The sequence below is a fragment of the Siphateles boraxobius genome, unplaced genomic scaffold, assembly GCF_051911475.1.
Source record: "Siphateles boraxobius isolate OS27281-9 unplaced genomic scaffold, OSU_SipBor_1 26, whole genome shotgun sequence".
In the NCBI taxonomy this organism is placed as follows: domain Eukaryota; kingdom Metazoa; phylum Chordata; class Actinopteri; order Cypriniformes; family Leuciscidae; genus Siphateles; species Siphateles boraxobius.
In genome coordinates, this window is record NW_027508876.1 from 7,509,146 (window position 1) to 7,581,234 (window position 72,089).

The window sequence follows — 72,089 nt, forward strand, 5'->3', positions numbered from 1 at the left end:
TACCACAGAATAATATTTATAAATTAAATGGTGCATAAAATTATATCACTTCTAGATTGTGCATACCAGGGACTCAAAGGCATCTTTATCTTTGAGGCGTTCCTCCTCTCTTTTAAACTCGTCCATCGTTTCTAGCTGCTCGATGTGGGCAGACGACAGGGGAGGCTCGCCCCAGCCTTCTCACCTCGAGGTGGATGTCAACTAGCTTTGTCAAAACTTTTTTTTGAAATTCTGAAAACAAAAAGTACCACATATGTAAAAGTCTCCATGTCGGTTTAAACTGCTGACAAGAAGCTAATTAGAAAATTATGCTACTGTTATCCTTAAACAGATGTTCAAAGTTAGACCTGTTAATGCTGCATGTCCTGTTCAATTCATTTTTATAGTTTTTGATACCAACACTTCAGTACTTACTTGCCATGGACATTGGAAATCGTAGGTCCCTACAAGGCCCTGTACTGGCTTCATGTGCAGAGGATTGCTCTGAGAAAGACCTCCCAGAGGATCTTTGGATGGGCGTGTCATAATCTGAAAGATGAAATGTGTCTATTACATTATTGTTCGTAATATGGATATTGCTCTTGTAGCAAGTTGTGTGCCTCTGCTGTACTCAGCAGTAAGTGCAAAAAGACCTATATACTTTTAGCCATGATGATACTTGATAGAGAATAAATTAAGGTCAACCATGAAGCTAAGAATCTTAAAACCAGTTGTTAAAAATATGCACTATAACATGGCTGCTACTTTAGAACATTTACACTCTTGCCACAGTGAATTGCATTCGGAGGAATACCTTCTTTAGACAAATCGCTGTGCCTGGACTGCTTGTGTCCCATCTGGTGGCTCTGCCTGGACCCGTGGCTCTCCCCGGACCCGTGGCTCTGCCCGGACCCGTGGCTCTGCCCGGACCCGTGGCTCTGCCCGGAACCGTGGCTCTGCCCGGACCCGTGGCTCTGCCCGGACCCGTGGCTCTGCCCGGAACCGTGGCTCTGCCCGGACCCGTGGCTCTGCCCGGAACCGTGGCTCTGCCCGGACCCGTGGCTCTGCCCGGACCCGTGGCTCTGCCTGGACCCGTGGCTCTGCCTGGAACCGTGGCTCTGCCTGGACCCGTGGCTCTCCCCGGACCCGTGGCTGTGTCTGGACCCGTGGCTGTGTCTGGACCCGTGGCTGTGTCTGGACCCGTGGCTGTGTCTGGACCGCTGTCGGTACCCGTCGCTGGGCTGGGATCCATCACTGTGGCTGGACTGTGGACTTGTCGAATGTCCATAGTCAGAAAAATAAACCTTGAATTAATTTAGAGTTAAATGCAGGTATGGAAATACAAAAGAAATATGCTCTGAGATTCAACTGGATTTACACAATGTGGTTAATTAAATTGTTTGTGGTTGATAAAATGATTTGGTGTTTGAGGGGACTGGTTTGATGTGATTACTCACTGCCTGTGGACCTGTCCCTGGACCATGTGAGACCTGGCTGAATTTGAATGTCCAGTGTCTGAAAATTAGCACATGTAAATTATTAACAATGATTTTGTAACTAAGTTCATGTTATAAATATGCAAAAAGATGTAAGAAATTAGTAGATTCAAGTGAGGGATACTTACCAGTGACTTTTTTGCTAGCAGACTCCATCTGGATGGACTTTGTCACCTTTGTTGGTGGAATGGGAAAAGAGGGCGCCTTGATAATGGCACCTAGACAGATGCAGTTTATTAAATAAATGGGAGTACCAGTCATAAAAAAAGCATTTGTAATATTAAAACATTGCAATTCTATAAGAACTACATAGGTGTGCAATGTTAACAGCTTGGGAAATCACTACCAGTCACGTTCTCTTCTTCCTCCAAATCGTCAGATTCTGTAATTGTACAAATTAACATTTACTTTTTTTTAAGTGACCTAAAACTAGAGTGCCTCAAATGAATTCAGTGTATAGAATTTGATTCTGAACAATTATCATAGAAGCATACCGAGAACATAGTCATCAAACTTGCGTTTGGTCTTTTTCCTTCCTTGTACTTCCTCATTTTTTTCCTCCTCCTCAACACAGCTCGTCATGTCATAATCATCACATTCATGAATGTTAACTGTAAGGTTAAAGACACAGACACTACAATTACCGTACAATAAAAATGACCATACTACTAGCATCTTAATAAGGGTGCTCACCTGACAATTTTTGCCTTACAATTTTTATTTTGACAGAGGAATGAATCTCATTAGATCATTTGCAAAAACTTACCAGAGGTCATTTTACGCTTCACCAAGGTGAATGTCATCCAGTCATCCTGAGGGGGGTGTTGATTGAGGAAAGCTGCCTTTTCCCCTTTTTTTGGCCATCTAATAGTTTTGTTGTCGACATCAATCCAGTTGTCTGGGGCAGTTCCCTCCACTTCCTTGCCATGCTCCACCCACACAGCCCTGGCATACACCATGATCTGGTAAGTAAAATCACATTCATAAAGTGTTAGCACTTTTCCACACTACTTATCTATAAAACTGCTACAAACAAAAATGCCACCAGAAATGAATTATTCCCCTCCACCACACCACATCATTGTGAGTATATATGCCCCTTACTAATGATTGGCTGTGTTTTGTGCACCATCTGCCAAATTTCAAACATTGTTTAACATTGTTGAATCCACCTTTAAGTGCTCTGAACTCAGTTATGAAAAAATATGCAATGGTACATCTACAAAGAGGTTAATTAAGATTAAACTGCCAACCTTCAAATTCTGTGTTCTATACCATGGAGGAGAGGTATGAGGACAGAACCACCATTTTCATGAGGGAGGCAGGCCACCTTGCGGAGCAGATCAGTTTCAAGTAGTTGTCGTCTTTTCATCCTGCCTCGTCCATTTCTTGTGTACACTATATTTAGCAGTTTTGAGCTGCATGGCTTTTCAAACAACGCTGATGTGTTACGCTGGTGCAGGACATCGCATAACACAATCCCATCTCCTCTTCTTTCTCTGATAAAAGCAAATCTTTCACCTCGCAAGAGAAAACAACTGTCCTTTTCCTTTGTAGAAACAAACATTCGGGGCCGTGCTTCAGGCTGTGTTTTGCTCTTGCTAGCGTTTGCATATTCAATCTCTGATAATCGCCTGGTCACCTGTGCAAGGGGATTTTTCCCACTCCGTACATTTTTCTTTATTTGTTGGAGATGGTTTTCAAAAGGGAAACCAGAAATGTCATTCAATGAGCAATTGAAGTGGTGGACATCCTCATGAAGGTGAATCAGTCCATGTACATTGTATACTGAAAAATACTTTCCGTACAGGTCAGCACAGCGGATGACAAAGTGTGAGATGAGTTCATGGGCATATTGAAGGTATGCATTGCGAGTGCTCTCATCAGAGTCCAACATAATTGACATGGCTACTGTCAAAGACAGGAAATGGTAGTATCTTTCAGGAGATAACACATTCTTTAATACAACTGGTCCAGTATACAACAAAAACTGCCGAAATTCTGTGGCCTTCCACCTGTCCAGCTCTTCTAGACCGCGGGGCTGCCGAGCAAATTCACTAGGCATTTTTCCTCTTAGTCCATTTAGCTTTTGCGATATTTGTTCCTTTTGCCTTACAGATAAGCGGCAAAGTGTTGGGCCCCGAGTCAAGAATATTAACATCCGTCGAACTACTCCCAAGTTGACCATATGCATATAGTCCAGGACAAATGAGCTAACACAAGAAATTCCAGCAGCAATGAAGGGGCTGGTTCCAGTTTGATGGTTATTGTACTCTACTGCACTGAAAGCTTCATCTGTTCGCAAGGGGCATCCCTGTTCATTGAATACCACTCTTCTTGTGACATAAGCACCTTTGGTGATGCATCTCTCACAACTGTGATAGGCATTATGATTCTTAATGCGCTTCAGATAAGCTCTTGCTGGTGCGTCACAGATCAATGCTTGAATGTTAACTGTGTAGGTCTTCTCTTCGTGAATTATACCATTGTCTGTGAGATGTTTACACTCCATCAAAAAATCATCAAGATATTCTTCAAGAGGATACGGTTTCTTGTCTCCACAAAAGAGAGCTACCACAAATGGCTCAAAGTTGTGAAACTTCGCAAGTATTGGCCAGAACTGGACTTTGCTGCTTTTAAAGAGTGGGACACCATCAATATTGATGCTGAGGTTTATTGAATCATGATCATGTCTGAAAGTCATTGTCTGAGTTAGTAAATGGCAAATCCCCTTTTCCAACCCATAATAAATATATTGCCCACCACATTTTGGCTCAGATCCTACGGCTCGTGGTGTAGCAAGGAGTGTTCTTGCATCCTTTGGTAGCAGGTGTCCTTGCTTTCTTAATATTGTCAGTAATTCATTTAAGGATCTTTGTGTGGTTTTGTTCTTTGTAGACCATTGTCTTAAGTTCTCTTCTAAATCGGGAACATCCAATTCAGCATCATCATTTAGAACTTCTTTTTCTGAATCAGAAGACGCATTCTCTACATCAGTGTCAAAGTCTGATTCATCTGTTGAACTTTCAGTTGCTGAATAAATGCATTCAAAACTGCTTGCACTGTCAGCCTGGTTATGTAAGCCACAGGTTGATCTATCGTGAACTGATCTCTGACTTTCATGGTCATCATCACTGTCAGAATGCAGGAACTGATCCATCTCTGCCTTCCTTTTGCGCCATGCTTTTAAATAAGCCATCTGTAATACATAGTTTGATCCTGAATTCGATTCTGAAATGTCCTTCCTCACAATAAAATGTTTTGCTATGCCAACAGTTCTCAAAGCTCTAAATCTATGTATGAATAGAATGTCACTGAAAGAGTCATGCATTAGTCAAGGTTTACGTGACGTAGTTGGACTATAGCATAAATTTGATTGATTATACTTTATTTTCAAATTAAAACAAAAATCAGTCATCAGTACTTGTTGGTGTAATGATGAAGAGGGGTTTCAGCTAGGGCTGTGCAATTAATTGAATTTCAATATTGGCTCCCAACAATCACCAAAATAGTATGTTCTAGTATATGTTCTTTTTTTGCAAGAACACTCTTATTTTGGCTTGTGTTCTGGATGACACGCGCACATCCGCCCCTTCCGAAGCCATAACTCTCTCAGATTGAATGTTAAAACAGTTTTTTCTGTATTTTTTATATTTCTATGCATCCCTGTCTGCTTGTTGTCTGTTAATGTGTATCTATGTGCTGCCTTCTTGGCAGAGGTGGAAAGTAACGAATTACATTTACTCGCGTTACGTAGTTGAGTAGTTTTTTTGTGTAATTCTACTTTTTCAAGTATTTTTTAAAATCTGTAATTTTACTTAAGTACGTTTTGTTTGAAGTATTGTACTTCGCTACATTTTAAATCACATCCGTTACTAAGTAAAAAACAATAAAAATATTATAATAATTTACAAAGTAAAAAAAAAAAAAAAAAAAAAAACGCTCTCCGGAAACTGCTACATTGATTGAAGGGCGGGAGAACGAACGTGCAAAAAAGGTGACGCTGACTCAGCTGGAAGAGAAACGCCATAGAATTATTATGAAGCGAACCATGGAGAATAGGCTAGGCTATGTGAATATACTTTAGATGTACAACCTCAATTTCTGCATCTGATTTTTTTTCTTTTTCATTCACTTTTGACAAGACATGTTGAAATCCTTCGCTTGGTGTCATAATAATATGATGCCCATATAGTCGTCAATGGGCAGTATTTATGAGCGTCCACGTGCGTCCCATTTACGACTGGTTGGAATTCATTAACACACACATTTCACTATCAAATCTGACGTTTACGAAGTATTTGTGAATCAGGAGAAGAATTTTCGGGAATGTCTATTGCTAACGTGGACGTCGAGGTCACTTCAGTGATTTGGGAAAAGCACGTAAAAGTCCTTTTAACTTTTTTAAAAAATTTAAAAGGACTTTAAAAGCACGTAAAAAGCATGTTAAAATCACTTTAAAAGCATGTAAAATTTGTTTGTCTTTTAAAGGGATAGTCAAAATGAAAATTCTCAAGTTGACCCTCACCCTCAAGTTGATGGTTCTTTCTTCTGCTAAAAACAAAACAAGATATTTTGAAGAATGTCAGTAACCAAACAGCTCCAGTTAACTGTTTGGGTACTGACATTCTTCAAAAAATATGTTGTGTTAAGCAGAAGAAAGAAATTCATACAGGTTTAAAACAACTTGAGGGTGAGTATATGATGACAGAATTTTCATTTTAAATTGAACTATACCTTTAAAAGCAAAAAGCCAATGCCTTCCGCCATTCCTTCTCTAATAAATAAATAAATAAAATATTGCGCACTGCACGCATGTGTCACATGTGTTGCTGGCTGGACAGGATTTACAGTGAGTTATTAAAATTGCAATAATCAAACACTGTTTTAAAGGGATACTCCACTTTTTTTGGGAATAGGCTAATTTTACAACTCCACCAGAGTTAAACAGTTGATTTTTACCGCTTTCGAATCCATTCAGCCAATCTCTGGGTCTTTAGAAGAATGTCAGTAACCAGACAGTTTTTGGTCCCATTGACTTCCATAGTAGGAAAAAAGATATACTATGAAAGTCAATGGGACCAGTCAATGTAACATTCTTCTAAAGACCTGGAGATCGGCTGAATGGATTCAAAAACGGTTAGAGTCCACTGTTTAACTCTGGGGGAGTTGTAAAATGAGCCTATTTCCAAAAAAAAGTGGAACACGCGCGAGAACACGTACACGCGAGAGATCACTTACGGCACTTTCCGGAAAAGACCGAAGCGCCCGCGCCCTCAGATCACTTGGACGTGGCTGTGGTTACAAGAGGTAAAAACGATATAAATACTGTTCGTTTTCTCACACAAACCGCTCGTTTCGTCTCTTAGGCCATCAATGTGTACTTACATTTACGAGTCATTAAATCATGTTTAATTTGGACTTCTCTGTGCATGCTCTTGAGGTGGTTGACCATAGGCCTGCATTATATGACTGACAGACAAGAACGGTTTGACCTAAAAATATCAAAATTTAAAATACTGTGGACACAAAGACACCTACATCTTGGATGCCCTTGAGGTAAGCTAAAACATATCAAAAAATAATTTCAAAGTGAACTATCCCTTTAATGTATTTGAGATTAATAATAATGGTTTCAATACTGACCAAAAATATTGTGATTATGATTTTTTACATAATCGAGCAGCCCTAGTTTGTGCTCAAACTAGTTCCTAGTACAATTGATTTAGTTTGAGAAACAACGTACGATAAAGGTTTTCTGCTTCAACATAAACTTACCTCTTTTTCTGTCTTTATTGCTTCAACCTAAAAAAAGAGATAAAGAAGAATATTTCAAATTCTACATCTATTTTATAGACAGAAATATACAGATCAGGGGCCGTATTAAAAAAAAAATTATGACTAAAAATGTGCCAATTTAGGATAAACTCTTAAAATTAATGGGCATATCAGTCCAACATTTAAGACTTTTTCTAAGAGTATTTCAGAAAACATCTTAGAGGACACAGTTAATTCTCATACTGTATTTTCACAAAGTTTTGGAATATTTATTCTCTCCCCAAATTCGTCACTAATAAAACACAATAAAAAAATATTTAATGGGTAAGATTTTGTTTATAATATAAATGTTTTGCCATTTTATTAAAGTTTTCACATACAAGTCAAACAGAATTACAATTTTAACAGTAGTTCAAGCGTAATCTGTCTTTGTAAAAGTATACGTTTTATCATACATATTTCAAAGTATTTGAATTGGAACAAACACTATAACATCAGTAGATAATTCAACATAACGTTACCTACTTTATTTTTGACAAAAGACTATATATTTAGTCTAGTTTACAGTAAAAAATGCATAAATCTATCCAAAACTATTTGTCTATTTTTGACAATTTTCGTTCACTAGGTTTGGATAGATTATACAATTTTTACCTTAAACTAGATTAAATGTATAGCATATTTATAAGTATATTTTATTTATAATCTACCCAAAACTAGTATACGAAAATTGTCTAAACATATTTCGTCTGTACATTAATATAGAGCATATACATTTTAATTTGCAGTTATACGTTGCTTACAAATACATATCACGACATTTAAATATTTAAACACTCATTTTGCGGTTTTTCAGACATTATTTCATATAGCGATTAGAACAATTTAGCACATAAGAATAACTTACTATTCACAGCTGGATCCAATTCTCCTCGAAGTGAAAATAAACCACTTCTGATGTCGATTTTTCCAAGATTAACATTATATTAACTTACTATTACGCAATGAGTATTCCTTATATCGTCACAAGACGACATAAATTACATGAATCTGATTAAATTTGATATGTTTTATCGAGCTGATGTGGACATTGACAGGTTTTCATGGATTGCCTCAGAACATTTTGAAAAGCACGCGCTCTTCACGTGTTCACATATAAGGCCTACAATTAGCAACAGTTAGCAGATGAGAGAACGACAGACATGCATCTCTCTCTTTTTATACAGATTACATAAACAGAAAATATTTATATTAGTTTTGAATTCGATCATTTAAAAGTAGCCACTTATATTATAAAGATATATTGCTTAGCCTTAGCCTATGCCTCTGTTTGCTGAGTTTTGTTATTAGACACGTGCTCCAGAAAAAAAGTTAACGGAGGGTCAGAATTAACGTTGTTTAAGCACAAAGTTTTGTTTCGATAAATTTGTAATTTTCTTAAATTCTTAGCTAAGTCTGTATGCAACGCCGGCGCGTTTGTCGACCCCGCGCAAAATGCCTCCGTTTTAAGAAGTATTTAGGTATTAAGAGGCATATGTGACTTAATTCACTTCATCTGATGTCAACTGAATAACATATCAAATTAATGTTTTTGTACGTACCTGTTTTGGGGATTTCGTTCAATAAAAGCAGAGTCTCTGGATATCAACGTCTGCAGCCTCGCTTGATACCTTGACGTGATGTTGCGGTGTGACGTATATCGTGGGTGATTCTTCTTCTTTGTTTTTTTTTTTCTTTAACGGTGGTCGCAAAATGGTCGCAAACTGTTTTAGTGCGCCATGATGCCACCGTGCCACCCCCAGTTTATGACTGATCATGCTGATGCTATTGTTATTATTATGAAGAAAATTATAATTTCTAACATTATAAATGTCTTTACTGTAACGTTTGATCAGTTTAACTCATTCTTGATGAATAAAAGTATTGATTTATTTTATTTCTTTCCCCCAAAAATAAAATTATTGTTATAGGCCTACTGTTATTCTGACCCCAAACCTTTGAAGGGTAGTGTTTAATGTTACAAAAGCTTTCAATTTCAGATAAATGCTGTTCTTTTGAACTTTCTATTCATCATAGCATCATGAAAAAAAAAAACTGTTTTCAACATTGATCATAAATGTTTTTTGATCATCAGATCATCATATTATAGTGATTATCGATTATAGCTTCCTACTTGCTGTAACTTTCTGTATAACTTTGCTGTATTTTGTGCTAGGGTTAACAACCCTAACCCTAATTTTCCTATCACATCATAACAATGCTCTGTTGATCAGGTACCTGCAACTATTACATAAACCAGTATTCATGTTTCCTCTATTATATTGTTCCTGCCACATTCTCATAACTTCTTTCATTATTATAGATTTAGCTTCTGATTTTCCTACTTTGCGGTATATTTAAATATTTTGAAGTAGGATTAGGGTTACCCTAACCCTAACCCTATCTCACACATATTTGCTATATTTGTTCATAAAGGATTCTGTGTCCTCCAATGACATCAGGACATATAACTGCAGTATATGTGCTAAATCAACATTGAATTAGGAGTTTTTACAAAAACAAAAATACACTATATGATCCCACTCAAACATTTTCAATATAAATCTGTAATATTTTAGGCCCTTTGTGGGCTCAACCATATGTGCAAGATCCAGATAATCATGAATCGTGCTCTGCACCACTTGATAGTGGGTTGTAATTCTACTGAATTGCTTTTAATGCTGGAAATGTGCATGCACTGAATGTGCAAGTTTGAGCACACATTCTTCCAAAATAAATATTTTTCAGAAATTTCACAGTTTCCATTTCTTAATCCATATAAATTAAAGAAATTGTAAATAATTGATTCATTCCACAGACGTCCAAAAGAGTCCCCAGTCAGACTTTCAGATTTTGAACCCATTTTGCATGTCCTCAGACGTTCATAGGGGGTCCTAGTCAGACGTTCAGATTTTGAACATGTTTTGCATGTCCACAGCCGTAAAAGAGTCCCCAGTCAAAATATTGATCCAGTTTTGTACGTCCACAGCCGTCAAAGAGTCCCCAGTCAAAATATTGATCCAGTTTTGCACGTCCACAGACGTCAAAAAGAGTCCCTAGTCAGACGTTCAGATATTGAACCAGTTTTGTACGTCCACAGACGTCCAAAAAAGTCCCTAGTCAGACGGTCAGATATTGAACCAGTTTTGTACGTCCACAGACGTCCAAAAAAGTCCCTAGTCAGACGTTCAGATATTGAACCAGTTTTGCACGTCCACAGACGTCCAAAAAAGTCCCTAGTCAGACTTTCAGATATTGAACCAGTTTTGTACGTCCACAGACGTCCAAAAAAGTCCCTAGTCAGACGTTCAGATATTGAACCAGTTTTGCACGTCCACAGACGTCCAAAAAAGTCCCTAGTCAGACGTTCAGATATTGAACCAGTTTTGCACGCCCACAGACGTCCATAGGGGGTCCTAGTCAGACGTTCAGATATTGAACCAGTTTTGTACGTCCACAGACGTCCAAAAAAGTCCCTAGTCAGACGTTCAGATATTGAACCAGTTTTGCACGTCCACAGACGTCCAAAAAAGTCCCTAGTCAGACGTTCAGATATTGAACCAGTTTTGTACGTCCACAGGGGGTCCTAGTTAGACGTTCAGATATTGAACCAGTTTTGCACGTCCACAGACGTCCATAGGGAGTCCTAGTTAGACGTTCAGTTTTTTAACCTGTTTTGCACGTCCACAGACGTCAAAAAGAGTCCCTATTCAGACGTTCAGATTTTGAACCTGTTTTGCACGTCCACAGACGTCTAAAAAAGTCCCTAGTCAGACGTTCAGATATTGAACCAGTTTTGCACGTCCACAGACGTCCAAAGGGGGTCCTAGTTAGACGTTCAGTTTTTGAACCTGTTTTGCACGTCCACAGACGTCAAAAAGAGTCCCTATTCAGACGTTCAGATTTTGAACCTGTTTTGCACGTCCACAGACGTCCATAGGGGGGTCCTAGTTAGACGTTCAGATATTGAACCAGTTTTGCACGTCCACAGACGTCCAAAAAAGTCCCTAGTCAGACGTTCAGATATTGAACCAGTTTTGCACGTCCACAGACGTCCAAAGGGGGTCCTAGTAAGACGTTCAGATTTTGAACCAGTTTTGCACGTCCACAGACGTCCAAAAAAAGTCCCTAGTCAGACGTTCAGATATTGAACCAGTTTTGCACGTCCACAGACGTTCATAGGGGGGTCCTAGTTAGACGTTCAGATATTGAACCAGTTTTGCACGTCCACAGACGTCCATAGGGGGTCCCAGTAAGACGTTCAGATATTGAACCAGTTTCGCACGTCCACAGACGTCCATAGGGGGGTCCTAGTTAGACGTTCAGATATTGAACCAGTTTCGAACGTCCACAGACGTCCATAGGGGGTCCTAGTTAGACGTTCAGATATTGAACCAGTTTCGCACGTCCACAGACGTCAAAAAGAGTCCCTATTCAGACGTTCAGTTTTTGAACCTGTTTTGCACGTCCACAGACGTCAAAAAGAGTCCCTATTCAGACGTTCAGATTTTGAACCTGTTTTGCACGTCCACAGACGTTCATAGGGGGTCCTTGTTAGACGTTCAGATCTTGAACCTGTTTTGCACGTCCACAGACGTCCATAGGGGGGTCCTAGTTAGACGTTCAGATTTTGAACCTGTTTTGCACGTCCACAGACGTCCATAGGGGGTCCTAGTCGGATGTTCAAATTTTTAACCTGTTTTGCATGTCCACAGGACGTACAAAAGTGGTTCTGAACTGACGGACGTTATACGGAGATGATCTGAACGTCAATCTGACGTCGCGTGTTTGCTGGGATATGTATCTATCTATTAATCTATCTATCTATATATATATATATATATATATATATATATATATTTCTATCAATGCATCTATTAATGTGTCACTATATGTACTCTGTGTGTCTCTAAGTCAATGTGTAAATGTAAATTAAATCCTAAATATAACTAAACAAATCGCACTATAAATGTCACTATATCACCAAAAATCCGCTATCTCAAAACCAAACTCCTCTCACAAAAACCCACGATATGAAAATGCGTTGACAAAACTTTTATACTGTGTGATTGTGTGATTTGTTCCCGAACCGACCAATCAATGAAACCCTGATTCGGAGGAGCACTCCACCTGATGAAACACTTAGACGCTTCATTTAGCCGTTGTCACGTGACGTGGGTGTTTTGAATCACGCTTCGGATCAGTGTTTCGAATCATCTTTGCTTCGGGATCTCGCAAAGCTTCGGAACGTCTGTTTCGCGCCAGCCATCCTTACTGGATTGTGAGTATGGATTACCCTATTAAACATACTGCTAATGGATCTGTCTTTCCCTGTGTGTGTTTGTGACAAGTGAACTGGCAGTGAAATCTGTCTTCATTATGTAACATATATTCACAAAGGCATCAGAGATCACAATATGCATAGATACACATATACAATATAATATTTAAAAAAAAGAATGACCAAACCATCAGTTATCAAATTTAAAAAAAAATTTTTTGAGTAAAGACCTTTGAATCTGTTTTATTCATTTTCATTCAACGGGTAAAAAATACAGACGGCCCGGCAGCAACAGTTCAAAAGCAGAGGCGAGAAGACGCTCTTATCATTCTTAAAGTCCCTGTAAAATCAAAATGAAGTATGTGTTCTGAGTTTGTAATATCACAGAAAAATGTATTAGCCACCCAGCCAAATTTGAATGATAAAAAAAGCTATCAAAATCTTGAAAAAATTCGCAGTACTACTGCTCTCATATGCTGGGGGCGTGTCCGCTGGCTGCGCTGTAACCACGCCCACGCACGGGACAGCTGCCGTTGCCAAACTCAAGATAGTCAGCGTTTGAAATATTGCTCAATTTTGATGCAACCAAACATATGTCATTCTTTCTTGAAGATCAAATTCAAAACTTTTAAGTTGACTTGCTGCATCTGGTCCTTTTGAATCTGGTCCTTTTGAAACAAAAAGCATATACAAACATTTCTTTTAAGGTCTTTTTTCATAATATAACTTCAAAAATGCAAAAAAATGAAACATGCCAAGATGGGACCTGCAACTCTGTATGATGTCTACCTATCTAACAGAGGACCTGTGTGTGAACAGTGAAGTGAACTGGCAGTGCAGTCTGTCTTCATTTTGTAACTTTTCTATATATATAAAAATATATATATATGATTTCCATTACACGAGAGTAGATGTTAAAACTTCATGCTGATTTGTACTCGGCTTTTGCCAAGATAAGCACCAACTAAGACATAGCTTTACAGTAATCTATGCTTCTCCGTCCATTTACGCTTCTTTCCATATGGTGATGTAAATCTCCTTCTGTCTAGTGTTAACGCGTCAGCACACACAACGGCTTCAACCACAGTGCAGTCCCCCCATGACAACCGTCTGGATTGAGCTGAGTAGGGGACATCTCTAGGGTCTTCAAGTGGGCACCTTCCGTCCTCAGTGTTTCGTCGACTAGCCCACGACACCTCAAGAGGGCTCGACAGTGACTCTGGCGTCCCAGAGTCACCCCCCTCCGTCCCCCACTCAACTCAGCCCAGCTTACTGACCTCTACATCCCTCCTGCTGCTGAGACCTAACCACAATCTCTCCGCAACCCAACCATACGCGCCAACCCGTTTGACTAAGGCTGTCGAGCCCCACTGGTGCGTTAATATGCAGTTTCAGTGGCAACGGTTCCGTATGGCATAGCACCTACCGCAAAACACAATATCTGCCCAAGCACCCGTCATTCACGCAATATACACAGGAACGTAATGACTGTAAATGCTATACAACCTATACAAATGAACCAACAGACTCTTCAAGTTTTCAAGAATTCTACGAAACCGTAGCATGGCGGTCTGTACACAGCCAGCTAGAATCTTTCTGTCTCAACCACAGCCAGTTGCGGCTCCTTTCTGTTGCTTCAGATAAGTTCTTTACTGTGCGACGCAACTCTTGGCCACTGAATCCGACGTCTCTGAGGAACCGGGTTGTAGAGTGTGCCACAAAACCTCGACATATATATATATATATGTTCACACAGTCATCAGAAATCACAATATGCATAGATAAACATATACAATTAAAAAAAATGACCAACCCCATCTGTTATCAAAAAAATGTATTGCTCAAAGAAAGATCAATTTAATAAATACAGACGGCCCGACGGCAACAGTTCAAAAGCAGAGGCGAGAAGACGCCTCTTATCATTCTTAATATTATTTTTCTTATTTAACACTCTCTCTTCATAGATACTTTCTATGCTTTGTTATGGAGTCCCTAACAATTTACTTGCCATTGTTATGTGCCATTGCACACACACACATACATATCTATATTACTAACAGAGCACTGTCGCTCAAACACTGGCAAAGAGGGGACCTTTGAACGATTTCTATCCAACCAAGTGGGGACTTATAGCCTGCAATGGAACTCTGTGTGTGTGTGTGTGTGTGTGTGTGTGTGTGTGTGTGTGTGTGTGTGTGTGTGTGTGAACAGTGAAGTGAACTGGCAGTGAAGTCTGTCTTCATTATGTAACTTCATATATATATCAGGCTTGTGCAAATTTCAGAATTGGCCTCCATTCAATTCATGAATTGGAATTTGAATTGAATTGACTCCGCCCCACAGGAAGTTGAATTTTAATTTTAATGACAAGAAGTGAATTTTAAATTCATGGCAATTCAAAGAAATTCTACACAGTCGCACATAGGGTGACCATCAAACAAACCAAATGTGGGACATGTTACCAACACTAAAACATAACCTGAAACTGTTATATAATGTCCATTTAACTTAATAAAAACATTTGTAACATAACATGTCTTTATTTTACTTGCCATTTTAATTCAACATCACTGAGCAAGGCAGCAGCCATCATGCATATCACTATTTCTGAAACAGTTCTGACTAAGTCCAACTAAAATCCAACAAAATAAATAATGAACAAATCAAATATAAAACAACATGAAATTAGTTTATTGACAGCCTTAAGAATTATATATTCTATATATATAATATATTCTTAATAATATATTAAGAATATATTACACCAAACACTTTCATATTTTTAGAAAGGATGTGAATTAAAACTACAGCAGGCAATAAGTTGATAAATTCTGTTAAATTAAAATTTTAATTTACCCAATTATCAATTTGTTTTCTGACATGAAAAGTTTGAGAGTAATAGCATTATGAAAGGCAGCTACTGTGAATGAAACATTTATATAGATGAAACCGTTATTTTGTGTAGTGAAAAGTATACTTTCTGATTTTGATTATCTTACAAACACAATTGAAAACATGAAAGGCTTGAAAAAAAGTACATTTTTTATGATCTGTTGTGATTTTAGCTCTAAGACTTGTGAAAATAGTACCAAAGCGAATAAACTAATTAAAGTTAACAGTTGATATGCATTATTTTCAAAGTTCATTTTGAGATCATGCACTCAAGACAAATTTCGTTTTAGGTAAAATGGGCCAGCTGGTCTGGTAATGTGACCCATCCCTGATTTATCCAAAATGATTTGTTAACACACATTATCAACCAAACATTCAATATTTTTAAGACACCCGAAAAGCATGTGGCCTAGACTATGATGAATAAAATTCATCTGTTCACTCAATGCATGTGTACAATTCAAAACAACTGATAGAACATGCTATGTTGACATTAAAATTTAATGAAATCCGGATATCAGAATATTCAGAAATCTGGGTGAAAATTAACTATACAACATTAGAAAAAAAATATATGGGACTACAGCAAGTGCAACATCTTCAATAGAAGGAACATTTAAAATAGTAACCTTGTAAAACTTATGTCGGTTTTCTCTAAACAATTTGAACTCAAAATTGTTTCCACATTTTAAAGAGTTATTTTGCATCTACATTTTGCACCTGTCCTCATTTCTTCACTCCACAGATTGAACTTAATTCCTAGTCTTAATTTCTGTTTTTCCTTTCTTCCATCTGACTTGAATTTCCTAACGGCAAAATCATTTCTGTTCTCTAAAAAGTATATGATACATGTCAACTATAAAATAACCAGTGAATGTCAATTTAGAGTATAATTGCTGAAGGTTTAAGGTCACCCACTTTACCCAAAACTTTGGGTTCACTTTATCTAACACATTCAGCCAAAGTGGGTCAGCAATATTTAAGCAACAAACCAGGAAGAGTCCCACATTGGTTTACATTTAGTAAGAAACCTTATAACTTAGAAAATAAAATCTTGTGTCAGAGGGTTTTCTACCTTTAACCATTAGAGTTGCCCACCAGTGTCATATTGCATCAACCAAAGCCATTTTATCATTTAGAGAAATCGTGTCAATTTAAAGACCATTGTCATGCTCTAAAAGTGAAAACCCATTGAGCACAGTACTTAAACTGCCCACTTTACCAGATAGTCCACTTTACCTGCATTCACTCTAAATATATTTTTAAGAGTAGAGCTATTTCCTACTGGAAGCTATGGCCAAAAAGTCTCTGAAAAGACCAAAACAAAAACATGAATTGTTGGATGCCAGGACCTTTTAAAACCATTGAAAGTTTGTTATGGCAATAACTCTAGGGATATACTTTCAGGGTATTAAGGATCACTTTAATGTAGAACACAGACAAAGATTACACAAGGAAAATCATGATTATCCTATTTGAATCTGCTTTTCCACCAGATCCAACTCAGTGCCGTCCTCCACAGCTTTTCTTGGGGGGCAGTTCAGTCTTCTGCCACAGACTTGGACTAGTAATACCAATCACGCCTAGGGCAATTATCTGTCCAGAATTCCCATTCAGTTCACTCTGCTCATCTGACCCCATTCCCAGATCATCCTCCTTCTCATGAACCACCACCGAACGTCCCAGAATGGAATGAGCCCCGAAGAGCTTGGCCTCTGGGAGACTTAGGAACTGCCTTATAACTCCTTGCTCAGAAGCAAAGTTGCCCAGGTCTCCAGGATGATGTGGGTGGTCAACACCATTGGGATTGTAATGAGGACCAACAGTGTTGCTGCCTTGACTGAGGTCTCCATACCGATGGATGTCAATGGCACGCTTTTGATGATCGATGGCAGGCAAACCACGGAGGTTGATTTTCACTTCTAAAATTCCATTGGGGAAGAGCTGCTTGAAGAGGATTTGCCCATAGATTTTCGGCTGGTAAGGTGGTAAATTGGGGCTGGGAGTTATTTCACAAGTGGCATAAATTGTGTTGTCGAACTCCACGACTTCCGGCTGTGGAGCAACGGCAATCGAACAAACTGGATTTTTAGAGAACTCTCCTCCTTGTATATGCAGCACCAGCAATATTAGAGGGATTTGTAGAATGATTTTCTCCATGTTGATCTTTAAAGCCTACAATGAAGACTGGATTCAGTGAAATCATGCCGTTTAAGAACGTAGTATTTTAGATAGAATAAAGTTGAAACCTTTGTTCAAGGGAGTTTTGAGAGCTGAAGTTGTGTTAAGTAAAATAGCACAACAAGATTAGTTTGCATGGGAAAATCATATAAAAGCAATTGTATATTTTTGAGTTGTCATGTACCCTTGTGAAAAACTGTGCTTATTTGTATAAGCAAAGTACATTGTTTTAATAATCTTTTTGTTGTGTTTTAAAGAAGTAGACTCATTTTGATGTGTTGACTAACATAGTACATTATAATTTGAGCTGCCATATGTTATTCAATATTAAATATAAAGTTACACAGAAATTATATTATAGTATATTTTAGTTGACCATAAATGCCCAGTAAATTCAGTAACCACATTTCAAAGACATAACAAGTAATTACATATAAAGATGTGCTTGGGTCAAACAAATGACTTTCAGCTAACTGCATTGAAACTATAATCCATTTTCATTTAATTGGATAGGCCTACACATGCAATTAAGTCTGAAAACACTACATTCTTGCACTTATGTAGATTTTAAAGTTTTATTTCTATAAAAGCATGCTAAAGTTTACTTTTTCACAAGGGCAGGTAAAATAAAAGACAAAATATTCATACTTTTGATTAAACTTACTTTTTTTTAGTTGTACTAAATTCAAGTCAATATTTGCAAGAATGGAGAGAGAGAAAAAACACACACCAAAAACAGCAAAGGTAAATTACCGTATAGCTGAAAAGTTGTCCTTAATCCGTGAGCAGACTGAATATTGCAGCCACAAAAATACTCCAACACTTAATCCGTGTGCAATCTTGAACTGGGGTTGAGAGAATGTTCCTTTGCAATCAAACTGTTGGCTGCTTTTCTAGGAACGTGGAGCTACATGTTAACCATGCTAGTCAGTTTGGTCCTAATTAGGTCCACCTGTGTTTCATTTAGCTCCCTTTGTTTGCTTGCCTGTGTATAACACTTTTACATTGCACCATGTGTGCTGCAGTGTAGATTATCTTCATTGTTTTGAGTTTATTAAAAGAAGGACTGCTATAGATTCCTCTCCTCTTCATTTGGTGACTCAACTGTGACACATTCATTCTTAGTTAGTGTACAATTCCACTTGAAGTTCATGCTTGACACCACTTCTTATAGCAGATATATTATTCATCTCACATAAGTGAATATCTGACAGTTGTTCTTTTTCAAGAAACCATTTCTACATGCTCTGTCCCAAACCGGACAAGCCTATATTTCACATGTAATTGGACTGTTAGGCTGAAGGCAGAAGTGAAGTTAGACTGAAGGCAGAAGTAAAAATGTCTGGAGGACTGGTTCTTCTATGGCATTAATGTTAAAATCCCAGTTTATTAGCTAAACAAGTGAGAATGAGTAAACAAGCTTCAGCAACTTTCAAAAGATTGATTGATTTATTTACTTTTTTCTTTGGTTAACCATATTTTAGGGACAGATTTGTCCCCAGAAATAAGCTAAACCTGAAAAAAATCGGAAAGGTGTGAAAGGTCAAATAAACTCTAAAAAGATAAAATCCACCGTATGCTAGTGATTGCGAAGTGTGGCAGTGTTCTATGCTTCTTAAACCAACTGCTCAAAGGTTTCTACTATAAATTTGACTGTTTATTTTAGACTTTGCTAATTTATGAGATCTTGAGTAATTTCTTTTTGAGAAATATTTATTTTTTCATGCTTTTTGTACAATCTTAAGAGAAGAGCTGACGTTTAATTTTAATTCATTGATTCATTTATCAGCCTATTATCTGCTAAGTTATTCCCATAGCTATGCACATAAGTATATATTCACACTTTTTACAACTTTTTACAACTTTACACTTTTTACAACTGTGCCGTCTGTTCCGGAGCCGGTGCCGTCTGTTCCGCCTTTGCCGCCCTCTAAACCGTCTCCGCTTCGCCCTGGCCGCCCTCTAAACCGTCACCCCCTGTCTCTTTTCCCTTGCATGGACCTGGCCCCCCATCCCTCCCCCTGATCCTCCACCGTTCCACCTCCCTCCTGGGGTGTATTCCAGAAAGCAAGGTTAACTTACCGTCAGATAAACCTTGAACTCTTGGTTGGTTAACCCCAAACTTGCTTACTCTGGGTATGTCGGTTCCAAAACACCTATGTTGAGTTAGTTTAATCAACCTCCTATTGGTAACCCAGAGTTAATGCGCGCGCGCGGCGAGTACATAAAGACATTTTCAATGGATCGCCGATTTCAGGAGTCACCATGGAAACCAAGGGAGAAAAAAAGCGAGCTACATAGGATACTTCGGTGAAACTGAGTTGGAGGTTTTAATGCTTGCTTATGAAGACTATAAGGCCATTATAACAAAAAAAAAAAAAAAAAGCAATACTGCTGCATCAGCAAAAGAAAGTTGGCTTGGCAAATAATAATGGACAGAGTAAATGCGTGAGTTTAGAAAATTATAAATGGGGTATTTTCCCCTTGTGAGTCACAAAAATATGGGAAAATACCCCATTTGTAATTTGTGACGCAAAAATTCTTTGGGGGCATGTAGTAAAAATAGACAAGTATTTACTTGTTGGCCTCCATACATTTCTTAATATTACAGTAGTAATGCGCATAATTGGCTAGTATATTGTTTTATCAGGTGTAATCCTTCTGGAGCCAGAAGAAGTGTAAGCCAAGTCAAAATGAAACACAAAAACATTCTCCAGCAAGGTAATATTTTATAAACTTACTAAACTTGTTACTGACGCCATGTAATTTAGTATTAAATGTAATTTAGTTTTCTATGTAGCCAATAGAAAGAAGGCTGAGGCCAGTAAAACAGGTGGGGGTCCACTCCACCGTCCCTCACCCCAGCTGAGGAGCTGGCACTGTCTCTTAATAAAGGGCGACCTGTGGTCGATGGGATTCCAGGGGGCAGTTCGTCAGACTCAGCTACCAAGACAAGTAGCTTAGTAAAATGTAGGTGTACCATATTAATACTTATGTTTATTGATAATACTTATGTTTACCTACTGTTTTTGTCAGTGTTTTAATAAAGAAAATCATCAACACTGTCACCATTTTAAAAAGGCATTTTGAATTCATTTTACAGTCATTGATTCACTTGTGCAGTATGCATGCTGCTTTGACTGCATATGCTGTATACTGTAATCATATTACTAGTACTTAGATGTTCCTAATGTCCTTCTTTATTAGTTGTATTTGTTTAAGAATATACATTGAGTATTGAATATGCATGATTATCTTATTGGTTTAATTATCTTGCAGTTGCTGATGGCCACATTGTATTGTTGGATCCTCCTGCAACACCACACTCTGTCACAGTTGTAAGTGATTATTGTCTCAAGGTTTCTGTTTGCTAGACCAAGCATCCTTCCTTATTTTCACTGTAGGATGGTGATGAAGAGACCACTTCTGCTGTGACAGAAACAGAAAATGTGGGGAGGCCCATAGAGGTATGATGCATAGAATGCATTCCCCCTTTTTTACATAAGAGAATAAATAAATTTTCATTTTACAGAATATGGCAGGAGATTTTAATACAGATGAGGGTCCATCTACCTCCACACAGAATCTTAGCAGTGTAAGAAATGTTCTGCAGTTCTCCTTCCTCATTTAAATAGTTGGTCTGTGTTTGTATTAAAGTCTTTTCAGTATTTCTAGTTGCCTGCCATAAAACTGTATAAGGTCCACCTTCAAAAGCAAATCAGAAAAAGTGACATGGAGATGGAGCTTATACAGCTTCAAATGGCGGAGAAAAGGCTTAACCTAAAAAAGGCCAGACTTGAAATTGTATTGCTGGAGCACCAGCTTAAGGTGGGAAACATATGTGAACATTAATCTGTCATTTATTGTTGAATGAAATCTAAAGCAATAAATACAAATGTCTTTTGTTACAGGAAATAAAGAAACAATGAACAACACTTGACTGTTAACTGGTTTTAATTAAAGTGATTTTGGCAGATCATGTCTCATACCACCCTGCCATCTCTTTGGTCTACCGGGTCCACTGGGTTCCTCTTGGCCAAATATTACCTAATTAGTGGGGACCAGTAATGAGGGTGATTTAATGGTTCAAACACCCAAACATTTAGCACCCAAAAAATCTATTGTCACCTGCACATTGATGCTATGGATTGACTTCCTCTTAACATAGTATCCTTCATTGACTGAAGGAGCTTTAATGGGAATGTGGGTTCCATCAATGCACCCAATCACATTTGGTAACCCTGAAATTGAAAGTTATATAATTAGAAACATTTAAAATTATTGTGACTGTATAAAGTAGGGTTAGATTAAGTAGTGCTAGGTAACTAAAATGGTCAGGGCACGCCATGTTCTGTCACCTCTCTGAAACAAACTAACTCTGGAACATAACCTGCTCCGTAGCAGGTTAAGTTCAGAGAGTGAGTTGCTATGAAAGTTACCTCTGTTTTTGGAACCGAAAGTTGAGGTTATCCACTTACTTACTCTTAAACATACCCGGGTATGTCACATAACCTGCTTTCTGGAATAGACCCCTGGGATGTATTCCAGAAAGCTGGGTTAATTTACCATCAGATTAACCCTGAACTCTGGGTTGATTAACCCATAACCTGCTTACTCGGGGTATGTCGGTTCCAAAACACCTGTGTCGAGTTAGTTTAATCAACCTACTGCTAATAACCTCGAGTTAATGCGCGCGCACGGCGAACATATAAAGGCATTTTCAATGGAACGCCGAATTCAGGAGTCACCATGGAAACTAAGGGTGAAAAGTTGCGTGCCGCCTACTTCTCCAAAGCAGAGTTAGAAGTTTTAATGTTGGCTTATGAGGAGTTCAAGCCCATTATAATGAAAAAAAGCAATACAGCTGCATATGCGAGGGAAAGACAATTGGCTTGGCAAAAAAATAACTGACAGAGTAAATGCGTAAGTTTCTTTTTTTTTATTACATTTTAAATATGCTTGCCTTTCTTTTGTTAATTTGCAAAGTTGAACAATTGTCTTTTTGAGCATGTGGCATGACTCGACAAGCATTTACTTTTCTCTACATCAGTTTCTTAAGAATACAGTGCAATGTATATTGACAAGAAATATTTAGGCCTCTTGTTTTATAAGGTGTAATCCTTCTGGAGCCAAAAGAACTCTTTCCCAAGTCAAAATGAAACACAAAAACATTCTCCAAAAAGGTAATATTTTATTTTAACTGTTGTAAGATCAATGTCTTAAGTTACTTTTACAGTATTCTTCCTATATAGCTAATAGAAAGAAGGCTGAGGCCCGTCTAACTGGCGGGGGTCCACCTCCACCTCCTCTCACCCCATCTGAGGAGTTGGCTCTTTCCCTTAATAAAGGTCGCCCTGTGGTCGATGGTATTCCAGAGGGCACTTCGTCAGACTTAGCTACCTCCCACAACAACTCAAGTGACTTGGTACAATGTAGGTATACCATATTAGTACTTATGATTATTTAGTCATACGTTTGGACAAAACGATCATTAACTCTTGTGATTAGGAAGAAGGCTAAATGCTTCCCAAATGCAGTCATTGTTTCACTTGTGCATTATGCATACATATTCCAGTTTACAGCATATGCTGTATACAGTAATCTGTTTTTTTTATTCTTGCATGTTCTTAATGCCTTTATTCAGTGTCTGTCATACTTTGGTAATTTATACATTGAGTATCTTTATTTTTTCTTGCAGTTGCTGACGGACGCATTGTATTATTGGATCCTCCTGAAACCACACAGTCTGTCACAATTGTTAGTGATGCATTTTAAGAACCAGTTGCTTTTAGATCTTTCACTTTGTCTGCCAGACAAAGTAACCTTGCATTTTTCCACTCTAGGATGATGATGATGAAGAGACCACATCTGCTGTGACAGAATTAGAAAGTGCTGGGAGACCCACAGAGGTATGATGCATATACTGGACAATGCATAGCTATTTAGATGGAGTGAAAAATGGGTAATTTGTCCTGTGACAGAATCTAGCTGGGGATGTACATGCAGATGATGGTCCATCTACCTCTACACATAATCTTAGCAGTGTAAGAACTTGTCCCTGGTTGTCCTTATTTACATAATGTTACTATGTGGCAGATTTTCTTCTTTAACCATCTTATTTACTTTGCCTTCCTAGTTGTCTGCAAAGGAGCTGTATAAGGTCCATCTATTAAGGCAAATAAAAAAAAAAAACTGACATGGACCTTATACAGCTTCAGATAGAGGAGAAAAGGCTGGCCATTAAAAAGGACAAACTTGAAATAGAACTACTGGAGCATCGCCTTAAGGTGAGAATCATTTGTGAACATGAATCTGTTATTTCTTTTTGTGTGTGTATAAATACAAATCTGTCATGTCTCTTTTATTTCAGGATATAAAGAAATAGAACACATTAAATAAAGTGATTTTGACAAATCATGTCTCTAAGCCTTCTGCCATCTCTGTGGTCTGCCAGATTCATTGGGTGTTGTTCTAGGTCATCTTCATCAGGACAGGGGGGATGCCTCTCTCCTCTTATTGTGGCAATGTTGTGAAGTACCACACAAGCAACTGTGATGTCACATGCCCTATTTGGAGTGACCCTGAGCCCACGCAGACACTGAAACAATGCCTATGGTCATCTCCACCTTGGCCCGTGTTCTGCTGTGAGACCGGTTGAAGCGTGTCTGTGGTCCGGGCTCAGGATCCGGGTAGGGTGTCGTCATATAGGGGATGCAAGGGTATCCTCTGTCCCCCAGCAAGTAACCATAGAACTGTCCTGTAATGTTAGAGGTGTTTTGTAAATGTAATAAAGACTACAAGCATTTGTCTAACAAAACGTACCCTGTTGAAATTTGTTGCACAGAGATGACTCTCTAAATATTCGGGCGTCATGTACAGACCCAGGCCATTTTGCCTCAACATTAGTGATGAGGTGGGTTGCATCACATATTACCTGTGGAGAACAATAAGTTTATTAGGCCTATTTGTAACACCAATATTAAGGAGCCAAAATATAGCTACCTGTACGTTGATGCTATGCACAGACTTCCTATTAACATAGTCTCCCTCATTGATAGATGGAGCTTTAATAGGAATGTGGGTGCCATCAATGCACCCAATCACGTTTGGGAACCCTGAAATTAAGATTAATTACAAATTTAAGAAGTCAGTGTAGCCTTTATGTGTGTGCAGTCAAAATAAACCTATTAAGAAATGTAATTTAATTGAAGTAGATGACAGAATTTCTGAGAGCAAACCTGCAACCCTGTAGAATTCTTCTTTAATAAAGCGCACAGGTTTATGGCCAGGGAACTGTACAAAAGTGTGTAGAAACCGTTTCAGTGCCATGCATACTGTATGAACGGCTCTACACACGGTTGCCTTTCCCACATGCTCTGCATCGCCCACATTGTAGAGAAAACTCCCCGTAGTGAAAAATCGCAGAGCAATACAAAGAATTTGTTCGGCTCTAAGCGCTGACCCGCGGTTTGTCACGTTTGAGATGTGTGGTTTTAGTAGGTTTGTTAAATAAATTAACGACTCCCTAGAAAAACGATAGCGCTCCTGCAAATATTCGTTAGGATAAGAAAATACATCGATACGTGGTCTTATCACCCTCTCACGGCGGAAAAACCCTCGTATAATCTGTGCCTCTACGTCCACAGGATCCTCATCAAAAGGGCACGCCATGCTCGGAAACCTCTCTGAAACAAACTAACCCTGCAACATAACCTGCCCCGGAGCAGGTTATCCTCAGAGAGTCAGTTGCTATGGTTACTTACATAACCCCAAAGTTACCTCCGTTTTTGGAACCGAAAGCAGAGGTTATCCGCTTACTTACTCCTAAACTTACCCGGGTAAGTCACATAACCTGCTTTCTGGAATAAGCCCCTGGACTCTTGTTTTGTTTGTTTTTTGTCGTTCTTGGAGCGTTTGGTAGCCGCTCCGTAGAGGGGGGGTTATGTCACAGTGTTAAGTTTGTGTTCCCTGGTGTCCAATAGAGGTCCTCCTTCTCCATGGTGTCATTCACTTTGGAACTTCATTTCCCAGCATTCTGTCTGTCACTCATCAGTTCATTGCACTCAGCTGTTTCCCATCACCTTGTTTGTTCTGTGTGTATATATACCCTTGTCTGTTTTAGTGTTTGTCACAGAGTTGTTGTTCTATGTCCTCACACTTCTGTGCCCTGCCTTTTCCTGAGTCTTGTTGGTGTTTTATGTTTTGGATGGCCTTTTTTGATTTTGAACCCTGCTTGGACTGGATTGTAGTGATGGGCAGATCGAGACTTCGTGAAGCAATGAAACAGTCGAAGCAAATGTGCCATTTTGTTTCGAGGCTTCGAATCAATCCGAAACCCAACTCCACGGTGACACCTAGTGGTCACTTGCAGGTGTTGATCTGAAACAACCTTTACAAAGAGCTAATAAAAAAATGTGTTTTTTTTATTTTTTATTATTGTATTTTTGTAATATATGAAGCTTGTAACCTGTAGTCTCTTCACATTGCATAATGTGATTTTGGTCATGAAAAATGAATATTAATAAAAATAAATCAAGCCACAATGTCTCCCTTTCTTATAGATTTTTATTCAAAAATATTAATTTCTCTGCTGTTGAAGGACTCAGCCTACTTCTTTTTTTACAGATAATTTCTCCAGCCTTTGAAAAAATTATCTCACAAGGGACACTTGTTGCTGGCATACAAAGATATTTTTTAGCTAGGACATACAAATGAGGAAAGATTACTGCTCTCTCTTTCCAGTAAGTTAGAGGATCATGAGTTCTGGGCAAAAACGCATCGCTGAGGTATTTTTTCACTTCCACTGTGGCATCAGCTGTAGGATTGTGTATCATCTGGGTCTCACGGATACGATTGTCAAAATGTTCCCATAAACTGTCTTGTGTTTCAACTGGTGTTGATGATGATGGGCCTGATGTTGACATTTGTGGTTCTGAATTAAAAGAAAACGGCAATTAGTAACAAATCATAAACTGACAACACATATGAAGTATAAATTTCATGAATCACATTACATAAGATAACATAGACTGAAACTCACCAGGAGTTGTGTTTGAACGCATCAGTGAAGCACACTCCAGTGTGATGTGCTTTTCAGCATCCAGGGCTTTGGCAGGATTTCCAAAAGCCACATTTTTAAACCTTGGGTCCAGCAGTGTAGCCAGTGCCAAGGCTCTAAAAGTCTCGTACCCTCCACATCTGGAGTGCAGACCTTCTTGTAGATGTGAGCCTATGAGCCAACACAAGAGAAAACCATATTAATTAAAATAATGACAACAATATGAGAGTTATGGCCAATTTACACGTATGGTCATAGTGTCCTACCTAATTGTACAGTTGATTCCTGCGTTGCATTTCCTTTTTTCTGTGCAAGCTTGTGCTGCAACATCCTGTACAATGGTATGAGCTTTGAAGCAGACACTCTCTGTTCCTCTGACATCTCTGTTGTTGCTAGTTTGAATGGTTGAAGAAGTGTCAATGACTGTTGAATAATGTCATACTCAAGACTTGTCAGGGGAGCAGTATCACTGTTTAAATTGGCAAGTGCAGCACCCACTGGCTCACGTTGCTCATACAAGCGTTGTAGCATGTCGAATGTGCTGTTCCATCTCGTTTCAACCTCCTGTATCATTTTCAGACTTGGTCTGCCCATCAAGCTCTGCATCTCCACAAGCTTGTCCTTTGCTTTGCAGCTGGATCTGAACAACCCCACTATCTTTCTGGCTTTCTGGCGAATTTCATTGATGACTGGGGTTTGATCCAGGGCCTTTTTCACTATCAAATTCAAATTATGAGCAAAACATGGGACATGGCGAAGGTTGAGTAGCTGGGCACTTAGGATCATGTTGGATGCATTGTCAGTCACCATGCAGTGAACTTTGGAGGTTATTCCCCACTCAGCCATTAGCAAGGCTTTAGCCTCCATGAGATGCTGGGCTGTGTGGGTTTGGTCAAACCTCCTTACACCCAGTAAAACAGTTGCCATTGTTGCCTCTGGTGTTATGTAATGGCATGTTACACCAAGATATCCATCCATATTAATGGAAGACCACATGTCAGCCGTAAGGCTAACAAATTCCGCCTTTTGTAGGTCCTCCATTGTCTTCTCCTTGGTTGTGTTGTAACTTTCGCTGACCATTGTTTTAAGCACCTTCCGGGATGGGAGGACATAGCTTGGATCAAGCTTGTTCACAAAGGCCCTGAAACCCTCATCCTCCACGATGGTGAAGGGCTGCAGATCCTTCACCACCATGTTCAGAAGAGCCTCATCCAATTCCCTCTGTCTGCCTTTTAAAAGAGAAGATAAAACATACTTTCAGACAAATATATTGGAAAAATAGTAGCCTACCGTGAAAGTAGTCTACTGGTTCATTTGGAAACCTTCCTAAACAAAGTTATGTTATGAATATTTATGCTCAGTGTGCAGAGAAAGATAAAGTGCATTATAGAAATACAACAATTACAAAAAAACAAAATGATGTCTTGGCTGTAGATTGGGTACTCATATGTAGACATATAAAATGTATATTCACAAAGTATAATATTATATTGACAACATTTGTTTTTAAAGTGATTGGCAGTTGTGATTGGGATGTTAGGCATGTCTTAGTCCATGGCCTTTCTAAACAATGGCCCAACACTTAGTTATTATATTTCACTTATAATTAGCCTATATTTCAAACAATGCATACCTTGCTTAGATGGCCCAGCAGTGTCAGTAGCAGGCCTTGGTACAGGGGGAACACTACCATCCTCTGCACCCTGCAGAATGGCAGGATGAATGCTCCTCAAATGGCACATCATGGATGATGTATTGTTGCAGTAGGCTAGCTGCCGATCACAATACACACATCTCACTTTATTCGGGGTTTCCAAATGGAAATGCTCCCACACCACAGATGTCTCTTCTTTGGAGCCTCCATTTCTATCTATCTATCTATCTATCTATCTATCTATCTATCTATCTATCTATCTATCTATCTATCTATCTATCTATCTATCTATCTATTTTATATGTAGCCTATCTATCTAATAATCTATATGTATCTGTAATATATGTATCTATCTATTAATCTATATATATATATATATATATATATATATATATATATATATATATTTCTATCAATGCATCTATTAATCTGTCACTATATGTACTCTGTGTGTCTCTAAGTCAATGTGTAAATGTAAATTAAATCCTAAATATAACTAAACAAATCGCACTATAAATGTCACTATATCACCAAAAATCCGCTATCTCAAAACCAAACTCCACTCACAAAAACCCACGATATGAAAATGCGTTGACAAAACTTTTATACTGTGTGATTGTGTGATTTGTTCCCGAACCGACCAATCAATGAAACCCTGATTCGGAGGAGCACTCCACCTGATGAAACACTTAGACGCTTCATTTAGCCGTTGTCACGTGACGTGGGTGTTTTGAATCACGCTTCGGATCAGTGTTTCGAATCATCTTTGCTTCGGGATCTCGCAAAGCTTCGGAACGTCTGTTTCGCGCCAGCCATCCTTACTGGATTGTGAGTATGGATTACCCTATTAAACATACTGCTAATGGATCTGTCTTTCCCTGTGTGTGTTTGTGACAAGTGAACTGGCAGTGAAATCTGTCTTCATTATGTAACATATATTCACAAAGGCATCCGAGATCACAATATGCATAGATACACATATACAATATAATATTTAAAAAAAAGAATGACCAAACCATCAGTTATCAAATTAAAAAAAATTTTTTTTGAGTAAAGACCTTTGAATCTGTTTTATTCATTTTCATTCAACGGGTAAAAAATACAGACGGCCCGGCAGCAACAGTTCAAAAGCAGAGGCGAGAAGACGCTCTTATCATTCTTAAAGTCCCTGTAAAAACAAAATGAAGTATGTGTTCTGAGTTTGTCATATCACAGAAAAATGTATTAGCCACCCAGCCAAATTTGAATGATAAAAAAAGCTATCAAAATCTTGAAAAAATTCGCAGTACTACTGCTCTCATATGCTGGGGGCGTGTCCGCTGGCTGCGCTGTAACCACGCCCACGCACGGGACAGCTGCCGTTGCCAAACTCAAGATAGTCAGCGTTTGAAATATTGCTCAATTTTGATGCAACCAAACATATGTCATTCTTTCTTGAAGATCAAATTCAAAACTTTTAAGTTGACTTGCTGCATCTGGTCCTTTTGAATCTGGTCCTTTTGAAACAAAAAGCATATACAAACATTTCTTTTAAGGTCTTTTTTCATAATATAACTTCAAAAATGCAAAAAAATGAAACATGCCAAGATGGGACCTGCAACTCTGTATGATGTCTACCTATCTAACAGAGGACCTGTGTGTGAACAGTGAAGTGAACTGGCAGTGCAGTCTGTCTTCATTTTGTAACTTTTCTATATATATAAAAATATATATATGATTTCCATTACACGAGAGTAGATGTTAAAACTTCATGCTGATTTGTACTCGGCTTTTGCCAAGATAAGCACCAACTAAGACATAGCTTTACAGTAATCTATGCTTCTCCGTCCATTTACGCTTCTTTCCATATGGTGATGTAAATCTCCTTCTGTCTAGTGTTAACACGCGTCAGCACACACAACGGCTTCAACCACAGGGCAGTCCCCCCATGACAACCGTCTGGATTGAGCTGAGTAGGGGACATCTCTAGGGTCTTCAAGTGGGCACCTTCCGTCCTCAGTGTTTCGTCGACTAGCCCACGACACCTCAAGAGGGCTCGACAGTGACTCTGGCGTCCCAGAGTCACCCCCCTCCGTCCCCCACTCAACTCAGCCCACCTTACTGACCTCTACATCCCTCCTGCTGCTGAGACCTAACCACAATCTCTCCGCAACCCAACCATACGCGCCAACCCGTTTGACTAAGGCTGTCGAGCCCCACTGGTGCGTTAATATGCAGTTTCAGTGGCAACGGTTCCATATGGCATAGCACCTACCGCAAAACACAATATCTGCCCAAGCACCCGTCATTCACGCAATATACACAGGAACGTAATGACTGTAAATGCTATACAACCTATACAAATGAACCAACAGACTCTTCAAGTTTTCAAGAATTCTACGAAACCGTAGCATGGCGGTCTGTACACAGCCAGCTAGAATCTTTCTGTCTCAACCACAGCCAGTTGCGGCTCCTTTCTGTTGCTTCAGATAAGTTCTTTACTGTGCGACGCAACTCTTGGCCACTGAATCCGACGTCTCTGAGGAACCGGGTTATAGAGTGTGCCACAAAACCTCGACATATATATATATATATGTTCACACAGTCATCAGAAATCACAATATGCATAGATAAACATATACAACATATACATATACAACCGCTCAACCTACTAGTGACCGTGTTTACTCCTTTCTTTTCAACCATTGGATATGATTTTAAAAATGGCTGTTGTATTTGTACTTCTGACAAAGCGCTGTTAAATATAGGTGAAAAACTACGGCGCAAAAAGAATAAATAAAATGCTTTCTTAAAAAGGCAAAAGAACGATGCACATTTTCTTAATATGATAATTAAAAACAAACAGACTGATAAAAATGCGGGATATTTTCTCAATATGCGACGTGGGGGACAAGGGGTGAAAATGCTGTGCGGTACAACACAAAGCGTGACGGGTGGTCACCCTAGTCACACAACAGAAAGAATATGTTGAATCTCACATACATTCAGCGTTAGGAAGGTTACTTTGGAAATGTAATTGCTTACTGTTATAAGTTACCCTTTATGAATGTGGTTTGGATTATTTTATTTGGATTACTATATCAATGTGAATCAATTTCCTTTTAATTTGATTAGTAACTAATTAAATTACACATTTAACCTCAGTAATAGGCTACAACTAAATACAATTACATTCATTTTGTCATTCAATAACATAATTTTATTACAGTTAACTCACTCCTCAACCCTGCATACATTTTGTTCTAATATATATATATATATATATATATATATATATATATATATATATATATATATATATATATATATATATATATATATATATAGCCTAACCCTATGTAACAAATGTCCACCTAAAATTGTTTTTTTTCCTTCTAAAGATTTACTAAAGTAATTTTGGGAGTCATGTTTTATCATGTTCTGAGTCATGTTCTATCATGTTCCACAAAATTACAATTACAATAAATCAAACTTAATTATTTGTTCTGTGACTAGAGCTTTTAACATTCATTGCTGGGGGAAAATATTTCCTGTTAATGTAATCTGTACAAGTAGTTCAAACTAATATAATTTATAGAATATGTAATGTAATCATATGTGACATATACTGTAAAGCTTCATTGTTAAACACTTCACTTAAAATATCTATATGCATTTCTTAGAATTTGTTTTGAATTGCAATTCTGCTTCCTTTAATTCAAATTTGAATTGTAATTGTAGATCCTGTTTTTGACATCAATTCAAATTCAATTCAAGAATTGAATTTGAATTTAGGAGTCATTCTCAATTCAATTCTGAATTGTGCACAAGCCATATATATATATATATATATATATATGTTCACACAGGCATCAGAGATCACAATATGCATAGATAAACATATACAATATAATATTAAAAAGAGAATGACCAAACCATCAGTTATCAAAAATGTAAAAAATAATTTTTTTTAGGAAAGACTTTTGAATCTTTTTTTACATATAACGGGTAAAAAATACAGACAGCCCGGCGGCAACAGTTCAAAAGCAGAGGCAAGAAGACGCCTCTTATCATTCTTAATATTATTTGTCTTAATTAACGCTCTCTCTTCAAAGATACTTTCTATGCTTTGTTATGCAGTCCCTTTAGGGATTATGACAAAAAATAGCTCTTTAAGGTAACGATTTCTATGATTTAATGCAGAATAATTATTTTATTAATCAAAATGAACTCGGTCCCCAGTTGGATGGTAAAGAACGATACCAGTGTGGCTGCTTTGTACATTTCTTGCCATCACAAACACACTGTAAAGATTTTGGAGGTCAATCTCAAAATGTTATGTTGACTTAATGCACTGAACATTTTTAGTTGGTTCAGTTGAAATATATGAAGTAGGGATGTTCATTTAACATGTTTTTCTGACTGACAGCTGATGCTTGTTAACCAGTAATCATCAGTTAACTTACATGATTTGAATGTTAGATTATAATTAAATGGAATGAAGTGTCTGTGACACATTCAAATACCTCAAAAATGTAGATTTACATGTGCAAATAGCAGGATAAACAACAGAACATGCGGATTCACACACCGTTACATCAAGCACCCGCAGTGCTTCTGTGAACACAGTAAACCAGAAAAAAAGTGTATATATGATAAAAAGGCCTACTCAAATGAACAATTAACAAAACTAAAGTGGGATAAATAGTACACGCTTTAGGGTCTGTTTACACGACATCATTTTCAACTGAAAAACTTTTCATGCGTTTTGGCCGTTTATTTACACGAAAATGCCATTTTGGCCTTTAAAAAGCCTTTAAAAACGAGTTTAAAAGTGCAAGGTTTTGAAAACGATGCCTTTACTATCTGCATGTAAACAACATAAATGTGAATTTGTGAAAATGGTACGTCATTCCACGTCTCTATAGCACGTATTGTGTTCATCGTGCAATTTATACGTGAAAAGGAGTTTTTACATGCATATGATTCGCATGGGTAGGTTTAGAGTAGGTTTAGTAGTGGTGTGGGATACGCATGTATTATACGTTTGGTTAGGATTAGTGGTCTGGTGTGTGTGTGTATTATACGCAATAAAGTGCGTATCATATGCACGTAAAATAAGAAAATTTTCGTGTAAAAATTGTACGATAAACAATGCGTGCTATAGAGATGCATTTTCATGAGATCAGGCTGGTCAAGCACAAGCATATAACATGTTCACATGCGTACTTATGATCATATTTTCACACGTTCATGAGTATTACGTGTTTGCGGGTTTTTTTTTTTTTTTTGATAAAGTGACATCAACTACTGGCCTGGCTTGCATAATACAGCCCTTTTAGTGTTTATAGGGTTTGTTTGTGAACAAGGTTGTAGTTGTATTTAACAATATTTTACATTTTACACTGAGTTTTGACTGATATGTGTAGTGTGTTACTTTAGTTTGAAAATTAATTAAATTATCTTTTTAACTGTTAACTGGTTTCAATCTTATTTATGGGCAAGAAAGTTTTTGGTCAGGATAGGTAATTTCTCCTCTTCTGTCGCTCACCTCCACAAGGATCGATCTTGGCGCCCTCCCTTTACTCATTGTAAATGTTACGACAAAACTAAAAACCCTGATACGTCAAATAGACTCTAAAAATAAAAGATATTCAAGACTGTGGTATAAATTATTGAATGATTTGACCATAACTCATTACTATCCTTGAAATTCTAACATAGGTCACTTCATGTGTGTGTGGATTGAGCTCATCCCCCCACAGTCATTTACATCTCAATGCAGGACGGCTTGAAAGGTATTTTAGGTGAACCAGCCTGAGAGCTCACAAAAATACAGTAACCAATGTCCAAGAATCTGTGGAACTTCTCAAATAAACTAGAATAAACTAGAGAAAACGCTGGGATTTACCCATACAAATTTATTTTGTAACGTTTTCTTTTGTTAAAATGTATTTTAAAAAATGAATAAAAACAAGAATTACACTATCTACTGTTAACTGCAGTTTGTTACATTATCCATGTATACAATACTGTACAAAATTATTCCTAATTTCCCCTAGCAACATTGCTGGGATCAGTCCCGGAATAGACCCTGTGTGAAATAAAGGCAGAATGAATGCCATGTCACATGAATTAACGGTATCTTTACAGGATGTGTGTGAACACACACTGACCCCAGAAAATCCCTGGTAGTGTGGATGAACAAAAATCAAATGATCCCGGGAAAAATTATAAGTGTATTTTCCAGAATCTTTGTGTGAAAGGGGCTTATGTGACCGGGTGAATCAGCCTGAATTTCCAGCAACTTTGCTTTCAAGTAAACCTTTTAAACTTCCCGCGAACGATGCGCTCTCCGGAAGAACTGAAAGAACGCTTCAAACTCACGGACCCAGCGAGGATCATCACACACACACGCATTCTTGCTCAGCACCAAAGATCCAGGATGCAAGTATTATTTCTGTCAAGATTTAGTTTAACAAACCACTTACTGGTGTATAATTTATAAGGCGTTTTCCTTATGGGCCTACAGTATATGTCCCCACAAGGACAAGGATTTTGGATATTGCCATCTTTGTAGAGACATTTTGTCCCCATAATGTATAGTTTACCAGGACACACACACAACAAAGTGGTTATAATCTAAGAAAAATCATGTAAAAAGAATTCATTACATTTGGTATCTGTATCAGAAACTGCAAACAAAGTAGAAACTACATCAGAATCTGTATATAAAAATCTATAGATGTACCAAATGATCGACTAACCATTAAGATCAGTTGGATTAAATAATAGACAAATGTATTAAACTGAATGAAAAGAGATGCAAATGAAAAGTTTGAGAGTAATAGCATTATGAAAGGCAGCTACTGTGAATGAAACATTTATATAGATGAAACCGTTATTTTGTGTAGTGAAAAGTATACTTTCTGATTTTGATTATCTTACAAACACAATTGAAAACATGAAAGGCTTGAAAAAAAGTGCATTTTTTATGATCTGTTGTGATTTTAGCTCTAAGACTTGTGAAAATAGTACCAAAGCGAATAAACTAATAATTAAATGTTAACAGTTGATATGCATTATTTTCAAAGTTCATTTTGAGATCATGCACTCAAGACAAATTTCGTTTTAGGTAAAATGGGCCAGCTGGTCTGGTATTGTGACCCATCCCTGATTTATCCAAAATGATTTGTTAACACACATTATCAACCAAACATTCAATATTTTAAGACACCCGAAAGCATGTGGCCTAGACTATGATGAATAAAATTCATCTGTTCACTCAATGCATGTGTACAATTCAAAACAACTGATAGAACATGTTATGTTGACATTAAAATTTTATGAAATCCGGATATCAGAATATTCAGAAATCTGGATGAAAATTAACTATACAACATTAGAAAAAAAATATATGGGACTACAGCAAGTGCAACATCTTCAATAGAAGGAACATTTAAAATAGTAACATTGTAAAACTTATGTCGGTTTTCTCTAAACAATTTGAACTCAAAATTGTTTCCATATTTTAAAGAGTTATTTTGCATCTACATTTTGCACCTGTCCTCATTTCTTCACTCCACAGATTGAACTTAATTCCTAGTCTTAATTTCTGTTTTTCCTTTCTTCCATCTGACTTGAATTTCCTAACGGCAAAATCATTTCTGTTCTCTAAAAAGTATATGATACATGTCAACTATAAAATAACCAGTGAATGTCAATTTAGAGTATAATTGCTGAAGGTTTAAGGTCACCCACTTTACCCAAAACTTTGGGTTCACTTTATAACACATTCAGCCAAAGTGGGTCAGCAATATTTAAGCAACAAACCAGGAAGAGTCCCACATTGGTTTACATTTAGAAACCTTATCATTTACATTAAGAAACCTTATAACTTAGAAAATAAAATCTTGTGTCAGAGGGTTTTCTACCTTTAACCATTAGAGTTGCCCACCAGTGTCATATTGCATCAACCAAAGCCATTTTATCATTTAGAGAAATCGTGTCAATTTAAAGACCATTGTCATGCTCTAAAAGTGAAAACCCATTGAGCACAGTACTTAAACTGCCCACTTTACCTGCATTCACCCTACATATATTTTTAAGAGTGGAGCTATTTACTACTGGAAGCTATGGCCAAAAAGTCTCTGAAAAGACCAAAACAAAAACATGAATTGTTGGATGCCAGGACCGTTTAAAAGCATTGAAAGTTTGTTATGGCAATAACTCTAGGGATATACTTTCAGGGTATTAAGGATCACTTTAATGTAGAACACAGACAAAGATTACACAAGGAAAATCATGATTATCCTATTTGAATCTTTTTTTCCACCAGATCCAACTCAGTGCCGTCCTCCACAGCTTTTCTTGGGGGGCAGTTCAGTATTCTGCCACAGACTTGGACTAGTAATACCAATCACGCCTAGGGCAATTATCTGTCCAGAATTCCCATTCAGTTCACTCTGCTCATCTGACCCCATTCCCAGATCATCCTCCTTCTCATGAACCACCACTGAACGTCCCAGAATGGAATGAGCCCCGAAGAGCTTGGCCTCTGGGAGACTTAGGAACTGCCTTATAACTCCTTGCTCAGAAGCAAAGTTGCCCAGGTCTCAAGGATGATGAGGGTGGTCAACACCATTGGGATTGTAATGAGGACCAACAGTGTTGCTGCCTTGACTGAGGTCTCCATACCGATGGATGTCAATGGCACGCTTTTGATGATCGATGGCAGGCAAACCACGGAGGTTGATTTTCACTGCTAAAATTCCATCGGGGAAGAGCTGCTTGAAGAGGATTTGCCCATAGATTTTCGGCTGGTAAGGTGGTAAATTGGGGCTGGGAGTTATTTCACAAGTGGCATAAATTGTGTTGTCGAACTCCACGACTTCCGGCTGTGGAGCAACGGCAATCGAACAAACTGGATTTTTAGAGAACTCTCCTCCTTGTATATGCAGCACCAGCAATATTAGAGGGATTTGTAGAATGATTTTCTCCATGTTGATCTTTAAAGCCTACAATGAAGACTGGATTCAGTGAAATCATGCCGTTTAAGAACTTAGTATTTTAGATAGAATAAAGTTGTAACCTTTGTTCAAGGGAGTTTTGAGAGCTGAAGTTGTGTTAAGTAAAATAGCACAACAAGATTAGTTTGCATGGGAAAATCATATAAAAGCAATTGTATATTTTTGAATTGTCATGTACCCTTGTGAAAAACTGTGCTTATTTGTATAAGTACATTGTTTTAATAATCTTTTTGTTGTGTTTTAAAGAAGTAGACTCATTTTGATGTGTTGACTAACATAGTACATTATAATTTGAGCTGCCATATGTTATTCAATATTAAATATAAAGTTACACAGAAATTATATTATAGTATATTTTAGTTGACCATAAATGCCCAGTAAATTCAGTAACCATATTTCAAAGACATAACAAGTAATTACATATAAAGATGTGCTTGGGTCAAACAAATGACTTTCAGCTAACTGCATTTAAACTATAATCCATTTTCATTTAATTGGATAGGCCTACACATGCAATTAAGTCTGAAAACACTACATTCTTGCACTTATGTAGATTTTAAAGTTTTATTTCTATAAAAGCATGCTAAAGTTTACTTTTTCACAAGGGCAGGTAAAATAAAAGACAAAATATTCATACTTTTGATTAAACTTACTTTTTTTTAGTTGTACTAAATTCAAGTCAATATTTGCAAGAATGGAGAGAGAGAAAAAACACACACCAAAAACAGCAAAGGTACATTACCGTATAGCTGAAAAGTTGTCCTTAATCCGTGAGCAGACTGAATATTGCAGCCACAAAAATACTCCAACACTTAATCCGTGTGCAATCTTGAACTGGGGTTGAGAGAATGTTCCTTTGCAATCAAACTGTTGGCTGCTTTTCTAGGAACGTGGAGCTACATGTTAACCATGCTAGTCAGTTTGGTCCTAATTAGGTCCACCTGTGTTTCATTTAGCTCCCTTTGTTTGCTTGCCTGTGTATAACACTTTTACATTGCACCATGTGTGCTGTAGTGTAGATTATCTTCATTGTTTTGAGTTTATTAAAAGAAGGGCTGCTATAGATTCCTCTCCTCTTCGTTTGGTGACTCAACTGTGACTAGTGATGGCAAGATGAGGCTTCCTGAACCACTGAGACCTCGCAGCCCATTGCTTCACCCAAAGGTTCATTACTCGAAGCTTCATTCAGCATTGCTCACTAGCGACACCTAGCCACTGTGCAAATAAATAGCAGGCAAATTAATTCATTCTGAATCAATGACCCGCCCCCCTCCCGCTCTGTTTTATTTATTCATCTTCTTCTCATTGTTAATGTCTCTGTCTTTCATTTGCAATAAAAAAAGAGATCTGTGCAGACATTTGTCCATTGCCTGGGTATGAAATAAAACGTGTATCTTTCTCTGTCTGCATTTACTTGTACAGAGACAACTGTCACACACACACAGTTAATTAATTATTTATAAAAAAAAATTGGATAGTGACAGTATGAACAACAAAAGTAACTGTGTTGAGTGCAGTGCTTATGGTGGAGAGACTCGAGAGAGTGTAATAAAGTAAACTGCAGTTTGGGGTGGATGAAGGAATTAAGGATTACAATTAGATTTTTATTGAGAAAATTAATTTTTTTGAAGTGTGTTGGGGCTTAGACAATTTCTCTTCTTGGACAAAACCTCTCCAGCCTTGGAAAAATATCCTTTCACAAGGAACAGAGGATGCAGGGGAATGTCAGTGCCAGTGGGTATAAATGAAGATACTGAAGCTTCTGTTGAGCCCAGACAGGGGAGGATCTCCTCTTTCTTGCTGGCTCCATTACCATGAAAAAGGAAGATGTCATAAAAAGCAAACAAATCCAAAAGGGCAATCCAAATTAAAAAGCAGTCAAGTCCAGATCCAAACATCTACCAGCAATCCAAATAATCGTATCTAATTAATATAACAAGACTATAATATAGCTACTTTAATTAATAATAACAATTGTTAATTATTATTAATAACAATTCTAACCTGATATAATGTAATAATATACAGCCCTAACACATATATGACACAATAACGACAATGAGAGTTCTCTCTCTAACACTACTACAAGTGCTTACTACTCCTGATAACACCCACAAGGTGGCGCGAGTTTCGACACTCAGACTGAACCGATGACGTATCCACACAAACCGAGGCCTCGTTTGTCATTAGTCACGTGATCTTCACGTTAACAACACAAGCCTCGAATCGCGGCTTCTTTGGTAAACCATATTTTAGGGACAGATTTCTCCCCAGAAATAAGCTAAACCTGAAAAAAATCCCAAGTGTGAAAGGTCAAATAAACTCTAAAAAGATAAAATCCACCGTATGCTAATGATTGCGAAGTGTGGCAGTGTTCTATGCTTCTTAAACCCACTGCTCAAAGGTTTCTACTATAAATTTGACTGTTTATTTTAGACTTTGCTAATTTATGAGATCTTGAGTAATTTCTTTTTGAGAAATATTTATTTTTTCATGCTTTTTGTACAATCTTAAGAGAAGAGCTGACGTTTAATTTTAATTCATTGATTCATTTATCAGCCTATTATCTGCTAAGTTATTCCCATAGCTATGCACATAAGTATATATATACACACTTTTTACAACTTTTTACAACTTTACACTTTTTACAACTGTGCCGTCTGTTCCGGAGCCGGTGCCGTCTGTTCCGCCCTGGCCGCCCTCTAAACCGTCTCCGCTTCGCCCTGGCCGCCCTCTAAACCGTCACCCCCTGTCTCTTTTCCCTTCCATGGACCTGGCCCCCCATCCCTCCCCCTGATCCTCCACCGTTCCACCTCCCTCCTGGACTCTTGTTTTGTTTGTTTTTAGTCGTTCTTGGAGCGTTTGGTAGCCGCTCCGTAGACGGGGGGTTATGTCACAGTGTTAAGTTTGTGTTCCCTGGTGTCCACTAGAGGTCCTCCTTCTCCATGGTGTCATTCACTTTGGAACTTCATTTCCCAGCATTCTGTCTGTCACTCATCAGTTCATTGCACTCAGCTGTTTCCCATCACCTTGTTTGTTCTGTGTGTATATATACCCTTGTCTGTTTTAGTGTTTGTCACGGAGCCGTTGTTCTATGTCCTCACACTTCTGTGCCCTGCCTTTTCCTGAGTCTTGTTGGTGTTTTATATTTTTGGATGGCCTTTTTTGATTTTGAACCTTGCTTGGACTGGATTGTGAGTATGGATTAACCTATTAAACATACTGCTAATGGATCTGTCTTTCCCTGTGTGTGTTTGTGACAAGTGAACTGGCAGTGAAATCTGTCTTCATTATGTAACATAAATTCACAAAGGCATCAGAGATCACAATATGCATAGATACACATATACAATATAATATTTAAAAAAAAGAATGACCAAACCATCAGTTATCAAATTAAAAAAAAATTTTTTGAGTAAAGCCCTTTGAATCTGTTTTATTCATTTTCATTCAACGGGTAAAAAATACAGACGGCCCAGCAGCCACAGTTCAAAAGCAGAGGCGAGAACACGCTCTTATCATTCTTAAAGTCCCTGTAAAATCAAAATGAAGTATGTGTTCTGAGTTTGTCATATCACAGAAAAATGTATTAGCCACCCAGCCAAATTTGAATGATAAAAAAAAGCTATCAAAATCTTGAAAAAATGAGCAGTACTATTGGTCTCATATGCTGGGGGCGTGTCCGCTGGCTGCGCTGTAACCACGCCCACGCACGGGACAGCTGCCGTTGCCAAACTCAAGATAGTCAGCGTTTGAAATATTGCTCAATTTTAATGCAACCAAACATATGTCATTCTTTCTTGAAGATCAAATTCAAAACTTTTAAGTTGACTTGCTGCATCTGGTCCTTTTGAATCTGGTCCTTTTGAAACAAAAAGGATATACAAACATTTCTTTTAAGGTCTTTTTTCATAATATAACTTCAAATATGCAAAAAAATGAAACATGCCAAGATGGGACCTGCAACTCTGTATGATGTCTACATATCTAACAGAGGACCTGTGTGTGAACAGTGAAGTGAACTGGCAGTGCAGTCTGTCTTCATTTTGTAAATTTTACATGTATATATATATATAAATATATAAATGATTTCCATTACACGAGAGTAGATGTTAAAACTTCATGCTGATTTGTACTCTGCTTTTGCCAAGATAAGCACCAACTAAGACATAGCTTTACATTAATCTATGCTTCTCCGTCCATTTACGCTTCTTTCCATATGGTGATGTAAATCTCCTTCTGTCTAGTGTTAACACGCGTCAGCACACACAACGGCTTCAACCACAGTGCAGTCCCCCCATGACAACCGTCTGGATTGAGCTGAGTAGGGGACATCTCTAGGGTCTTCAAGTGGGCACCTTCCGTCCTCAGTGTTTCGTCGACTAGCCCACGACACCTCAAGAGGGCTCGACAGTGACTCTGGCGTCCCAGAGTCACCCCCCTCCGTCCCCCACTCAACTCAGCCCAGCTTACTGACCTCTACATCCCTCCTGCTGCTGAGACCTAACCACAATCTCTCCGCAACCCAACCATTTGCGCCAACCCGTTTGACTAAGGCTGTCGAGCCCCACTGGTGCGTTAATATGCAGTTTCAGTGGCAACGGTTCCGTATGGCATAGCACCTACCGCAAAACACAATATCTGCCCAAGCACCCGTCATTCACGCAATATACACAGGAACGTAATGACTGTAAATGCTATACAACCTATACAAATGAACCAACAGACTCTTCAAGTTTTCAAGAATTCTACGAAACCGTAGCATGGCGGTCTGTCTCAACCACAGCCAGTTGCGGCTCCTTTCTGTTGCTTCAGATAAGTTCTTTACTGTGCGACGCAACTCTTGGCCACTGAATCCGACGTCTCTGAGGAACCGGGTTGTAGAGTGTGCCACAAAACCTCGACATATATATATATATGTTCACACAGTCATCAGAAATCACAATATGCATAGATAAACATATACAATTAAAAAAAATGACCAACCCATCTGTTATCAAAAAAATTTATTGCTCAAAGAAAGATTAATTAAATAAATACAGACGGCCCGACGGCAACAGTTCAAAAGCAGAGGCGAGAAGACACCTCTTATCATTCTTAATATTATTTTTCTTATTTAACAATCTCTCTTCATAGATACTTTCTATGCTTTGTTATGGAGTCCCTAACAATTTACTTGCCATTGTTATGTGCCATTGCACACACACATACATATCTATATTACTAACAGAGCACTGTCGCTCCACACTGGCAAAGAGGGGACCTTTGAACGATTTCTATCCAACCAAGTGGGGACTTATAGCCTGCAGTGTGTGTGTGTGTGTGTGTGTGTGTGTGTGTGTGTGTGTGTGTGTGTGTGTGTGTGTGTGTGTGTGTGTGTGTGTGTGTGTGTGAGAACAGTGAAGTGAACTGGCAGTGAAGTCTGTCTTCATTATGTAACTTTATATATATATTTAAGTTATATTATATATCTTTTATATATATATATATATATATATATATATATATCAGGCTTGTGCAAAATTCAGAATTTCAGAATTGGCCTCCATTCAATTCATGAATTTGAATTGAATTGACTCCGCCCCACAGGAAGTTGAATTTTAATTTTAATGACAAGAAGGGGATTTAAATTCATGGCAATTCTAAGAAATTCTACACAGTCGCACATAGGGTGACCACCATCAAACAAACCAAATGTGGGACATGTTACCAACACTAAAACATAACTTGAAACTGTTATATAATGTCCATTTAACTTTATAAAAACATTTGTAACATAACATGTCTTTATTTTACTTGCTATTTTAATTCAACATCACTGAGCAAGGCAGCAGCCATCATGCAGATCACTATTTCTGCAACAGTTCTGACTAAGTCCAACTAAAATCCAACAAAATAAATAATGAACAAATAAAATATAAAACAACATGAAATTAGTTTATTGACAGCCTTATATATTAAGAATATATTACACCAAACACTTTCATATTTTTAGAAAGGATGTGAATTAAAACAACTACAGCAGGCAATAAGTTGATAAATTCTGTTAAATTAAAATTTTAATTTACCCAATTATCAATTTGTTTTCTGACAGGGGACACATGGAACGAATCCCCGCTCAACATTTTGATTGACAACCTACTAGTGACCGTGTTTACTCCTTTCTTTACAACCATTGGATATGATTTTAAAAATGGCTGTTGTATTTGTACTTCTGACGAAGCGCTGTTAAATATAGGTGAAAAACTACGGCGCAAAAAGAATAAATAAAATGCTTTCTTAAAAAGGCAAAAGAACGCATGCACATTTTCTTAATATGATAATTAAAAACAAACAGACTGATAAAAATGCGGGATATTTTCTCAATATGCGACGTGGGGGACAAGGGGTGAAAATGCTGTGCGGTACAACACAAAGCGTGACGGGTGGTCACCCTAGTCACACAACAGAAAGAATATGTTGAATCTCACATACATTCAGCGTTAGGAAGGTTACTTTGGAAATGTAATTGCTTACTGTTATAAGTTACCCTTTATGAATGTGGTTTGGATTTTTTTTATTTGGATTACTATATCAATGTGAATCAGTTTCCTTTTTATTTGATTAGTAACTAATTAAATTACACATTTAACCTCAGTAATAGGCTACAACTAAATACAATTACATTCATTTTGTCATTCAATAACATAATTTCATTACAGTTAACTCACTCCTCAACCCTGCATACATTTTGTTCTAATATATATATATATATATATATATATATATATATATATATATATATATATATATATATATATATATATAGCCTAACCCTATATAACAAATGTCCACCTAAAATTGTTTTTTTTCCTTCTAAAGATTTACTAAAGTAATTTTGGGAGTCATGTTTTATCATGTTCTGAGTCATGTTCTATCATGTTCCACAAAATTACAATTACAATAAATCAAACTTAATTATGTGTTCTGTGACTAGAGCTTTTAACATTCATTGCTGGGGGAAAATATTTCCTGTTAATTTAATCTGTACAAGTAATTCAAACTAATATAATTTATAGAATATGTAATGCAATCATATGTGACATATACTGTAAAGCTTCATTGTTAAACACTTCACTTAAAATATCTATATGAATTTCTTAGAATTTGTTTTGAATTGCAATTCTGCTTCCTTTAATTCAAATTTGAATTGTAATTGTAGATCCTGTTTTTGACATCAATTCAAATTCAATTCAAATTCAAGAATTGAATTTGAATTTAGGAGTCATTCTCAATTCAATTATGAATTGTGCACAAGCCTTATATATATAATGTTCACACAGGCATCAGAGATCACAATATGCATAGATAAACATATACAATATAATATTAAAAAGAGAATGACCAAACCATCAGTTATCAAAAATTAAAAAAATAAATTTTTTGAGGAAAGACTTTTGAATCTTTTTTTACATATAACGGGTAAAAAATACAGACAGCCCGGCGGCAACAGTTCAAAAGCAGAGGCAAGAAGACGCCTCTTATCATTCTTAATATTATTTGTCTTAATTAACGCTCTCTCTTCAAAGATACTTTCTATGCTTTGTTATGCAGTCCCTTTAGGGATTATGACAAAAATAGCTCTTTAAGGTAACGATTTCTATGATTTAATGCAGAATAATTATTTTATTAATCAAAATGAACTCGGCCCCCAGTTGGATGGTAAAGAACGATACCAGTGTGGCTGCTTTGTACATTTCTTGCCATCACAAACACACTGTAAAGATTTTGGAGGTCAATCTCAAAATGTTATGTTGACTTGCTGCACTGAACATTTTTAGTTGGTTCAGTTGAAATATATGAAGTAGGGATGTTCATTTAACATGTTTTTCTGACTCACAGCTGATGCTTGTTAACCAGTAATCATCAGTTAACTTGCATGATTTGAATGTTAGATTATAATTAAATGGAATGAAGTGTCTGTGACCCATTCAAATACCTCAAAAATGTAGATTTACATGTGCAAATAGCAGGATAAACAACAGAACATGCGGATTCACACACCGTTACATCAAGCACCCGCAGTGCTTCTGTGAACACAGTAAACCAGAAAAAAGTGTATATATGATAAAAAGGCCTACTCAAATGAACAATTAACAAAACTAAAGTGGGATAAATAGTACACGCTTTAGGGTCTGTTTACACGACATCATTTTCAACTGAAAAACTTTTCATGCGTTTTGGCCGTTTATTTTCACGAAAATGCCATTTTGGCCTTTAAAAAGCCTTTAAAAACGAGTTTAAAAGTGCAAGGTTTTGAAAACGATGCCTTTACTATCTGCATGTAAACAACATAAATGTGAATTTGTGAAAATGGTACGTCATTCCATGTCTCTATAGCACTCATTGTGTTCATCGTGCAATTTATACGTGAAAAGGAGTTTTTACATGCATATGATTCGCATGGGTAGGTTTAGAGTAGGTTTAGTAGTGGTGTGGGGTACACATGTATTATACGTTTGGTTAGGATTAGTGGTGTGGGGTGTGTGTGTATTATACGCAATAAAGTGCGTATCATATGCACGTAAAATAAGAATTTTCGTGTAAAAATTGTACGATAAACAATGCGTGCTATAGAGATGCATTTTGATGAGATCAGGCTGGTCAAGCACAAGCATATAACATGTTCACATGCGTACTTATGATCATATTTTCACACGTTCATGAGTATTACGTGTTTGCGGGTTGTTGTTTTTTTGACAAAGCGACATCAACTACTGGCCTGGCTTGCATAATACAGCCCTTTTAGTGTTTATAGGGTTTGTTTGTGAACAATGTTGTATTTAACAATATTTTACACGCAGTTTTGACTAATATGTGTAGTGTATTACTTTAGTTTGAAAATTACTTCAATTATCTTTTTAACTGTTAACTGGTTTCACGTCAATATCAAATAAACGTCAAATAAACTCTAAAAATAAAAGATATTCAAGACTGTGGTATAAATTATTGAATGATTTGACCATAACTCATTACTATCCTTGATATTCTAACATAGGTCACTTCATGTGTGTGTGGATTGAGCTCATCCCCCCACAGTCATTTACATCTCAATGCAGGACGGCTTGAAAGGTGTTTTAGGTGAACCGGCCTGAAAGCTCACAAAAATACAGTAACCAATGTCCAAGAATCTGTGGAACTTCTCAAATAAACTAGAATAAACTAGAGAAAACGCTGGGATTTACCCATGCAAATTTATATTGTAACGTTTTCTTTTGTAAAAATGTATTTAAAAAAAAAGAATAAAAACAAGAATTACACTATCTACTGTTAGTGTGTTACATTATCCATGTTTACAATACTGTACAAAATTATTCCTAATTTCCCCTAGCAACATTGCTGGGATCAGTCCTGGAATAGACCCTGTGTGAAATAAAGGCAGAATGAATGCTTGACTCCAGTTCTTATAGCAGATATTCATCTCACATAAGTGAATATCTGACAGTTCTTCTTTTTCAAGAAACCATTTCTACAGGCTCTGTCCCAAACCGGACAAGCCTATATTTCACATGTAATTGGACTGTTATTTAATTGTCTTTGAAGGCAGAAGTAAAAATGTCTGGAGGACTGGTTCTTCTATGACATTGATGTTAAAATCCCTGTTTAGTAGCTTAACAAGTGAGAATGAGTAAACAAGCTTCAGCAACTTTCAAAAAATTGATTGATTGATTTGTTTACTTTTTTCTTTGGTTAACCATATTTTAGGGACAGATTTGTACCCAGAAATAAGCTAAACCTGAAAAAAATCCCAATCCCATTTTCACAGACAGTCACAGAAAAATAAGGTGTGAAAGGGCAAATAAACTCTAAAAAGATAAAAGCCACCGTATGCTTATGATTGTGATGTGTGGCAGTGTTCTATGCTTCTTAAACCAACTGCTCAAAAGTTCCTACTATAAATTTGACTGTTTATTTTAGACTTTGTTAATTTATGAGATCTTGAGTACTTTCTTTTTGAGAAATATTTATTTTGTCATGCTTTTTGTACAATCTTAAGAGAAGAGCTGACTTTTAATTTTAATTCATTGATTCATTTATCAGTCTATTATCTGCCAAGTTATTTCCATAGCTATGCAATTATTTGCTATACACATGAGCATATATATTGTTTTACGGTGTGTGCTTTAACCTTACACCTTTAACCTTATTATTTATTATCCTCAGGTTAGGTAGAGCAAGTCAAATCTGACCTAAATCATAAGCGTTCAAATGGTACTTACAACTTGTTCAGAAGACTCCTCTGTGGTTTAGTTCTTGCTCAAGGTTTATTAACAACAATACTGGTAGACAATTGCTTGCAATTAGTATAATAGTTGTTTATTAATATTCCAAAAATAAAAGTTAAACCAAAACTAATAGCAAAGTTACAATATAAAGCAAGGTATAAATTAAAGGTACAATCAGCTGGTTTTCTGGCGTCGAGAGATACCGCTAAATCAGTATCTCCTTGTTCAGTCTTCTCATCAGTCTTTTATACTCAAACAGTTCACTGCCGAAGTCAAACTCTCTTCTGTTGTCATCAACTGGAGAGCTGCCAAGTCTTCCATGACCCTTTTAAGGTGTTTCCGACGTAGCCTGCCCTCTCTTCTTGGCTCTTTTTCTCTAAAAGTCATATTTAATCTGTGATTATGGAACTTTTTCAAAGACTGGGATGACATGTTTTAACTGTCATCTCGGCATCGCAAATCCTGGAAATCCTTATATTTTCATTTTTTTATTATCATGGACATTTATAACACTATACTTTGTATCCTTTGCATCAACATACAAAAAAAAAACAACAACAAAAAAACAACAACTAGGTAACGCTGCTGTGAAGGTGTTTCTAATACAGTGGCTGTGGGACTGATGGCAAAATTGACATCTTTCTCTCTTCAGATATTCTCCTCTTTTGAAAAGTGTGGGAAACACTATTGTGTAGTTTTTCTTTTTCTATGTGAGCAAATTTGAACATGAAAAAGATATTTAATGTACTCTCTCATTCACCACTTTCCAAGTTTTACAAGTTCTGATTCCGAGAAGCCCGGAAATGTGAAAAGGGTCATGGATTAGTCTAACCCTAGGGTTTAGTCTAACCCAATTAGCAATCAATACACTGATGAAGGCAAAGAGCCAAAACGTTTGTCAATATCTCCTGTCAATAATCTTTTTTTTTTTTTTTGAGCGCAGACCTTTGCATTTTAACCCAATTAGCAGAAATTGATTTGAATATACATGCAATATTACAATACATACAATCCCCTATACTAAATTGAAATATTTTATATTAAAAAGGTAAATCATGCATCATCTTGCTCAGTGCAACAGTATAAATGCTTGGATAAAGGCCCATACGCAGTCAGCATTAATAAGTTGCTCTGTTCATGGCGAATTATATTGGTTGCGCATGCCTTACAAAGCATACTTCTGTATTCAGAGTTCTCGAACCATCATCTGTAATACAAATGAAGTTTCTCGTCTGTTAGCTGATATAATATTCGCTACTACAATAAAGATTTAAATAACTTTTAATAAGCAGGGGAAAATCACGATTTTTTTATTTATTAAAAATAATAATTTGTTATTATAAACAAATAACCATGGAATGAGAGGTAATATTAAAGGGCACCTATTATGGAAAATTCACTTTTACATGGTGTTTGAACATAAATGTGTGTTGGCAGTGTGTGAGCAAAACCACCCTAGAATGATAAAAATCCATCCACTGTTTTTTTTTTACAATCTCAATAAATCATAAGCAATGTCTCAGAACGAGCTGTTCTAAGATTGACCCTGGGCTTTGCAGGGCTAGGACAGGAAATAGTAGATTCTGTCATCAGGGCTATCACACCAGGGCTTCAGCTGCGGAGCTATCTTGAGGGGAAGGCGGGGCTGACACTCCCGACGCTAAGGCGGATACTTCGTTCTCATTATCAGGAGAAAAATGCGACTGAATTATATAAACAGCTCACCAAAGAAGCTCAGCAGGCTAGAGAAACCCCACAAAGCTTCCTAATTCGAGCTCTTGACCTGAGACAGAAAATTCTGTTTGCTTCTCAGGAGGATGACTCCGGGTTGAAATATGATCCCGCCCTAGTTCAGAATATGTTCTTGCACACCGTCCTGACTGGATTACAAAACGACCGCATCCAAAGCCACCTTCAACCATACCTTTCAGACCCCGCTGTTCCAGACGAAGTGTTGCTGGAGAAACTCAATGTAGCTTGTTCCAATGAATCTGAAAGACAAAATAAGTGAAAATTTGAAAAAAATGGTACTGTTCATGCTGTACAGTTGAATGAGCCTACCCCTGAACAAAAGCTTCAGTCCAAACAGTCGAAGTTCGATTTAATGTCACAACTAAAAAGCCTGAGTGATGATATCATACAGATTAAAGAATCTATCCAGCAGCCCTTACCTGTCCCTCAGCAGTGCTTTGCAGTTTACGACAAAGACCCAGCATCAGCAGTGTCCCAACAGACATCAGGATGGACACAAGTCCAAGAGCATCAGACCTGGAAACCCGAGACGACTACATACCAACGGCAGGGAAGCCCATACATGTCTCCACACCAGTTCTCACAAAGCCAACAACAGGTGAGGGAACAGAAAATACCTCCCCCACCTGCAAACCCAGTTCAGTTGTCCACTGTTCCACCAGAACATTCTCTCCAGTCACGTCAACATTATTCAATGATAGAGATGCACCATGGACATCTGTATGTGTATCCTTCTCAGCAGCACCCCATGTCCGTCAACTATGTAACTCAGCCATCAAACTTTGCAGCACCACAGTATTATCCCCAGCAGTATATGGAGCCACCCCGACAGCACCCCTATCCATTCCGCCAGTCCCGTCCCTCACGAGCCGGACAATGTTTCCATTGCCAGCAGCGCAACGCAGAAGAACCTTGCACCCATTGTTACCACTGTGGAAGCAGCGAGCACTTCTCAGCTGGCTGTAAGTTTAAAGGAGCCAGACCTCAGCGTGGAGCTCCGTTAAACAGGAGCGGGTTACCTCCAAGGGACAGGGGGTGACCCGAGCGGCAGAGAAGTCCCCAAAACGTGAGAAATGTAGCATTGGCCATCAGAGACAGTTTGAGTCCAAGCCGCTTGATAGTACGCTTAATAGTATTTTAACTGCCCCCTGTCAAGTTAACCAGCAGTCTGCCATTACATCCTTAGTGGGAAAACAGTGCCTTGTTACCTGTTATCTACAGGGAAAAAAGACTGAAGGATTATGGGATACAGGCTCCCAAGTATGCATTATAGACGAGAAGTGGAAAGCCAAATATGCTCCTGAAGTGACACTGAGAAATATTTCCGAGGCGACCGAAGTGCCAGACAGTCTGCGCCTGGTGGCAGCAAATGGAGCGAACATGCCATACAGTGGATGGGTGGAGTTGACTTTCAAACTGGCATCCCCTGTAACCAATGTGAAAGAGTTAAACATTCCTGTGCTTGTTTTGAAGGGCCAAGAATTGCCCAGACCTATCGTCGGGTATAACGTGATAGAACAAATAATGAGACAAAGCGGAAGTGGATCCCTTGATGTGACTAATGCTTGTTTGTACAGAACTGTCAGAAGTGCTTTCCCTAGCATAAAGAAGAAAAGTGTACATACCTTCATCTATTTGGTGACTGCTGAGAGGCTCAGCAAGTACATAGTAAGAACCAGGAAGGAACCTGTGAACATAGAGAAGCACACCATTATGCAAATTCAGTGTCTGGTAAAAATGCCTCACGTGAAACAAGATACGGTGCTACTGTTTGAGCCACACATTAACCCGATGTATCCAGATGGCCTTGAACTCTTCGATACTCTCTTCCTTCTGGAAAAAGGGGCCCGCTCAATAATTACAATCAATGTGCAGAATGGAACAGATCACGACATCACGCTGGGTGGTAGAACAGAGCTAGGTATTTTGCAGCCAGTTAAGTCTGTTTTACCAATATCAAATGCAAAGTGTGAAGCCACAGCATCTGTTACGCAGTTCCTACCAGAGATCACTGAGGCATCTCCCAATACAGATCGATGGGACCCTCCAGTGGATGTGAGCCATTTAACTCCGCCCCAACAACAACAAGTCAAGAGGATGTTACGTGAAGAGTGTCACGCCTTTTCCAGGTCAGACGACGATATTGGCTGTGTCCCAGGTTTGCATTTGAGTATCTTATTAAACGATAAGACCCCTGTTGCCCGCTGTGGCGAGGGGGGCGTGGTTTTGCGAAGTCTGTAGCGAGAGACGAGTCAGCGAGCTGTGCGGTGAGTAAGTAGGTCAAGTGCAGATGATGAACACCTGTGTCTGATTGCAGTGATCGGCGTGGAGACCGCATATAAGCTGCCGGGAATGAGAGAGCGGGAGAGAGAGCTGGGACTCGCACGCGACCCGCAGCACACACGGGCGAAACGGACTGAGTGATCGTGGAGAAGTGTTTTTGTATTTTATACTGTAGTGTTTCACTACGGTGAAAGCGCACGAGCGCACCTTTTGTTTTCTTTTGTTTTCTTTATAAATAAAGTGCGAGTCCCTATTCCCGCCGACCCTGTCTTCTTCTTCCTACACCCACGCTGAGTTTTACTACACTTGTGCCGAAACCCGGGAAGAAGAAGACTGCCGCCGCCATGCAGAACCCGCCAGGAACGCCATTTGCGGACCTCATCCAAACGCTCGCGGGTCTTCACAGGGAACAACACCACGCCCTGCTGGCTGTAAAGGAGGAGCAAGACCACCGGTTCCAGATGCTTCTCCAAGGCCAGCAAGAAGACCGCGAGCTGTCCCGGAGCTGGCTCGACCGGGAGATTCGGGCCGTCCCCGATCCAGCTACGGCCTCGGCCCCGCCCCTGCCTCTCAATAAGATGGGACCCCAGGATGATCCGGAGGCATTCCTGGACCTTTTTGAGAGGTCGGCCGAGGCCCGGGGATGGCCCCGAGCGGACTGGCCCATGCGACTCATCCCACTGCTATCGGGAGAGTCGCAGATAGCCGCCCACCAACTGCCAGTCCAGAATCTCCTGGTCTATGAAGACCTGAGGCGCGCCATTCTTCAGCGGGTCGGCCGGACCCCTGAACAACATCGCCAGCGGTTCAGATCCCTGAGCCTGGAAGAGTCCTGCCGACCCTTCGTCATGGCGCAACAGCTCCGGGACTCCTGCCGCAGATGGCTCCTGCTACGGAGGCGACGTCGAGGACGTGATCAACAAGGTGGTACTGGAACAATTTATTTCCAAACTGCCCAAGAAGGCCGCACAGTGGGTCCAGTGCCACCGCCCGACGTCGCTGGACCAGGCCATCCACCTGGAGGAGGATCACATGGTGGCGTGCCCAGGGGTCGGCGAGCCCCTTCCATCTGCCTCTCTCTCCCCCTCTCTCTCTCTCTCGTCTCCTTCTCTCCCCAAACCTGTCCCCCTTCCCAGGTCTTGTGGGGGGCTGATGTCCCGGCCGGCGCCGAGGTGGAGAACGGGGGCTCCGCAGAGCCTGTCCCCGCATTCAGGGACCCACCCAGGGGGGCTGCGTCCGGCGACCACTCCGCCCCGATTCCGGCGGCCCTGCGCTCTCCACGCCAATCCCTTGACCCGCTTCCCACCATTGGGGCGGCGGGGAGGCCTGGGCCGGCCTCTTGGCGCTGCGGGGACCCGGGACACTTTATCGACCGGTGTCCGGTGATGGAGGTGGGGACACTGATCCGGGTTCCCGACGCGCCACAGGCTGCCCCCGATCAAGCTGGCCTGTACCAGATACCAGTGAGTATCAAGGGGGGTACTTATCAGGCTTTGGTGGATTCAGGCTGCAACCAAACCTCCATTCATCAAAGCCTGATTCAACCTGGGGCATTGGATGACAGCCGCATGGTTAAGGTGCGGTGTGTGCATGGGGTGGTGGTAAGTTATCCTATAATACCTGTGGTAATTCAATTTAGGGGACAAAAGCATAGCGTAGAGGTAGCAGTTAACCCGCACCTCCGGCATCCGCTAATTCTGGGAACAAATTGGCCTGCTTTTAGTAAATTATTGGGGTCTTTATGTGCGGATGCCTCTTGGGAAAAGAAAAGCAAGGGAAAGACAGCGGTTGTTCAGGTGGGAGATGCTGAGCCGGGACCTCTGGCGCCTGCTGCAGGGGAACGGAGTACTCTGGAGAGAACTATCCTCACAGAGCGCGATGATTTTCCCCTGGAGCAGTCCCAGGACGAGACGTTAAAACATGCGTTTAATCAGGTCCGTTCTATCGACGGCCAGACACTCCTCCCAGACCAACCGCTCTCTTATCCCTATTTTGCTATTTTAAAAGATAAGTTGTATCGGGTGACCCAGGACACCCAGTCAAAGGAGGATACAACGCAGTCGTTAGTTCCTAAAAGCCGCTGGGAAATGCTTTTTCAGGCGGCTCACTGTAATCCAATGGCCGGGCATTTAGGTCAAACGGCGACACTAAACCGTCTCATGGCCCGGTTCTTCTGGCCGGGCATTCACGAGAATGTGCGCAAGTGGTGCGCGTCTTGTCGTGAATGTCAGTTGGTGAATCCACCGGCCAATCCAAAAGCACCATTGTGCCCCCTTCCGCTAATGCAGGTCCCCTTCGAACGAATTGGTATGGACCTCATCGGGCCATTGGAACGGTCAGCACGTGGGCACCGCTTTGCGTTAGTCCTGGTGGATTACGCAACGCGGTATCCTGAAGCAGTCCCGCTCCGTAACATTTCTGCCAAAAGTGTTGCGAGCGCGCTCTTTTCATTAATCTCCCGGGTGGGAATCCCCAAGGAGATTCTCACCGATCAGGGCACGGCGTTTATGTCACGAACTATTCGCGAACTCTATGAATTATTGGGCATTAAATCGATTCGCACTAGCGTCTACCACCCACAGACAGACGGATTAGTGGAACGGATTAATCACACTTTAAAGTCCATGATTCGAAAGTTCGTTCACGAAGACGCCAAAAATTGGGATAAGTGGCTAGAACCCCTCTTGTTCGCTGTACGCGAGGTTCCCCAAGCCTCCACGGGGTTTTCCCCCTTCGAGCTTCTCTATGGGCGTCAGCCCCGCGGGGTGTTGGACGTTCTTAGAGAGGTTTGGGAGGACGGACCGTCCGCTAGTAAGAACGAAATTCAGTATGTCTTGGATTTGAGAACAAAACTCCACACTTTGGGGCGGCTATCAATGGAGAATTTGTTACAGGCCCAGGACAGACAGAGTCAGCTGTACAACAGGGGGGCTAGACTTCGTCAATTTGCACCGGGAGATAAAGTGCTTGTATTACTCCCTACTTCTAGCTCTAAATTACTCGCAAAGTGGCAAGGACTTTTTGAGGTCACACGGCGGGTTAACGATCTCAACTATGAGGTAGTTCGAACAGATAGGGGCGGGGCACATCAAATTTATCACCTCAACCTCCTCAAAAAGTGGGTTGAGGCAGAGTCAGTGATGCTGGCGACGGTAGTGAGCGGAGAGGAGGATCTCGGGCAAGAAGCGAACACAAAACCACAATCTCTCGCGATGGCTCTTGGCGGAGATCACCTCTCACCCTCCCAGCTCACTGACATTAAAAATTTTCAAGCTGAATTTGCTGATGTGTTCTCTCCCCTGCCTGGTCGAACGGACCTCATTCAGCACCACATTGAGACGGATCCGGGGGTGGTGGTGCGCTGCCGCCCGTATCGTTTACCTGAACACAAAAAAAAGGTAGTTCAGAACGAATTAGAGGCTATGCTGGATATGGGGGTAATAGAAGAGTCCAGCAGTGACTGGGCGAGCCCGATAGTTTTAGTTCCTAAAACCGACGGCTCGATCCGTTTCTGTGTGGACTATAGAAAGGTGAACGCGGTGTCTAAGTTTGATGCTTATCCAATGCCGAGGGTTGACGAATTGCTTGATCGGCTGGGTACTGCTCGTTTTTATTCGACACTGGACTTAACAAAGGGTTATTGGCAGATCCCCTTGTCTCCCATGTCTAAAGAAAAGTCAGCTTTCACAACGCCGTTTGGATTACACCAATTTGTCACCCTTCCTTTCGGCTTGTTCGGGGCTCCGGCGACTTTTCAGCATCTGATGGACAAAATTCTCCGGCCGCATGCTGCATATGCCGCTGCCTACTTGGATGATATTATCATCTATAGTAACGATTGGCAGCGTCATATGCAGCATTTGCGGGCTGTCCTGAAGACGCTGAGAAGGGCTGGGCTCACGGCCAACCCAAAGAAGTGTGCGATTGGGCGTGTGGAAGTAAGGTATCTGGGCTTCCACTTGGGTCACGGACAGGTGCGTCCCCAAATTGATAAGACGGCAGGGTTGCGACCTGTCCGAGGCCTAAGACCAAAAAGGAGGTTAGACAGTTCCTGGGGCTAGCGGGATATTACAGGAGGTTTGTACCTAATTATTCGGACCTCGCTAGGCCGCTGACTGATCTAACTAAAAAGGAAGCACCAGCGCCGACCCTGTCTTCTTCTTCCTACACCCACGCTGAGTTTTACTACACCCGCACATACACATCAGTCCCCAAACCGTTGTATCAAGAGATGAAGGACTACTTACATGACCTGATTGCTCAAGGGTGGGTGGCCAAGTCTCATTCCCCTTACTCGTCCCCGATTGTCTGCGTCCGTAAGAAGGATGGCAGCCTCAGGCTATGTATCGATTACAGGGACCTGAACAGCAAAACAATCCCTGATCGGCCGGCCAATACCCAGGGTGCAGGATATCCTGGACGGGCTGGGAGGTAATGCGTGGTTCTCACTGCTAGATCAAGGGAAGGCCTACCACCAAGGTTTCATGTCCCCAGAGAGCCAGTACCTGACTGCATTCGCAACCCCGTGGGGACTATACGAATGGATTCGTATTCCTTTCGGCCTTATGAATGCACCTGCAGCGTTCCAACGGTTTATGGAAGAGAGCCTGGAAGGGTTAAGAGACAAAATTTGCATACCGTTCTTAGACGACATCCTAGTCTTCACTGAGTCCTTCGATGAACAAGTGGAAGCGGTGAAGAAAGTACTGCAGAGGTTACAGTCCCGTGGAGTCAAGATAAAACCAAGAAAATGTGAGCTCTTTAAGAAAGAGGTGCGATATCTGGGGAGAATTGTGTCAGCTGAAGGCAGTCGTATTGATCCCGCAGACACCGTCGCTGTAACGGCACTGAAGGAACAGACACCAAGCACGGTGGGGGAACTACGCAAGATTTTGGGCCTGCAAAGCTATTATCGGCAATACATTAAAGACTTTTCCCGAATTGCCAGTCCCCTCTATGACCTGCTAAAAAGTAACACTGAAGGTGCTGGACCACAGAGAAAGGGGAGACACAAAGTAAGAAATAACAAATGAAATCATGTGGTGCCGTCAAGTAAATTAATTGAGGGGACAGAAAAACATCAGGAGATACTAGAAAAGTTGATTAACTGCTTGACTCAACTTCCGATCCTGCGATTCCCCCACTTCTCTCAACCGTTCATCCTTCATACGGATGCGTCCAACCAAGGGTTGGGAGCTGTTTTATACCAGAAGCAGAATGGCAAGCTGAGAGTAAATACCTATGGTTCTCGGACTTTGACGCCAGCTGAGAAAAATTACCATCTGCACAGTGGAAAGTTGGAATTCTTAGCTCTGAAATGGGCCATCACTGAAAAGTTCAGAGACTACCTGTACTATGCTCCAACCTTTACAGTTTTCAGTGACAATAATCCATTGACCTATGTCCTGACCTCTGCGAAGTTGAACGCCACCGGGTGTAGGTGGGTGTCAGAGCTCGCAGATTTTTACTTCACCATCCGCTACCGTCCAGGTAAAGAAAACATAGATGCTGACTCACTCTCCAGGATGCCAGGGGATCTGGAAACGACGATGAGAGAATGTACTGAGCAGTTTTCACCTGACTGTGTGGGAGCCGTGATCCAAGCTGTGGAGACCCAAGGGAATCCAGATGTGAATTTTGTAGTAGCCTGTCAGAGTTTACTGGCAAGTGTGGAGAAAAATGAGGGACACCTCAAACCCCTGTCAAAAGAGGAAATCAGACAAGCACAAAAGGATGACAAGGACATCAGAGTAATAAGTGAACACTTACAAGCAGGATCTAGACCTCCTCAGCAGTGGCGTTCAGTCAACTCGCCAGCCAAAGTTCTTCTGAGAGAGTGGGAAAAGCTGAAGTTAGATGAACATGGCATCCTGTTCCGCCAGACATCACAACGAAAACAGCTGGTGTTACCAACACAATTCAAAAGAACTGCCCAGGCATATGCCACCACCTCAAAATCGGCAAAAACAGTCGCTGACCGGTTATTCAATGATTTCGCCCTGAAGTTTGGGTTTGACTACCTGACTAAAAGACAAAAAGCTAATTGGAAAGATGCATTGAAGAAATTGATCTTTGCCTATAACTGTACTAGATGTGACGTGACTGGTTTCTCACCTTTCCAATTGCTGTTCGGACGCTCACCAAAGTTGCCCATCGATGCTCTGTTCGGACTTGAATCCGACAATAACTGCCAAAGTTACAGTGAGTACATGGAAAGATGGACAAAAGGAATGCAGGAAGCTTGTGAGATTGCGAGAGAATAGGCAAACAAGTGTGCAGAAAGAAACAAAAGGAATTATGACCAACGAGTGAGGTGTACTGACCTGTTCCCAGGAAGCAGGGTCCTCCAAAAAAACCTGACTCCAAGAGGTGGGACCGGGAAACTGAGAAATTTCTGGGAGGATGAGGTTCATGTTGTTACACGCCAGGTGGCAGATGGTGCTCCAGTCTACCAAGTAAAACCTGAACAGAGTAAAGGCAGATCACGAGTTTTACATTGCAACCTTCTCCTTCCATGTGACCATCTACCTCTAGATATCACACCAGCCCCAAGTACTAAACCAAAACAAGGACAGTAACCAAAAAACAGCAGAACTCAGCTGAAGCCCGCCCGGGGAAGAGAATGTGAGCCAGAGGACGATAATAAAAGTGAAGAGGATGAATACTACTTTCAAGTGGAGCCCTTCCAGATAAGACCACAGGAAAGCAGTGTTGCCTAGAAGAAAGAAATGCGTTATCACCACAGTTTGTACCTTCTGAGCTCCGAACTAACTCTCCAGTGGTGGAACCAAGGCAACAGTCACCTACAGATGAGTCAGAGATGGATCTCCCAGAGTCTGTACCTGAAATAAGAAAAGGACCGAATGAAAATGAACCAACTGCTGACCTAATGCAACAAGACTCACCTGATAAGGAAGCAGCTGCAGTGCCTGGGTCCAGAGACAGGACCTCCAAGGGAGAACACGGGTACCAGTTCACCAGGAGGAAACGACGACCGCCTAAAAAGTTTTACCTATGACAATCTTAGGTCCCCATCATGCTATAATGTGCAAATAGTGGGCAACAACCACTACCCACACTTTGCACCTAGTGGGATGACAGCTGCGACACCCTGGTCATCAACACCCCTTTGTTACCCCCAGCCTTCATATGTGTGCAATTAACTTTAAATTGCACTATCACATGAATTGCACCCCATAACTAGTCCCTGTGTCTAAGGCATGAAATGCCACTATACAGAACAGTACCCAGAGACTGTTATTGCCCATAGTGAGAAACTATTGAAAAAAAAAAAGGACTGTTGTGCAGTTTTGGAAATGTGGACACTTGGAATCACTTTGAGACTTTATTTTTGACACTTTTTGAATCTTTTTCTTCCTTGAAGGTCTCTTTGCCATTTTTTTTTGTGCGAGAGCAAATAACATGGACTGTTTTAGGGCTCTGAACACAGCCACGTTAAGCCGCCCTACGCTTCAAATGGACTATTGTTGCGTAACTCTGAGACTCTTGTCTATATATGCCATTTTCCATCCCATTGATATGGACTGAAAAAAAAGAGAGAATGTGGGGAAAATTACAATGTATTCAGAATACCAGGTATTTGCTTATTAACACTACTAATTAGTACTGCATAATAAGTATCTATGGAAATATAAAGGGATTGTCGAATGTGTTTATTGTCTCATAAGTGTTTACATGTCGGGATGACATCTTAAAAACAGGGGGAGAGTGTAATATGCTGAGTCAAATATGAACAAGATTGACTGTATGTGTTCACCTGAGGTTTAATCCAGTAATCACTTTAAATAATTATAAAATATTAATGTTGTTAAGGACGTTGAAATGTTTATGTTCTGCATTAATTCATATTTTTAGTGATTTCGTATGAGGTTAAAAATGTAATGACATGTTTGGGATGAGTGTATCTGATTGGTCGTGTGCGCGTGCGTGCGCGTGCGGTTACTAATAGTTGGGGAGTTCTCGCGAGACACTTAATTCTAAGTAAAAACTCTGTAAATGAAGCATCTCGTCTGACTGTTTATTGATAAACGTGCTCCCTTACAGGTACATGAAGCGTACATTTGCACACATGTGAATATTAGTGTTACTAAATCTATTTTTTGCTAGGTATTGTTGGGTTAAGTGCGATACGGGCCGAATCCAATGTAAAACGCTAGAGTTATCAGCTGGGGAGCACGCGGTTCGCGCGCAAATCGTTCATGTGTGTATCGGTAGGGTGATTAAATGTATACGGTTGAATTTATATAACGTGCCCTGTTTAGTTAAAGGTCGATGTATGATCTGTGTTGTCACGTGTGTTTTATGTGAGATTGGGGCTTGTGAATATAGAGAGTGTCGCTGTTTTAGGATGCGCACTACTTTAAGTGCACTAATTTATTCACGGTGAACTTGGGATGCGTTGATTTAAAGGGGGAAGTACATACGAGCTCATGCACTTGTGTATAACATTATATAAATAATAGAGCTCATGCATTGTTGTGTAATAATTGTTCATTTATTGCCACAATTCATTCTAAGTAAAAACTCTGTATATGAAGCATCTCGTCTGACTGTTTATTGATAAATGTGCTCCCTTACAGGAGTGCTACACACATCCATAATTGCAAAGGGGACGCGATTACAACTCTATAAGTACATAAATGTATCAAATAACCATTCCGAGACGTCCTGGTCAATTCTCATTTGTGTTTCTTCTGAGGGAGTCTCTTCATCATCTGGGTCTGATTCCGGTTCAAACATGTACGGCTGAATGCCATACAAAACAGCGGGTCTCACTCTCAGCCATTCTGCTTCTACCGACTGTTTATTGCCATAGGTATGCAAGTTACGCCCTCATCCAAAGGCAGGGTGGGAATATGCAGCTCATTTACATTTAAGGTGGTACACATCAAAACAGCTCTTTTTAAAACAGGCCCCAAAAATGCCATTTTCAAATGCTTATAATAAATTAACTGTGGTTTATTTTGTGCTGAAACTTCACAAATACATTCTGGGGACACCCGAGACCAATATTACATCTTGTAAAAAGGGGCATAATAGGTGCCCTTTAAGAAATACCAATATGGTGGCGCTGTGGCTTCACTTTTTGACACCATGAGCAATCCAGTCATCAGGACAGCCAATTTTCTATGCCTTTTCCTCGCTAACTTCCCTCCTTGTTCACTCGGATCAACATTTATGCTTGTGTTGCACGAGTGCCCACCAGTGCAGGAACCCTTGAAATGTGTTTAAACCCTAAGCCCTTGATCAGTTGGAAGTTGCAATGGATCTGATTTATTTTTTATAGTTTTTGTCCTTTTTTTTATTTTAATGTCAACTCCCCTCTTTGATTGATTGGCTATAGGAGGAACTGTCAATCTAGAACTAGTGGACCCATAGACTTATTTACATTTATTCATTTAGCTGACGCTTTTATCCAAAGCAACTTACAATTGCTAGATATGTCAGAGGTTGCACGCCTCTGGATCAACTAGGGGTTAAGTGTCTTGCTCAGGGACACATTGGTGTCTCACAGTGGATTCGAACCTGTGTCTCTCACACCAAAGGCATGTGTCTTATCCACTGCGCCATCAGCACCCCAGGTGACTTGGTAGGTGTCTAGTCATAGCTGGTGCATGGGGGGAAACAATCCTTTCCCCCTGACTGGAAAAGCATGGTGTTTACCCAGTATGCGTTTAACTAAGCGTTTTTATTCAAGTGTAAGAATATATCTCTACTTTTGTATATTCCAGACATACCTTTCATGGTACCGAATTAAACCTCTCGGTTCACTTTAGATAAATATGTATAGTAGGGTACGATAAAATGTATTATACTATGTTTACCATCCTTTGGAGTAGAAATGACCAATTCTGATACCATCATAAAACATGTAAATTAGGCTGTCAGAACGAGACAAATAATCTCTCTCCCGCTAAAAGTTTCCCCCAAAATAGGTGTGGACTAAGTCTTCCTGAAAAGACAAGGATGATGGCTCATCTTATCTTAATTCTTACATCTTACGTCTAACTTCTTGGTCTTGTCTTGTCTTACGTTTTTAGTCGTAAGATTTCGATGTATGTGTAAGATGTAACGATTTTTCTAGTCGTTACATTTCCGTGCTCATTCGTTTCTATCTCCGGGTGAATCAGCCTGAATTTCCAGCAACTTTGCTTTCAAGTAAACCTTTTAAACTTCCCGCGAACGACGCGCTCTCCGGAAAAACTGAAAGAACGCTTCAAACTCACGGACCCAGCGAGGATCATCACACAAACACGCATTTTTGCTCAGCACCAATGATCCATGATACAAGTATTATTTCTATCAAGATTTAGTTTAACAAACCACTTACTGGAGTATAATTTATAAACCATTTTCCTTATGGGCCTACAGTATATGTCCCCACAAGGACAAGGATTTTGTATATTGCCATCTTTGTAGAGACATTTTGTCCCCATAATGTATAGTTTACCAGGAAACACACACACACACACACACACACACACACACACACACACACACACACACACACACACACACACCAAAGTGGTTATAATCTAAGAAAAATCACTTATAATATAAAAATAATTCATTACATTTGGTATCTGTATCAGAAACTGCAAACAAAGTAGAATCTACATCAGAATCTGTATATAGAAATCTATAGATGTACCAAATGATTGATTAACCATTAAGATCGGTTGGATTAAATAATAGACAAATGTATTATCCTGAATGAAAAGAGATGCAAATGAAAAGTTTGATAGTAATAACATAATGAAAGGCAGCTACTGTGAATGAAACCTTTATATAGATGACACTGTTATTTTGTGTAGTGAAAAGTATACTTTGTGATTTTGACTATCGTACACACAATTGAAAACATGAAAGGTTTGAAAAAAAAAGTGCATTTTTTATGATCTGTTGTGATATTAGCTCTAAGACTTTTGAAAATATAGTACCAAAGCGAATAACAAACAACTACTAATAATTAAATTTTAACAGTTGATTTGCATTATTTTCAAGGTATACCAATACACATTTTGAGATCATGCACTCAAGACAAATTTCTTTTTAGGTAAAATGGGCCAGCTGGTCTGGTAATGTGAGCCATCCCTGATTTATCAAAAATGATTTGTTAACACACATTATCAAACATTCAATATTTTTAAGAAACCCAAAAGCTTGTGGCCTAGACTATGATGAATAAAATTCATTTGTTCACTCAATGCATGTGTACAATTCAAAAAAACTGATAGAACATGTTGACATTAAATTTAATGAAATACGGATATCAGAATATTCAGAAATCTGGATGAAAATTAACTATACAACATTAGAAAAAAAATATGTGACTACAGCAAGTGCAACATCTTCAATAGAAGGAACATTTAAAATGGTAACTTTGTAAAACTTATCTGTCGGTTTTCTCTAAACAATTTGAACTCAAATTGTCTCCACATTTTAAAGAGTTATTTTGCATCTACATTTTGCTCCTGTCCTCCTTTCTTCACTCCAAAGATTGAACTTAATTCCTAATCTTAATTTCTGCTTTTTCCTTTCTTCAATCTGACTTGAAATTCCTAACGGCACAATCATTTTTGTTCTCTAAAAAGTAGATTATACATGTCAACTAAAAAATAACCAGTGAATGTCAATTTAGAGTATAATTGCTGAAGGTTTAAGGTCACCCACTTTACCCAAAACTTTGGGTTCACTTTATCTAACACATTCAGCCAAAGTGGGTCAGCAATATTAAACAACAAACCAAGAACAGTCCCACATTGGTATACATTTAGTAAGAAACCTTATAATTTAGAAAATAAAATCTTGTGTCAGAGGGTTTTCTACCTTTAACCATTAGAGTTGCCCACCAGTGTCATATTGCATCAACCAAAGCCATTTTATCATTTATAGAAATCATGTCGATTTAAAGACCATTGTCATGCTCTAACAGTGAAAACCCATTGAGCACAGTACTTAAACTGCCCACTTTACCAGATAGTCCACTTTACCTGCATTCACCCTACATATATTTTTAAGAGTGGAGCTATTTACTACTGGAAGCTATGGCCAAAAAGTCTCTGAAAAGACCAAAACAAAAACATGAATTGTTGAATGCCAGGACCTTTTAAAAGCATTGAAAGTGTTTGTTACGGCAATAACTCTAGGGATATACTTTCAGGGTATTAAGTATCACTTTAATGTAGGACACAGACAAAGATTACACAAGGAAAATCATGATTATCCTATTTGAATCTGCTTTTCCACAATATCCAACTCAGTGCCGTCCTCCACAGCTTTTCTTTGGGGGCAGTTCAGTCTTCTGCCACAGACTTGGACTAGTAATACCAATCACGCCTAGGGCAATTATCTGTCCAGAATTCCCATTCAGTTCACTCTCCTCATCTGACCCCATTTCCAGATCATCCTCCTTCTCATGAACCACCACCGAACGTCCCTGAATGGAATGAGCCCCGAAGAGCTTGGCCTCTGGGAGATTCAGGAACTGCCTTATAACTCCTTGCTCAGAAGCAAAGTTGCTCAGGTCTCAAGGATGATGAGGGTGGTCAACACCATTGGGATTGTAATGAGGACCAACAGTGATGCTGCCTTGACTGAGGTCTCCATAACGATGGATGTCAATGGCACACTTTTGATGATCGATGGCAGGCAAACCACGGAGGTTGATTTTCACTTCTAAAACTCCATTGGGAAAGAGCTGCTTGAAGAGGATTTGCCCATAGATTTTCGGCTGGTAAGGTGGTAAATTGGGGCTGGGAGTTATTTCACAAGTGGCATAAATTGTGTTGTCGAACTCCACGACTTCCGGCTGTGGAGCAACGGCAATCGAACAAACTGGATTTTTAGAGAACTCTCCTCCTTGTATATGCAGCACCAGCAATATCAGAGGGATTTGTAGGATGATTTTCTCCATGTTGATCTTTAAAGCCCACAATGAAGACTGGATTCAGTGAAATCATGCCGTTTAAGAACCTAGTATTTTTGATAGGATAAAGTTCAAAGCTCTGTTCCAGGGAGCTTTGAGAGCTGAAGTTGCATTAAGTAAAATAGCACAACCAGATTGGTTTGCAAGGGAAAATCATATAAAAGCAATTGTATATTTTTGAATTGTCATGTACCCTTGCGAAAAACTGTGCTTATTTGTATTGAACATGTACTTGCACTTAAAATCTTGAAAGTATATTAAAACTGTAGGTCTTCTTGCAGAAACACTGATGAATTTATAACAAACCACTTAAGTGTACATACCATACCTTACATTAGTGTATATGATGGCCACCAGGGGGCTTACACATTAACAAGCCAATGACACACAGGTGGATGTAATCACACTATAATTAATTCAGGCAAAGGTTTATGGAAATGGAAAAGGACTAGAGCCCTCTGGTGGCTTTCGTAGCTCTCTGGCTGGCAGGCATGACTGCTTTTAAAAAGGGAACTTTAAAGTAAAACTTTTAGCTTGACATTATTGCAGTGCAGTGCAGTGCATATCACCAGGGTTTTGTTGAAGAGAACTCTAGGCACCTGACTGCTTTCAGTACGCCGTGGGGATTGTACGAGTGGATCCGTCTTCCTTTTGGCCTTTCCAACGCACCGGCGGCTTTCCAGAGATTTATGGAAAATGTGTTGAGTGGCCTGAGGGATGAATGCTGTTTTCCTTACTTAGACGATGTTCTCTGTTTCTCCAAAACATTCCAAGATCACGTCAAAGATTTGAAGAGAGTGTTTTGCCGTTTGCGGGAGCATGGTGTGAAATTAAGACCAAAGAAGTGTGAACTATTTAAGCGCCAAGTGAGGTATGTCGGACGCTTAGTGACAAGTGAGGGCATTCAAGTCGATCCCAAAGACTTGGAAGCAGTAATGCAGTGGAAGGAGCGGGAACCAAAGAATGTGGGGGAAGTAAGAGCTCTTTTGGGATTCTTGGGCTATTATCGGTCCTTCATTCAGGACTTTTCCAGAATAGCCCGGCCACTGTTTAAGCTTCAAGAGAGTCCTGATGAGTCTGGAGAGAAACCTGTAAAAACTAGAACGACTCAGCAAAGTATGAAAAAGGGTCAGCTGCCGTCAAAGACACCAGTTAAGTGGACTTCTGAACACCGTGATGTGGTTGCTTGCCTTGTCAATATGTTGACCACCTTTCCTATCTTGGCCTACCCAGACTTTAATTTACCTTTTGTCCTTCACACCGACGCATCCAATGAAGGTCTGGGGGCTGTACCCTATCAAGAACAAGGGGCAGGCATATGATTGGCTAAGGACAAAAAAGCAGGAAAATATACCGAGCCCCCCAATTTTGGCTGAATATCGATATATATATCCCGATATTTTTTCCGCAAGGTGAGAGCAAATGTTCAGTCAAAGATTCTTATTAAAGCTACTATTAAAGTCCCCATCAAGAGCAGTGAGTGATTTCCTCTGTGTTTTGTTGTTTTATTAACATTAAATAGATAGTTCTCCCAAAAATTTTAATTGTCATCATTTACTCTCTCAAGTAGTTTTAAACCTGAATAAGTGTCTTTCTTCTGTTGAAGTTATTTGGAAGAACTAAACAGTAGATGTACCCCATTGATTTCCATAGTATATTTTTCCCTATGGAAGTCAATGGGGACCAGCAACTGTCTGGTTACCCACATTCTTCAAAATATCTTCTTTTGTGTTCAGCACAAGAAATAAATTAATACAGGTTTGGAACAACATTACAGTGAATAAATAATGACAGAATTTTTATTTTTGGGTCAACTATCCCTTTAAGGACAAGCGGCTGCATGTTTATTATTGGGGCTACAGTCTCTTTAAGACCTGTATGCGACGCGTCTAATATACACGCGCATTTGACAAGCAGATTTCTCTCAGTTTTCTCGGTTTGCTTTCAGTTTAGACATAACCAACTTTCCTTATGTAAACCTTGTATGTATTTGAGAGTATTAGCGAAATAAGACTCGAAAGATAACTTAGTCCAGTAACCAGGCGCTGTTAGACAGGTTTTTAGTGCATGTGCGCGTCGGGTGTTCGCGCTCAGTAAAGCGCATGTTAGAACAGCGCATCAGCAGTGAATGACATGTTTAACCGGCAAGGCTTTAAAGCACATGCAAATAATTAACTTTTCTGAACTCACTGAACTGATGTGTCCTGTTCCTCTGCGTTAACATTTGATGTGAGTATTTGTCGCGTTGTAATTTACACTAATGCTGTTGAGACGGAGGCGCCAGTACTGCAACTGATAGAATGCACGATATACTGTACATATTTCTACAAAAGCAGTCAGCAGCTTGCTGGGAGCAAGGATCACAGCGCAAATTTGAACTATATCGATATATCGCCCAGCCCTACTGGTGGCCTAATGCCGATGTTCTTGTCAACTGACAACGATACCACTGTAGCGCGAGAGCCACTGAGGTACGGAATTGAGCAGGTGAACAAGCTGAACGCAAATAACGTTACGTCCTCGTTGATACTTGGAAAGGAAGGGAAAATCTTTACGCACGTCAGCCTGTTATGTCCTCATATCCTCTCCTTTTCACTCCGACAGCCGACACCCCCCCCCTCCCTCTTTTTTTTTTTTTTTTTTTTTACAGATCTGCATGATTCACGTAGGTCACATTTTCAGGTCGGAAAATCCGGAATTCCGGATTAATCCGGAAAAATCACATCCCTGAAGGGGGTAAGCTACGTGTTATCGTTTATGGTTCAAGGACACTCACACCCGCTGAGAAGAATTACCACCTCCATTCTAACAAGCTTGAGTTCCTTGCCTTGAAGTGGCCCATCTGTGATAAATTTCGAGACTACCTTTACTATGCACCCACGTTCACTGTATTCACCGATAACAATCCCCTCACCTATATTTTGAGTACCGCCAAGTTGAGTGCAGTTGGGCACCGGTGGGTGGGTGAACTGGCCGACTTTCATTTCACCATAAAGTATAGACCAGGCAAGACAAACACTGACGCTGACACCCTATCACGGTTTCCAGTGAAGCTTCTGGACCACATCCAAGAGTACTCTGAGGTTTTACCTCCAGATGTGGTGGCTGCCATATGGCAGGGAGACAAAAGCGGCTCTTCAGCGGGGCTCCAGTGATAATAGTTTGCTCACAGTCAGTACACCTTTGTTTCCTCCAGAAGATATCCGTACTGCTCAAAAAGGAGACACTTCCATCTGTGAGGTCATTGCATTGAAAGAGAGAGGATGGAACCCCAATGACAAAGACAAGAGACAGATGGGACTCACTACACGACGGTTAATTCACGAATGGAACAAACTTCGACTTGACCAGGGAATTCTATACAGACAGAAAGGACAACACAGACAGCTGGTTCTCCCTGACTCTCTAAAATCTCTTGTGCTCAAACACCTTCACGACGACATGGGACATGTCGGAGTAGACAAAGTGACTCACCTAGCGAGGCAGAGATTTTATTGGCCTTTCATGCAGCGTGACATAGAAAATTATGTCATCCGCCAGTGTCCATGTATTAAGCAGAAGCGACCTATTGTTTCTGAGAAGGCACCAATGGGCTCCATTACAACCAGTGCACCATTTGAACTACTGTCAGTAGACTATCTGCATCTTGAACAGAGTAAGGGTGGCTATGAGTACATCTTGGTTCTAGTAGATAATTTTACTCGATTCGCTCAAGCTTACCCGACACAGAACAAATCTGGAAAAACGGCTGCGGAGAAGATTTTCTATGACTTTATACCACGCTTTGGGTACCCACAGAAGTTACACCATGATCAGGGCCGCGAACTCGAGAATAACTTATTCAAACGGCTTCAGCAACTGGCTGGCATTGCTCATTCTCGAACAACTCCTTATCATCCACAGGGGAATCCCGTTGAGCGTTTAAATAGAACACTTCTCCAGATGCTACATACTTTGTCAGATAACAAGAAATCTGCATGGAAAGACCACTTACCACACATAGTGCACGCATACAATTGTTCGAGGCATGAAGCCACGGGGTATTCACCATACTTTCTCCTCTTTGGAAGGGCCCCGCAATTGCCTATCGACTTACTCTTTGGCCTAGAACCTGAGTCACAGACTGAAACCCGGCAGGTGTATGCGCAGAAGTGGGCTTCTCGGATGCAGGAAGCGTACCGAATTGCTTCTGAAAACAGTAAAAAGAGTTCTGCAAAAGGAAAAAGAAACTATGATCGGGGTGTCAGAGGGATTGTGCTCCAGCCCGGTGATCGTGTGCTTGTTCGTAACCTATCCGAGAGAGGTGGGCCCGGCAAACTCCATGCTTACTGGGAGAACAAGGTTCACCGTGTTGTCGAGAGAATGGGAGATGGTCCAGTATATAAAATTCAAGCAGAATCTGGTGATCGCACTCTTCGTGTTCTACACCGTAATCTTCTGTTGCCGGTGAATGATTTGCCGCTTGAATATAATGGACAGGATAATCGGACACAGAAACAACACCACAAGAGCAGCCGGCATCACAGGTCTAATATCTTAGAGCATGACTCCAGTGATTCGGGGGACGAAGAAGAATATGCGTGTAACCCTAGGTCAGTCCCAGCATATGGAAGGGAAAAAGTCATTCGAGAACAGTACCATCATGAGCTAGACAGTGATCTTTGAGTTGCTGCACCAGAGTTTCACCCAGAACACCACAGAACTGTGCAAACTAATCATCCACCTCCTGAGCAACAACCTCGAGTTGTGACACCGGAACCAATGCAAGTGCTGGCTGACCTGTTGCCATCTCTGGAACCTCAGGAACAAGTTTATGACCGCATAGCTAGAAGTAGTTATGGAGATTCGGATGTGGAAGTGGAACAGGTTGCTCAGTTAATTGATGGAGAGGACAGTACCCTGCGGAGATCTGCACGTGCAGTAAAGCCAAAGGAAGTGTTCACATATAATCGAATGGGACAACCCTCATACCAACCTTGGGGACCAGGAGTGAATGCAATACATACCTGCGTACTGTATCCTATTCATACTTACCCTGTCGTACCTGATCATCGCCACTATCCTTCACCACCTGTGTGGACATATTGGAATTAGATCAAAACAGAACAAGCAATACAGGACTGTTTAAATTCAAATACTTGCCTGTCTCTGCATCAGACGGATAGTTCTTGTCGCTGCAGAACAACTTTATTCTATCTTGTTGGATTAGTTCTGGATACCTGGAGGCATCCTTTAAAGCAGGGGAGAGTGTAACGGATGTAATAAAAGATGTTACCAGATAATTCATGGAAAACGCCACACTTTATTTTTTTAATAAGAACACTAACAGTTAAGTTTCAGTTCGCCGCCACACCAGCGGAGGGCGCTTGAGCGCTCCTGTGTAGTATACTATTGAGACTAGATTTGTCCCAAGGTGCGATCTCAGAAGTAAAGCTGACGCGCCAAGGGAAAGACGCTTGTCCTGTCTGTCTCTTTACTATTTCACAGGTAAATAAAATGAACTTTAGACATACTTCCAACTGTTCATGATATAACGAGAAGGTTTAAAGAAGTAACTGTGAAGTGTTTAAAGTAACTTTTTTCGTGTTTAAATGTGTTTATATAGATTTGATTAAGTCGACGTTTATAGATATAAACAGATTAATCAGTTAGTACATACATTTAGAAGCGTTTCAAGATGGATCACATCGTTGTAATGTTTAATTGCATTAGTAATGCAAGGGTATTTGTTATTTGTGTTTAAACTGATTAAGTTGAGTATGTGACGCAGTTATAATTCGAACGCCATTTTGAATGCTTTACGGGTACACGTGTCGTGTAAATGTGTGACACGAGGTAATGAGAGTGAAATGGTGTATAGAACATGGCGTTCGTGTTTCAGAGGTATTATTGATTTATGTATTTTTCATACTGGGTGCATTTAAGCTTTACACATTTGTGTGTGAGAATATTTTGCTTATGTGTGTAACCTAAAAGTGAGATTTATGTGAATTTTTCATGTTTTATTTTGTATCTGTTCTTCTATGCATATAGTATGTAATATATAAAAATATATTACTTTGTGGTTATGGATCACAGGAGTGTATTCAGGTACTGAGAGTATGTATGAGTTATATTACATATCAGCTATGTGCAGATGAAGTTATTTTTCTGAATGTAATTCAAGAAATGTTTACAGTTGTTACTATTGTGCGATCTCAGAAGTAAAGCTGACGCGCCAAGGGAAAGACGCTTATCCTGTCTGTCTCTTTACTATTTCACAGTGTTTCACAGGTGCACAGTGCTTCACTGCCTGTGTACCCTTGCTGCCAGCCCAGATTTCCCCTAGGTCTGAGGCCAGTAACATTTGCTTGCCTGTGTATAACACATTTACATTGCACCATGTGTGCTGCAGTGTAGATTATCTTCATTGTTTTGAGTTTATTAAAAGAAGGACTGCTATAGAGTCCGCTCCTCTTCATTTGGTGACTCAACTGTGACACATTCATTCTTAGTTAGTGTACAATTCCACTTGAAGTTCATGCTTGACACCACTTCTTATAGCAGATATTCATCTCACATAAGTGAATATCTGACAGTTGTTCTTTTTCAAGAAACCATTTCTACAGGCTCTGTCCCAAACCGGACAAGCCTATATTTCACATGCAATTGGACTGTTATTTAATTGTCTTTGAAGGCAGAAGTAAAAATGTCTGGAGGACTGGTTCTTCTATGAAATTGATGTTAAAATCCCTGTTTAGTAGCTAAACAAGTGAGAATGAGTAAACAAGCTGCAGCAACTTTCAAAAGATTGATTGATTTATATACTTTTTTCTTTGGTTAACCATATTTTAGGGACAAGCTGGACAAGCCCAGAAATAAGCTAAACCTGAAAAAAATCCCAAAACCTATTTTCGTAGACAGTCACAGAAAAATAAGGTGTGAAAGGGCAAATAAACGATTGCGAAGTGTGGCAGTGTTCTATGCTTCTTAAACCAACTGCTCAAAGGTTTCTACTGTAAATTTGACTGTTTATTTTAGACTTTGCTAATTTATGAGATCTTGAGTAATTTCTTTTTGAGAAATATTTAATTTGTCATGCTTTTGTACATTCTTAAGAGAAGAGCTGACTTTTAATTTTAATTCATTGATTCATTTATCAGTCTATTATCTGCCAAGTTATTTCCATAGCTATGCAATTATTTGCTATACACATAAGTATATGTATACACTTTTTACAACACACACACACACACACACACACACACACACACACACACACACACACACACACACACACACACACACACACACACACACACACACACACACACACACACACACACACACACGTGTCTATATTACTAACAGGGGACTATCGCTCTACACTGGCCAAAAGGGGACTAGTGTTTCTGGTCATTTTGAAGAAACAAAAATGGCATACAAAAATTTATTTTAAGGTCTTTTTTCATAATATAACTTTAAATATGCATTT

The 72,089-nt window shown here is 39.6% G+C and overlaps 1 protein-coding gene and 2 pseudogenes across 2 annotated transcripts; all 3 read right to left on the reverse strand.

Annotated features, from left to right (window-relative positions):
- Nucleotides 1–16,866: 16,866 nt before the first annotated feature.
- Nucleotides 16,867–18,555, reverse strand: LOC143751658 (extracellular superoxide dismutase [Cu-Zn]-like). The gene is made up of 2 exons (XM_077244275.1): nucleotides 18,400–18,555; nucleotides 16,867–17,640 (listed from the first exon to the last, which is right to left on the reverse strand). Exon 2 carries the CDS (start codon nucleotides 17,623–17,625, stop codon nucleotides 16,969–16,971), a length of 657 nt encoding a protein of 218 aa, XP_077100390.1. The 5' UTR covers nucleotides 17,626–17,640; nucleotides 18,400–18,555; the 3' UTR covers nucleotides 16,867–16,968.
- Nucleotides 18,556–36,661: 18,106 nt separating this feature from the next.
- Nucleotides 36,662–38,278, reverse strand: LOC143751660 (extracellular superoxide dismutase [Cu-Zn]-like; annotated as a pseudogene). Its single transcript, XR_013207284.1, has 2 exons — nucleotides 38,109–38,278; nucleotides 36,662–37,354 (listed from the first exon to the last, which is right to left on the reverse strand). The product of XR_013207284.1 is annotated as an extracellular superoxide dismutase [Cu-Zn]-like (transcript).
- A 25,566-nt stretch (nucleotides 38,279–63,844) lies between these two features.
- On the reverse strand, nucleotides 63,845–64,614 carry LOC143751661 (extracellular superoxide dismutase [Cu-Zn]-like; annotated as a pseudogene).
- Between the last annotated feature and the right edge of the window lie 7,475 nt (nucleotides 64,615–72,089).

What these genes read in the sequence shown, in the direction of transcription:
- LOC143751658 (XM_077244275.1), bottom strand. Translation starts at nt 17,625, where the DNA reads ATGGAGAAAATCATTCTACAAATCCCTCTAATATTGCTGGTGCTGCAT.